At 37.2% G+C, this 72,089-nt stretch overlaps 4 protein-coding genes across 4 annotated transcripts; 2 read left to right on the top strand and 2 right to left on the bottom strand.

Annotated features, from left to right (window-relative positions):
- Window positions 1-30,747: 30,747 nt before the first annotated feature.
- LOC113294103 lies at window positions 30,748-33,234 on the bottom strand. The gene is made up of 2 exons (XM_026542523.1): window positions 32,025-33,234; window positions 30,748-31,931 (listed from the first exon to the last, which is right to left on the bottom strand). The coding sequence occupies exons 1-2, from the start codon at window positions 33,232-33,234 to the stop codon at window positions 30,748-30,750; spliced, it is 2,394 nt and encodes a 797-aa protein (XP_026398308.1).
- Window positions 33,235-36,164: 2,930 nt separating this feature from the next.
- Window positions 36,165-38,878, top strand: LOC113294102 (probable disease resistance protein At5g63020). Its single transcript, XM_026542522.1, has 2 exons — window positions 36,165-37,158; window positions 37,353-38,878. The coding sequence occupies exons 1-2, from the start codon at window positions 36,165-36,167 to the stop codon at window positions 38,876-38,878; spliced, it is 2,520 nt and encodes an 839-aa protein (XP_026398307.1).
- Window positions 38,879-43,263: 4,385 nt separating this feature from the next.
- On the top strand, window positions 43,264-43,725 carry LOC113294101. The gene has a single exon (XM_026542521.1). It carries the CDS (start codon window positions 43,264-43,266, stop codon window positions 43,723-43,725), a length of 462 nt encoding a protein of 153 aa, XP_026398306.1.
- A 13,368-nt stretch (window positions 43,726-57,093) lies between these two features.
- LOC113294100 lies at window positions 57,094-60,223 on the bottom strand. The gene is made up of 4 exons (XM_026542520.1): window positions 59,624-60,223; window positions 59,248-59,300; window positions 58,324-59,194; window positions 57,094-58,218 (listed from the first exon to the last, which is right to left on the bottom strand). Exons 1-4 carry the CDS (start codon window positions 60,221-60,223, stop codon window positions 57,094-57,096), a joined length of 2,649 nt encoding a protein of 882 aa, XP_026398305.1.
- Between the last annotated feature and the right edge of the window lie 11,866 nt (window positions 60,224-72,089).

The raw sequence follows: 72,089 nt of genomic DNA, 5'->3' as shown, positions 1-72,089 counted from the left end.
TCCCAAATTTTGTGTTAATAACCTTCCTAGGGATTCTTCTGATCATTGCCCCATGCATATAGGATTTAACTATGAGGATATTTTTATTCCTAGACATTTCCATTTCATGGCTATGTGGATTGAGGATCCCACCTGCAGGGACATTATAGCTAATTCTTGGTCTGTTAATGTTATAGGATCTCCAGCCTACAAACTAAGAGCTAAGCTTCTTAGCACTAAAAAAGGTCTTAGAGATTGAAACAAATCTTCTTTTGATAATATTCAAACTGAAATATCTACCATTAGGAAAGAGTTGTTAGATTTACAGATCTCTGATCCTACTGATACTAGTACTACTGCTAGACTTAAGGCCAGACTAGAATATATTTATACTCTGGAAGAACTCTATTGGAAAGACAAGTCTAGAGAGGTATGGAGTATGGAATGTGACAAAAACACACCCTATTTCCATAGAGTCACTCTCTTCAGGAGAAAAAGAAATGATATCAGTTGGATCAAGGATTCCTCTAATACTATTCTAACTGATAGAGATGGTATTGGGAATTCTTTCATAGATTATTTTAAAAATCTTTACTCTTCTCAACCACAACATTTTCAGGATGAAATTTTGAATGATTTTCCTGTTAAATTCTCTGCTGATGATAATGATAATTTAAACCTACCTCTTACAGCCGAGGAAATTAAAAATGCTGTCTTTCAAATGGGAGGGAAAAAAGCCCCTGGACCATATTGTTTTACAAGCTTATTTTATAAAAAAAAAAATTGGTATATTGTTGGAGAAGCTGTTGTTTATATCATCCAAATATGCTTCAGAACAGGGTATATTGCTAAAGTGTTTAACCATACCAACATTGTTCTTATCCCTAAAGTCCCTTTAGCTGAGTTGGTTAGCCGGTATAGACCCGTTGGACTCTGTAAGTTCATTTACAAAATCCTATCTAAAACTCTAGCTAACATGTTAAAACCATTTACGAACAATATTATATCCCAAAACCAAAGTGCCTTTATACCAAAGAGGAGTATTTCAGATAATATTCTTCTAGCTAATGAAGCTATATATTCTGTCAATCATAATGACAAAGTTGAGGGTACTGCCGCCATTAAACTTGACATGTCTAAAGCTTACGATAAATTAGAGTGGTCTTTCCTTGAAAAAGTTTTGAGAAAAATGGGTCCAGCGGAAAATTGGATCAAACTCATAAATAATTGTGTTTCTACATTCTCTTATTTTGTTCTTTTAAATGGTAGTCCTACTGGTTTTTTCCAACCTAAAAGAGGTCTAAGGCAAGGGGACGCTCTATCCCCATACCTTTATATTATCTGTTCTGAGGCTCTTTCCTCTTATATAGATAATCTTCAAAGGAAAGGTACCCTGAGTGGTATCAAAGTTTGTAAAAATGCCCCTGAGATGACTCATCTCCTGTTTGCTGATGATTCTTTTGTTTACTTATGCTTCTATAGAAAATTTCACTTCTATATAAGACTACCTTCAAAAGTATTGCCTAGCTTCTGGGAAGAAAATTAATTTTGATAAATCTGGTATTTTGTTCAGTAGAAGAATTCCTGAACATAGGAAGGCCCTTTTGGCTAACATTATGGATATTCAAAGAAGAGATTTAGGGGAGAAATATCTTGGGACTCCAACTGTTTTCCAAGCTTCAAAAGTCCAAACCCATATGGGTATTCTCCAAGCTGTGGATGCCAGAATTACTGTCTGGCTACACAAGATCCTTTCTCAGGCTGCTAGAACTACTTTGGTCAAACACATTGGTCAAACCATCCCTTTATTTCATATGGGGGCTTTATTAATCCCGAAACACCTTTGTAGGCAGATGGATGCTCACCTTTGTTAATTCTGGTGGGGAAAGACTCTGGACCCAAAAGATAGGAAACTTCATCTTTTGGGTTGGGATACTCTTTGCACTTCTATATCTGAAGGTGGTTTTGGATTTAGAAAGACTGAAATAAACAATCTAGCTATATTAGCAGGAATCTATGGAAAATTATTGAAAACCCTGATTGCATGTTAGCTAAGATTTTAAAAGCTAAATACGTTCCTAAAACTGATTTTCTGAATGCTAAGTGTCCTGATAAGTGTTCTTTGACCAAGTCAAGTCCACCGGTCAAGGTCCTGGTCAAAAGGTGAACTGAATCAAATCGGTTCAAACAGTGTCAACCCATACAACTAGACTGATTCAGATGGGTCAAGACGATTCAACTCAGTCATACTAACTGAGTCAGCTAAGCAAACCGAATCTGACACAACTGAAACTATAACTCTAGTTCAACTTCAATCTAATAAGGCATCAATTCACTCATTCAAATACTTCAAATTTCAAATACAATTACAAACTATGCCTACCTGCAATTGCAGTTGCCAGCTTTCACTAAGGCCACTGCTAACAGCATTACAATCAACTCCTGCTCAAACATCTGATAAGCACACCCAAGTTCAGTTCAACACAACAATTAGATCCCTTACTTATACTGGTATCTCATTTCAATAGAAACACTACCATTCCTTCAATTGTGTCTCCGATAGTATTGCTCAAATTATCCGAAACCAATACCACAGTTCAACTATCTAAGCTATACTACAATAATTCTTCTAATTCAGTTCATACCTCTTCATTACAATTTGAACTTCATCTTTCTAAAGCATCACAGACTGTCACCTGCATCCTCATTTCAGCACCAACATCATTTCTAATTCCACATCCTTGCAATTTAAGTTCAACAATAACAACTACACTGATATCACCACCATTCTTCAATACAGAATTGAGATTACAGATCCATCACTAAACATATCTCCTACCCTGTAACATCAACGCCATCACCACCAAAACTAACCTCACCTCAGCAATATCTCAATTCCGTGAAACAACGACATCTTCATCACTGTAACACACAACCCCAACTGCCAGCAACAAAATCCTAAACATTCATCTACAACATCCACATCAGTTGCAACTCATCTCATAATATTCTTCTCTGTCAGTTAAACTAGGTGTCTAACTCATGTCAACTCATCACAATACTACCAACACAACTTGAAACTCCACTAGTTCAATTGTCAACCACTACTGTTCTACTTCCAGTCTACAGACCACACCACCTAACTTAGAAGACAATTCCGATAGAATCATTCTTGCTCTGTTTGTCTAATAATTCAACTCAAATAGTCATGTAACCCAACTGAGACATCTACCAGTTAAGTTACATTAATTTGCACTTCCAAACAATATCAATAGCTAAACAATTTCATCCCCAGCACATACCCGATTTACTTAACTCAACTATGAATCCATTAAACCACAAAACTTCAATATAAGAACCAAATAACTTTACTAAGTAAACTGATAAGAATAATTACCTCAATATGTTACTCAGGCAGTTGGATTCAGTTTCTTCTTCACTTAAATCTGTTCATCCACTCATCTCAAGACTATCAACATCCCAACAATCTTCATCACCCTAACTGGTTCGTAGGATCAAACCCAATTCCCTGGTTCTTGTTAAAATTAACCTACCTCTTCATTTGAGTTAACCTCAAAGCTCAAATCAACACCCATAACAGCTTCATCACCTTATAATAAACATAATCAAACCCTAACTATCAAATTCAGATTGTTCTTCAACTTTAAACTCTAATTCAATTCGAACCCATCTCATAACAACATCTTAGAACATCCATTTCATCTTCTAATCTTCTCTGAATTCTTCTTATGAAACCCTAGTTCTTAATTTGGGAAAGAACAGAAACCCTAACTCTTTAATTCATCAACAACTCGACTTCAGGACTTCAATTAAACTTCTACCCAAGATTCCTCATCTATCTAAGCTCTAAATATCGTCTTCCAACTCTTCAGCACAACAATCAAATCTACAAACCCTAATTCTGCTTCTCTCCGATTCATCTTTCTTTTAATCTTCTAAAAACTCTAATCGGACACCACCACCAACAGTTACTACATAATCCTTCCCATATTTATTGGATATCCTAACAAGATTTCTCAAACCGTCGCTCGACTGAAATCGATAGAAATAGAAGAAGAGGAAGAACAAAGAGAAGAGAAGAGAAAAGAAGAAGAAAGAAAAAGAAGAAGATAAGAATGAACTCTTCTCGATCGGTTTGGTGGAGATATGGCCAACCAAATTTATGAAGGCACCCATCACTTAGATATGGGCAGCCAGGCCGCTCTAAAGAGAATTACTAATTTTACCTTCATACTTATCCGATGATATCTTCTACGTCCGGTATTCAAATGGCACGCTCGAGTAGTCCATTCTGCGTAACTTTTCGAGATCTATCTAAAGATACTAGTTTCGTATCAAAATCATTGTTAGATTAGTTTCTATTAATTGAAGTTCGTGTTACACTAATCTAATTATTATCAGCTAATTCATCACTTGACTGGTCTAATAGCGTTGACGAGTTTAAGGGTCTTTACAAGATAGAGCTATCTGGGGAGTTCTAAAGAAAGCAGTGGAACAGAAGATGACTCATATCATCATATAAAACGACACAAAGAAACTTGTGGAACAATTCTCTTTTGGACTTTTTGATGGTGATCCTAGTATGGACGTCATATTTAAAGACATTAAGTTGTTTTCCTCTAAGCTATATGCTTGTATTTTTATCTTTAAACCTAAAATTTTTAATTTTGTTGCTCATGAGCTAGATCAATAGGCAAAACGTAAGAAATCCTCCATGTACTGGTCTGTGCCTCCTGCTTGGCTCACGCCAACAGTCAAGGGAGACCATTAGCCTTTTTGAAGGCCTTTGATTATAAAAATAATATATATATATATATATATATAATGGTCTCATTCTCCAAAACTTCTCCGTGGTCTCATTCTCCAAAGTACATAAATCAACATTTTAAGAAATCACTGTATGAAAAGTTGGCATGCTCAACAAAATTAGAATATAATGACCTTCTCTAGCCGACAAGGTATTCATTCCAATCTTCCAAATAATATTTAATCGTTAAGGCCGAGATGCCAAACATTGACGGCTAAAAATCTTATACACACAAAGAAAGGTTGATTTTAGTTGTCATTAGTCGTTATGGGAGAAATTGCACAAAGTGACGACCAACACTAAGTCGCCATGGTAGTTTCCCAAACCATGCCGATTAATCGAAAAAATGTACACAGAGAAACTGTTTTGTGGTAGTTGTTGGTCGGCAAGGTTGAAGTATTCATAACATGACGACCTTAATTACTACAACAATAGTCGGAAATGTATAAGGATGAATCCTATGACAACCCCGTGAATGTGTTTTCAGAGATGATAAGTCGTCGCGATATTCAAACCCAATAAGATGACAACCAAAATAAAATTTCAAAAGTCGTCAAAGTCGATGAAAAAATACCCTGGCGACCATAGAACTCCAAATCAACAATTTCAATTTTTCCAATTGTATTTTAGCAATCGAACAACAATATAAAGCATTTTTGGTTAGGTTGGGAAGGAAAATGGATTCATTTGGGCTTCATAAAAACAAAGGCCTACTTTTTAATCGACGATTTTTTCTTGAAGAAATGATGGAGAAGAAGAGAACGATGGAATATTAGAAGTAATTAGACCGGGTCTTATGGGCATGCCCAGCCTCTTCCGAAACCCAAAAATCGTGGCCATAAGTACCTATTCCTGCAAGGCTTCCCTAGTGTGCGGGAATCCCAGCGGTAAGACTTTGGATACGGCTAACGATTAGCTGTTTTGAAAAAGTAGAAAACGGATAATGATTGTCTGTTTCTTTCTTAAAACCCTTGCAACTTAGTGGGGCCAGGAGATATCAACAACCTAAAAACTCAATACCATCCCTCACTCCAGAATAAAAGTAGCACTGCTGGAGCTTACCCTCTCTCTTATTGGTTGGTGAGCGTAACCTCGCGCTCTCATTGGCTAATTGAGAAACCATTCGTATTCGTCGTATGAAATTTCGTTAGATGTGGCACGTTGATCTGACAATGTGCGGTGTAGATTTGGTGGATTGTTAGGACACACGCAACGGACGACCCTCATTATTTAGAAAAATTGCTATTTAAATTTCGTGTATTTATTGTGAAAATACAGAAAATAAAGAAAACTCCTATATTAATTAAGGATATTTATGATTAAAATAAAAAAATCAATTCAAAATATTTATGGAATAAAATTAAATAATTTATATTTTTTGAATCTTTTATAATTTCATATAGTTATTATAGAAAATCCAGAAAATAAAAAAAATACTATATTAATTCTTACATTTATGAATAAAAAAAAATATTCAATTCAACGTATTTATGGATAAATTAATATTTTTTTGAATATTTTATAATTTGATGTATTTTTATAAATAATCCAGAAAATAAATCTATGCATTTATTATTAAAAAAATCTAAAAGACAAATATTTATTCAAAAATATACTATGTAGAAAGTTTATATATTTTTAGACCTCGATTTATATTATATCCAAAATAAAAACGTTTTATTTATGGGTTTGTCATTGATACTTCTATTTAAAAGCATTCGATCAAGAGCCTACTTCATTTTTCGGAGGCTCTCTATAAAATTATAGATACTCTTCTCCATGAAGAACAAGTCGTAAGTTTTTAATTTATATTCGATTATGGTTTGTTGCAATATATAGTATTTCAGTAGTTGTTTTCTTTCTTATGATTTGTGATTTTGACTCAATGTTTTATTGATTTGTTAACAGGTGGGAAAATTAAAATTCTCAACCTGCTGTGAGTTTAATTTCTCAATATTCTCTTTGCTTTCGATTTTCTGTTTTATGTTTGTTTTATTGATTTATTAACAGGTGCGCAAAACAAAATTCTCAACTAGGTGTTATTTAATTTCTCTCTATTCTCTTCGCTTTCGATTTTTTGTTTTGCGTTTGTGTTATTTTTGGTTAATTTGTAACTTTAGATTTTGAAGATTTAATTAGGGTTTACTCCGAGTATTCATTTTGTTTTTATTTCTTTTGATTTCTTTTATCAGGATGGAGAGAGAAGCGAAGGGCGACATATTAACATCGGCAGATAAGTTCACTAGATCACCTTTTGTCCACAAGGGTTCTCAAGAACAAGGATCTTTTTTGTAATTCTAAATTATGTTTTCAAATTTTGATGTATTACTATTTTTTTTTTAAGATTAGTTTTGATTTATGAAGTGGTTAATGTAGAGGAAACATTTGGGGAAAAGAATACATTACATGGCTAAACTAAAGGAGGTAGGTAACATTTAGTATATTTGGAAAATAACAGGTTTATTAAGTTACGTATATGTTTATATTAGTTTGATGTATTTGGATTGAGAATCCTAAATTGACTTCAGCGGCTGAGTGTTAATTTCATATTCATTGAGTATTAATTTCATATTCTATATTCTAAAATTTACCAAAAATAATAATATCGTAAATACTTTCATAAAAAAATCGATAGATATATTTTTTTTTATCTTCTTAGAATTTTTTTTTGGAAAATATAAATTTAATTCCAATAATCTAAGAAAAAATATTAGATAAGGAAAAATATTTAGAATTTCTTGGGAGATTTAAGAAACTAATAACCAAAATAATAATATTCTCTCATGTGTAACGAAATTAATTCCAAAAATAATAATATTCTCTCATGTGTGAAACGCTTGAACAAATGTCCCATCTTTTTATTTTTAAGATTTGTTCCGCATATGCTTGCAGAATTTCTTCTTCTGATCGGTGGTTATTGTTTCTTTTTCCAAGATACAAAAGAATTCAATCCATTGAGCTACTTTTCTTCCTAGAAATCATCTTAAATGATTTTTTCTTTTCCTTTTTACTGTTTTGTAAATATTAGTTCTGAACAGGTAACGAGAGCTGTTCAAGTTGTTGTTTTACTGCAATCATATCGGGGCAACTCAAAACAATCCATATTTTCTTTCAATTTTTATCTGCTTTTGTCAGAAATATGTTTATGACCTTTCTAAATTACGACTTATTGTGATTGAGATTTTTTTATACTAAATATAGCTTAGACGAGAATCTCAATTTGTTTGTGTTTCCACCCAACAAACAGAAAAACTAACTAAGCTATGGGTGATCACCAGAAACTACCAAAGATTTGAACTCAGTCAAGATCTCAAACTCATCAATTCGGTAAGGAATGAAATTGAATTTGTTCTGGTAGTATGCCCATGAGTTCGTTCTTTATTATATGATTCATATGGGACAAATGAAATTGCACTTTGTTTTTTCATTCTTAAATTCCCTTTACATTAACAGTTAGATTATCTAATTAATTTTGGTAAGAACATACAACATATAAATGCACAACTTTTATGAATTTTTTCTTCCCATAAATTAAAAGTTTCCAGTATGTTTCTTAAAGAAATGACATTTTTATACGGAGTATACTCCATTACATTGACAATTGGATTATTATTCTTTGTCATCGTTCGCTAAGGTTTCGTTTTATTCGGTGAAGATGAGGACAATGCGAAGATTAGGGTGAGTGCGATTGTACAAAAAAAATTGACATATCGTTTAGATTTTTCCTAAAAAAAAAAACCGAAACAATTTCATATATGATGTTCCAAATGTGGTACTGATTGTTGCCGTCACCATAATTAACTAAGCACTTTCTAACAATGTGAGTTCTAGGATATCTCATTTCCAAATGACAGACTTAATCTTTTTAAGATCAAATTGTACAGGAAAAGAAATGAAAATGGAAGCTAGGTTATTTTTTCTATGATCTAAACGATGTTTTCTTTACGCTTCCTGCACCCCAGGAATTACAGCAACTTTCAGTTGGTTTTTGCAATATTAAATTATCCAATTATCTACAGTCAAATAGTAGTCGAATAGTATTATGATGTAATCAACCAGGTTCCCGCTGCATAACCAGGTACCCAGTAATACCACGAGTTCCTATTAAAAAGAGACTAATATATAATCATGATAGGTTGTTTTTTTGACTGATATCTCCATGGTTTATAAGCATTTTTTTCAGTTAATTGAAATGCAAAAATTCCTATTATACTTATGTACAAATTTAAAAATATTACGTAGGTTAGCCTCATTTTGAACGTTGGAAAAGCGTATTATGCTAAAAACAAAATGGAATACAAAATAAGAAAAATAGACAACAAATGATGGTCATATTACGTAGTGTTAATTTTTGCTTTAAATTAGTAACGGATATAATGAAATTTTTTGTACGTACTTGGGAGTAAGCATTATTGAGATGAGCTGTAATTTAAGGCATTGTTTTTCTTCTAACTTTTTATGACTACAAATGCAATTCACCGTTTAACCGCAATGAGTACATATACAATTCATCATTTGATAATAAAATTGAGTTGCACTAACTCAGGAAACACTAATATATGAAGAAAATAAAACTTAATTAAGAAAAATAATTAACAATAAAACAACAAATGTGCAACGGGTTACTTACTATGTAAAAATATTATTTGTAGTACAACCCACTAATACGGCTTGCTTAGATACCCTACTTCACGGTGAACAAAAAGAACTTTTAAAAGTACGTACTTTTCGTGTAATTCAAATTAGGTGTGTGGTCGGGTGCACTATCTCATCCTATAATTCACTGAATGGGTATTCATAACTCAATGCAACCAAGTATCAGCTAAACAATTGAAATTGAGTAACTATTTTCCAAAGTCAACTCTCACCTATAATACATGGAGTCATCTTATAATTATCAGATACAATGTACAATGCAATTTTTGCGAGACAAACCCTATGAAAGCTTTCCGCTGTTTAGTTAAGTGATTCCATGCTACAAAAATATTTCTGAAAATTTTCAAGGTAGGGATAACATTCAAAACTATATACAATATACTCTATGTTTGGGAAAAAAATAATTTTAAATTGAACTTCCACAAATGTGAATAATCATAGGAGATATCTCTTCATTTGTCCATCAAGGGAACGAGAGTATATGAAAATCTCAACATATCAGATACGGAATAATACAAGGAGCTTACCCTCCTTCCATTGGTCAGGGCAGCTCAAAACGATTAAAATTGTCCTCAGATAATCAATATCTTATTTGGTTAGAAATTCGTATGTTAAATACCTTATTATCCAATTATCCTTTTTTTTTGTTTGTTTTGCATAAAATTATTACAAGAAACAACAATGCTACGTTGACGCCCAATAATTTTGGGATTTATCCTTTCTATCATCAGTATTGATGCGTGGGGAAGCAGGTCCCTGCTCTCTCTCTCTCTTAATAATTTCAGGTTAAAATACTGAGGTACAAAGCCTTTTCCTTAAACAAAAAATTGCATATCAACCATAGTTTAATTATAGGGAGTTGGCAGTTTAATTCTGGACTCAAGTATATGTTTCTGAAAAAAGATATATCAGTGCATTTCCTTGATTACGACTTTTACGACGGGAAGCGCTTCATATGCTTTGCATTTTCTAGAGTTTACAACCTATTTTATATGAATATCATGTTTTTTTTTGGTATCTCCATTGTAACTATTAATACAACTATATGATGAGTGTGATTTTTTAAGGAACATTTGATTTGGACGCTTGATTCATAATGCAAGTATATTACTTATGAATAAAGATATATCAATGCATTTCCTTGATTACATATTCTTTGACGGAAAGCACTTCATATGCTTGCATATCTTAGAGTTGACAATCGATTTTATATACCTTTTTTTTACAGTAATATCAGGTATTGATACAATAATAGAGTGTGATTTTTCATTTAACTACAATGAGTTGAGTTTTCTGCTTGATTCTTAACGCAAGTAAATATATATATATGATTTGTAAACATATACATATCAATGCATTTCCTTGATTACATCTTCTTCAATGGGAAGCACTTCGTATGCTTTTTACTACTTAAAGTTGCCAATCTATTTATATTAATATCATGTTTTTTTAGCGTCTATAATATCATATATTTATTAATACAATATAGTGTGTGTGATTTTTCATTTAACTACAAGAAGTTGAAGCATTGATATATCTTTATTCGACAGGAAACGCTCCATATGCTTTGCACTTTTTAGAGTTGGAAATTTATTTTATATTAATATCATTTTTTAGTATCTTTTTAATATCAGGCATTGATGCAACTGTACAACGAGTGTGACTTTTCATTTAACTACAGTGAGTTGATTTGGTTTCTTGATTCTTGACGTAGGTACATGAGTTTTCATTTTATTTCCTTTGATGGGAAATACTTCATATGCTTTGCATTATTTAGAGTTTGCCATCTATTTTATATTAATATCGTGTTTCTTTTTAGTGTCTCTAATATAAATATTGATACAACTATATTGTGGGTGATTTTTTTTAGTATTTGTTTTTCATTTAACTATATGAAGTTGGAACCTGGAGGAGAAGTTTAGTTGGTGGGTTGACTCTTAACAGAAGTATATGATATGTTTGTAAGGTAGGCGGGGAGTATATAGCGGGTGAAGTATGAACAATATTTGGCTGAATTGGAAGCCATTATTGGAGTTTTGAGGCAGAATATTATTATGACTTTGTTTCTTTACTTTTAAGTTGCAAATATGGATTAAGCAAGAAATGAATATTCTAAGATCTAGCAAGACTAAGTTTCGTTGTAGTGCTACTGGATTAAATGACTTCAAATCTATCCTTACCGATTATTTTTAGAGTACTGATGTTGGTAATGTGATGAACTACTTATTGATTTCAAAAATCGATATGATTTTCCAAAAGTATTTTCTTTTAGAGGATTTATTAATCTCGAAAACGTTAAACAATATGTAATTGATGAATTTAGTTCCAACTGCTTATATACTAAATTAGGATTGATGGTTTCATTATGCACTACCGTTATTGGTTGGAACCCTTTCTGGGATGGGTGCGGGCGAACCCCGCCTCACCAAGTGGGAGCTAATTCCCAAAGTACCAGGTGTTTAGGTATCATGTTGGTTAATTAGTAGTTTTTAGATAATATCAATTATTTAATTAGTAGTTAAAAATTTATTTTGTTTAAGGTTTGTGATTAAATATTTTGAAATTAATGGGCAAGATTATTATTAGCACTTTTGATTTATCTACCATAGAGTTTAATAAATCGACCTCGATGTTCTTAGTTACTTCCATGAGTTATCAGGGTTTCCAATGTCGAACATTTTATATTTGTTTTTAGTATGCAAGATCGGGTTTAATGCTTTAGTATTTAGAGTTTAAATTATGTTATTTTTGATATTACTTGAATCTATCTATTTTAGTTTGTTTGTAAAATATAATACTCTTTTATTAAATTGCTTGAAATTAGTTTTTAAAACATGTGAGATTTGTAGATGATAATAATATTATAAGTTTGATTAGTAGAAATTTTTAGTTACATAGGTTTAGTTGTTAATTTTTAATTTGGTGGATAGCAATTTTATAGTAGAAACTCTATAAATTAATGTTGTTGGGACCATAAAAATTTTATTAATTAAGCGAGATATTAGTTAACCGATAAATTGATAAAATACTAAATTATAGAGAAATTTATTATCAGAGAATTATTTTCTAAATACTGTAGAATATTAAATTGTTCAAAGCACCCTTCAATCTCTCGCTTTGCTTCGTTGTAAACTTCAATCAACAAATAAAACAAGTTTGATCAAAAAGCTGGGTCAGTTCAATGAATGTCAAGATGTCCTGAATATCCGGAAGAAAATGAAGTTATGCAACTATTGACTGATGAAGATATAATTAAGAGTGTTAGAATAAGGGAATGCAACTCAAAACCAATTGGAAATTAGTGGAGAGGCCTATAGAATTATAAATCGCAGGATCTTAATTGCCCAGATAATATGGGACTAATAGTCTCAACGCGCCCCCTCACGTGTAGCCTCGTTGGGTCTAACACGTGGACAATTAAATCGGGTGACGCGGAGTAAAGGCGCGGTCAAATGACTCGCTGCAAAATAGCCTGCTCTGATACCATGTTAGAATAAGGGCATCCAACACAAAACCAACTGGCAATGAGTGGAGAGGCCTATATAATTATAAATCGCAAGATCTTAATTGCCCATATAATATGGGACTAATAGTCTCAACCAAGAGTGTTATGGGAACTGATAAAAATGGGAAAGAAAGTGATGAAAGTTCTATAATAGATCCCGTTCACGAAACGAGATCGTTAAAACGGTAATCACATTAAATAATTTCTTCATAAATAATTTTTCAAAAATCTTCATAAATCATTAATGTATTGAATATATATATATATATATATATATAGGATTATTAATTTATATGTCATATGGGGCCAACATAGATAATCAAAAAAATATTATTTTATAATTTTAGCGAATTATTAATTTGACACGTTGTCCCCCAACATGAGACCGGCTAAAAATATTATTTAAGAGAGTTTATTAAATAATTGAGTATTAATTAATTAAGTTTCCATTGTATTAGAACTCTCATTAGGACGGGTGCGGGGCGAAGCCCAACCTCAGTTGATATTGACCAACGGTGTAAAAAATTACAACAGTCCCGATGCGTAGCACGGGTTTCAAACTAGTTTTAGCTTAAAAATTGTGTAGCTTATATAAACCGGATAGCAATCATCCATTTTGGGGAAAACTAGTGGGACCAATAGAAAAATAAGTGGGGTTTAGGAGAAATAAATGAGGTTTCAAGATTTGGTGGACCCAAAAAATTAGAAATCGGCTAATGGTCATCCGTTTTTTTCTTAAAACCGGGAACAACCACAAAAAGTAAACACTTCCCAGACCGATGTGTAAAGTTATTTGGAAAGAAGCTGGGAGCCTACACAAGACCCGGTCTTAATGGCTATTAGCTTGGGAAGGTAAGTGAATTTGGTTTGAGGTTGGGAAGAAAAGGAATTTGGTGAGGATATTAAGGTAAAATTCACCCTATTTGGACACCCTTTAGCCCAACAAAAGAGTCCATTTAAGATTGGATATACCCCAAATAATTATGATATACCGAAATCCGACCAGTCTTCTTTAGGGTGCGGTGGTTTTTGAGCTTTAGTTTGAGTTTTACTTGGCTCCTCTTGGAATTTGGCCCATTTAGAGTTTATATTGTAAACTATAGTTGTTCACTTGGCTTACTGCATGTGACCTTGTGAACCTTTTTCAATCGATTTTAGTCTTTGCTGAGGCAAAAAAAAAAAATATCGCTCTATTGCATGATATAGAAATTATCATTTGAATTTGTGTTAAAGAGAGTTTGGTCACTTTATGTTTTAGTTCACCGGTTTTTGATGTTATGGAGCGCTGCTACATCGAAAAGTAAGTTGTTGTATCCTTAGAGACAACAGACAAATACTATAGTCCCCAAGCAGCAGCACAAGTTGAATCTATCTTAAGAATAAGAGACATAATTCTTGTCTTGACTTTAATTTCTCTAGTTGGGTATGCATTTCTCTCCTTTTTTGATTCTTAAGACAGTTTCTACCCAAATTGCCAACACAAATTCTTAATGATTTTATTAATAATGGTCGATCAGTATTCAGTTAGTATTTATTTTAGGAAAAGCATTTTGCAGACAGCGGACTCAACTTATACGAATAGTGCACCCTTATTAGACAACATAGTTCCAGTTTCTACTTCATTTTCTGTTAGGATATTTAGCTTCAGATTTTTGGGGTGTTCAACAGTTCTACCTAGACCTCAATCCCTTTAATCTCTGTTAATTATTCATGCTCAATTTTTTTTTTTCTGATTTTTATCTCTAGATATTCATGGAATTCTGAATCACTCTACGGAATCACTGCACAAGGAAGGATAGCTCCCGCTGTACAACACAGAAATTGTACCTTTGATTAGGTTTCCAGGAATTTATAACTTTCCTGTTTTAATAATGGTGTTACATTTGAGAATTTGGTACTTATGGATTAACATATTTCTATAAATTTTCTTTAAGGTACGTTTCTAACAACATATTTTTGAGTTTCCCTTTCGCTGCGGACCTCGTCCAGCTATCCAGAAGTTCAAGTGTTGAGTTTAAATCAGTTAACATAAGCTCTCTGTCTGATTCATCCGAGAAACCTTGAAACCATGGAGGCTGCAGTGATTCACATGCAGAGAAAACTAATGGCTCCAATTTAGAGGAAGGTGGGTGCACTGACTCACAGTTGGCCGACGGTGAACAGGCCACTTAAGTTTCTGCAAAAAGTGACCTATAATGTACTATTGAATTAACAAGCTCCTCTCACGGCTGGATCCTCATCCTCACGAGTGTATTGGCACTACTGGAATATCCAGATTGGTTTTGCTTGTTGGTTTAACAAATTATGCCTATCAATTTACTCCAGCATCACAAAAAATTTCATTCTACTCTGGCCAACGATTTTAATTTCAACTCTCTTTTGTGCGTGTTTTTTACTATCGTCGGTAATGAGAGAAAAAAACTGTATATATTTATACATTTTAGCGGCAAAAGACGAATGACCGTACATGAGAAATCGGTGACAACTAGGTTTTTGTAAATGCATTACCAATGAGACTCAATATTCGTGATTGCATACAGCTTCACAAACCACAAACTGCAGATTTCTATAGAAATTATGCTCAAGCCTAAATTGTAATTCCCAGCATCACGTTGTTTCTTAATATGAAATTGCAAAATAAAACTGGCAAATAAATTGCGATAAGTGCATGTCCCAGTGCATGCCACCTTGATTCCTTGAAGACCTTGGTAATCAAAGCGCTTGGAGCTGCAATTGCATGCAAAGAACGAATCAGTTTGCAACGCTTTCAAAACGTGGATTAGTAACTAGAATAAAACTGGGTAGCTCCCTACTGTGTCGGATATCATCACTTTTTTTTTGTGTGTGTATGTGTGCAAGGCATATGTACCAAAGGGTAACAAAAGAGTTATAGTCCCTAAACTATTCGTTTTATCAAAATGTGAAACTTGGTTCTGATTCAGTTCATTCAAGGATTTGGAGTTTAAAATGGAAAAAATTTTGATCTCGCAGCGCGATATCATTTTTTGAACTAGCAGCCTTAGAATCGTTAGATTTCCAAGATATGACATCAGCGACTTCTAGGTTTAACCATAGTTACCTCTTTCATATTTCAAGCAGATAAACAACGCTAGAGGTGATGGAGCAACAGTACGAATCAACGATGTTATAAAAATCTTGAAATTCCGATGTAAATAGCGAAGCACAGTAAGTCTTGTCATCTACAAGTTCCTAAATCTCTTTAACAAGCTAATAATATTGGCCTGATGTTTAAAGAAGGATCGATTAACAATAAAAAGAAGAAGATGAGAATGCAAATCTGTTGAAGCAGGAAGCCATTGAGGAGACTTAGAAAATTACTAAATTAACAAGGCATACATAGAATAACGAATCATGTCTTCCTTTTCTTCGATTTTCCAATTGATCAGCAAGAATACCGCCGACTGATTATTTTCCATATAGAGTCAACTAAATGTAATAACAAACATCATATTCTTTAAGTGGTTTATCTAGTGGATTAAGGAAATGATACAATTTGGAGCGAAGTTTTGACATATTTTATTAGGAGCGAAGTTATAATGTCAATTGCTCTGATGATCATATACGGAAATTACAGGATTTTAAGGAGGTATGTTGAAAATTTATAGGACAATGTGCGTTAGTTCTGCTTCTGTGTACTGATGCTCTGCTCGAATTTGAGGACTTATAGTTGTAGCTAAACCTATGGTTTGGTGATGTCATATCTGATGAATCCCACGGTGTTAGATATGCTAGTTCAAAAATGATCTCATGCTGCGAGTTCAAAATATTTTTCGTTTAACATACCTAGTTCATTTCCCTGTTACACTGTGAAAAGGTATCTCGCAAACCAGAAATACCTCACAAGCAATTTATTTTTCGCGGCAATAGTATGCGAATCCTAAATCCCAGAGCGTACTACACACTCTACTCACAGTTGTATCCCCATTAACCCTTTTTGTTTTCAATAATTTATATGCTTATCAATTTAATTCAACATCACAATCAAAATCTTTTTTTTGATCGACAATCAAAATCGTTCCATCCTTTAGTGATTCTCTTTTTTTTTTTTCGGAAAATGGGTCATTTGTCCAAATATTTTTAAAACATGGTTTAAATGGACGAGTAAAAATTAGTATGGGTGAAATGGACAAAAAAGAATTAGTAAGGATTAAACTGGATTCATCCTGGCTTAAACTTAAAATATAGCGAGGATGAAACTGGATGCATCCTGTGTAAAATAAAATATAAGAAAAAGTATTTGAAAACTGACAGGATGAAACTGTTTATATTCTGACTATTTTTACATTTTTGTCCATTTAAACAGTATCAAAATTTAAGTGTTTTTTTCGCCCAAAAATTATTGGTTTTGGTATTTATAACCAATTTTGTGTTTTTTTTGCTTTCCTCCATTGTCTTTTTCCTTGAACTGTCCGTGAAATTCTTTCTTTCTTCGACCGGCATTAATGAGAATAAATATATGAATATACATTGGCAAAATCGAATGATATACACGTGGGGTTGATGATAAATTAGTCTTAGAAAATACATGACAAGGGGTATGCAAATTTCAATTGCCAGCCCGTCACAGATCGTTAGTTGCAAATAATAGGTTTAAGTGTTAACTAGATAATTTGAGCCCGTGTTACGCACCGGGTATCTATAATCTGTTAACTTGGTGTGCGCGGGGCGAATCCCCTCCCTATGATGATGCATTTTTTATTGGTGTATTCATTCTATGTCAAGACCGTGTATCCACACGGAGTTATTGAGGTTAGGAACCATGATACTGGAGAGACTTTCGAAGTCAACGGTCAGCGGTTAGAACCATTCATCGAATTGACCAAACCTGAAGTGGAAAATACATATTTCCAGGTGTTGATGGCGGTTTTTAGCTTAGGGTTAAAATCATAAAACCTTACATCTGACATGACGTCACTAGGACCACTAGCGCATTTATTGAATCATTCAACACGCCTACGTAAGAATTACCAAGGTACCTTTTTTTTACATATATATGTGTCATGTTCCACGGTAGAATCCTTAGTATTGACCAACATCACCTTCATACAACAAATCCTAAATTCTTACACCACCGTGCCAATGGCAAACCATGCCATCCACGTCTCCGCGTCAAGGCATGCCAACCATGCCAGACGCACCACCGTGCCAATGGTAAACCATGCATGCCACGTCTCCGCGCCAAGACATGCCAACCATGCCATCCGCATGTGCCAATGGCATGCCGTGCCATCCACATCTCCGCGCCAAGGCATGCCAACCATGCCAGCCGGACCACCATGTCAGCCACGTCTCCGCGCCAAAGCATGCCATCCACACCACCGTGCCAATGGCAAACCATGCCATCCACGTCTCCGAGCCAAAGCATGCCAACCATGCTAGCCGCGCGAACGTGCCTATGGAAAACCATGCCAGCCACGTCTCCGCGCCAAGGCATGCCAACCATGCCAGCCGCACCACATTTGCCAATGGCATGCCGTGCCAGCCACACCTCCGCGCCAAGGCATGCCAACCATGCCAGCCGCACCAGCGTGCCAATGGCAAACCATGCCAGTCACGATTCCATGCCAAAGCCATGCCGACCCCACTACATTCGCTGGCTGCCAAAATAAAGAGTTGCAACAATCAACGCATGGTAACCTTAGGCCCAACGCCAAAACCCTAGTTTTTTCCATGCCTAAACCGCGCCAAGGCATGCCGACCATGCCACATGTGCCAATGGCATGCCGTGCCAACCACCTTGCCGCGCCGAAAACATACCATGTCGGCCTTCACTTTACGACTTCCAAAACGAAGGCGTGCGACAATCAACGACCACCCTTCCATCTTAGATGCAAATCTTAACCGTACAAGGTCACCAACCAACGCATGGTAACCTTTGGCCCAACGCCAAAACCCTAGTTTTGGCCACACCTAAATCGCGCCAAGGCATGTCGACCATGCCACATGTGCCTATGGCATGTCGTGCCATCCACCTTGCGGCGCCTAAACCATACCATGCCGGCTTTCCCCTCACGGATGCAAAAACGAAGGCGGACGACAATCAACGACCACCCTTGAATCTTAGATGCAAATCTTAGCCGTCCAAGGTCACCAACCAACGCATGGTAACCTTTGGCCCAACGCCAAAAACCGAGTTTTGGCCACGCCTAAACCGAGCCAAGGCATGCCGAACATGCCATATGTGGCAATGACATTCCGTGCCAACCACCTTGCCGCGCCTAAACCATACCATGCGGGCCTTCCCCTCACGGCTGCCAAAACGAAGGCGTGCAACAATCAATGGCCACCTTTCCATCTTAGATGCAAATATTAACCGTCCAAGGTCACCAACCAACGCATGGTAACCTTTGGCCCAACGACAAAACCCTAGTTTTGGCCATGCCTAAAACGCACCAAGGCATGCCGACCATGCCACATGTGCCAATGGCATGCCGTGCCAGCCACCTTACCGCGGCTAAACCATACCATGCTGCCCTTCGCCTCACGTCTACCAAAACGAAAGCGTGCGACAATCAACGGCCACCCTTCCATCTTAGATGCAAATCTTAGCCGTCCAAGGTCACCAAGCAACGCATGGTAACCTTTGGCCCAACACCAAAACCCTAGTTTTGTCCACGCCTAAGCCGCGCCAAGGCATGCCGACCATGCCACATGTGCCAATGGCATGTCGTGCCAGCCACCTTGTTGCGCCTAAACCATACCATGTCGGCCTTCCCTTCACGAATTCCAAAACGAAGGCTTGCAAGAGTCGACGACCACATTTCCATCTAAAACGCAGATCTTAGCCGTCCAAGGTTACCAGCTAACGTAGGGAAACCTTTTGGCTCGACGCCAAGCCCTAGTTTTGGTCGCGCCCAAACAATGCCATAACCCTAGATTTTGGCCACTCCTAAACTAGGCCATGTTAAAGCCATGTCGTCCATGCTTTCATGCCACTGGATACCAGACGAAGGGTTGCAATAATCAACGGCAAGCCTTCCTCTCAAGATGCAAAATCTCGACCGTCGAAGGTCACCACCGAGTCGGCAAGTCTTCCAAGATCAACTTGACAAACAACAACTACATGCTACACGTTTTCCACGAAAACTCTCGAGACATCAACACATGTCACAAACGGGGAACGCTCATTGGGTATTGATTTGGCGGTTTACAACGTTCGGCGTGCACTAAGCCCGTTACAAGATAGTGTCATAAGGATGAGGCGGTTAGTAAATACAAGGAGTAATGGTAAAACACTTTCGTTTATGGAACATCAATTCCAGGCGTTACCGGTTACCACCTCCTCCCATTTACTCATCCATTTTCCATTTCTTACGAGACCAGAGTACGTTTCACTTCGACTTGTATAAATAGGTCTTACCAATTTCCACCAAACAACAAGTTCACGTCAAGAGTATACAACACTCAGAAAATATTTGCTAGCTTTCCATCTGTTAGCTTCCCACTTTCTGATACAAGTCGTGAAACAAATACTCTTCCAGAATCAACTATTCTGGTCTCAACACTCTATTCGCTTCCTTCCCCAAAACCAACCCTTCTCCTTCACTTTGTGACCGAAGCAAGTCTGGAACGGCCATTTCTTGGTTTAGGCCGGATTTGTACAGATTGATCTCTCGAATCTAAATTACTCCCTTGCAGTACATTGTTTAGGGTTTAAACTCGTTTCTCACTTACACACCCGAAATTACCAAAATTAGCAGGAAATCGTTTTCACCCTCAAATAATTGGCGGCCACAGTGGGAGATTGATCTTTCGGTTACAATGTCAACTTTTAATCATCGATCTCATATTTCGACCCAGACGTCAGGACGGTAGAATCCAAACGACCCGCCCAGGGATCGACGACTCAGTTACCAGACGGCACGGTTACCAGTCATGACACAACAAGGGATCACTGGGGAATTTCCACAGTCACGGCGGTGCTTCCCACAAAACTCGGTCTTACACCCGGGAGATTCCTTTTCATCAGGAGATCCTAAAAACCGAGTAAGTCTTCCTGGACAAAATACATGGTCTACTATTTCAAATCTTCACAGGGGAGATAAAAAACCGATAGCCATATTTTTCCTGTGTTTCATGCTTTCTACTATTGCACAACTTTCACAATTCCATGACTTCCCTGGGGTACTCATGCCACTTATATTCATAACCAAAAACATCAATATTATAAAAAGGTTCATTCCAAATAATAATCCAAAACCCTCAGGGATAATACTTGCCTATCAACCCAAAAATATAGAAAATCAAAACCATAAACCAAGCGCTTAGTTTTCCTTTCAAAAAAAAAAACAGTCACCTACCCATACGTGCCTACTTTGCATAATAATGATTACCCGTCACTATTCATGAGGTAGCCGACGTTACTACGGTGATATTCGAAGAGAAATTTTTTATGACGATGTGTTTCTACAAGTTTATGAAAGGCATACCCACGGCTAGGGTTTACATCAGTTCAGAAGAACAATATTTCTACAGATTTATGGAAGGAATACCTATGGCTAGGGTTTGCACCAACACAAGAAAACAAATTGAAAGAGAAACGCTGGAGTACATAACTGATATATGCTTTCCCACTTTATTGCTACCGCGATACCGCTAACACCAGGACGTGAGAACAAAGATACAAGATAAAAAGGAGAACCAACCCCTTTTATACGCATAACACTTTTGGAATTTGAATAAGGAAATGATTTCCTATTTGAGCTACGTATGGAAAGAGGCAACTGGGCCCGCAAGAACAAGTCCGCGCCGTGCCAAGCCAACAGTCCATGCCATGCCCAACCGAAAGTCCGTGCCATACCAAATCCAAGCCAGAGTCCATGTCAATCCAGCGTCCACGCCAAGCCAGCGCCCATTCCAAGACGATCCAGCGCTAACAACTTGCATCTTTCCAACGCCAGCAGCTTGCATCCTTCCAGCGCTAACAACTTGCATCTTTACAGCAGCTTGCATCTTTCCAGCGCCAGCAGCTTGCATCCTTTCCAGCGCTAACAACTTGCATCTTTACAGCAGCTTGCATCTTCCCTGCGCCAGCAACTTGCATCCTTCCAGTGTTGCTCTTGAACGCCCAGTAGAAGGGAATCAACAATCTAATTTAATTACACGAAAATATCAGGAACGACTTCTCAAAAATCGAAGCAAAGAAAAATCATCAACCTCCCTGAGTTCACAAATAATATTTTCCCTGTCAGGAGATGCATGATTTCTGGGGACTTCGCCCGCAAAATCGTGCAGTCTATGATGAAATATTTTTGTGAGATTCTATATTTCCCCAAGGCGCAACGTCAAGGCATATTTGCAGCCCTCAACCGCACTGCATCAGGGAAGCATCTATTTCCAACCAGAGAAGGCGCTCCCAAACCCCAACCTCTCTTGGAAAGCACGATTGATAGATACTCCTAACCATTGTTCGCTTGAAGAGTGTCCAGTTTGACAACACACTGATTAACGCAGCTGCTCCGCTTCAACATCCTCCAGCAGCGACTCTGCTTCAAAAGTCACTCCGACAGCCGCTCCGCTTCAACACTCGCTCCAGCAGCCGCTCCGTTTCAGCGTTCTCTCCATAAGCTTCTCCAGGATCCGAAGATGAGGCTTCAGCATTCGGCTTCTTAAGTTTCAACATCTTCTCCAAGAGACGAAGCTGCTTCAACGACGCTTCTTCCTGCAAAGTGTCGTACCACCACGCTCCCTATGTCAAGGATCATGATCACAGCCAACCAATCTTCGTAGTCATGGACAGTTTGCTCGCTTACGCATCCAACCAATCATTTTACTTTCACGGATGCCCGTACAACTCCAGCCAATCCTTTTACTTCCACGGATGCCCATACAATTCCAGCCAACCTACTTTGTTACCACGACAATGTAGTCTCTTCTGATTATATCTGCTACCAAGAATTGTTGATTCTCATTAGTTGATACCATCCAGAGCTTCACCACAGCAGCAATCACTACAAAGATGGAAACATGTAAACTATACTTGAGGACTGAGGATATACACGGAATCCCTTCACTGTCAAAGCTCAGAAGACACAGTCAACCAAAAGGCCATAGCCGCAACAAGGTCATCTACTCTTCAAGGGTGCAGCGCAAGAATATCATCACCTCTCTGTCTATAAGACGCCTTCAACACTTTACAAGGCCGCGGAGGATCCCAAGCCTGCTCAGAGGAAAACAACTTCGGAAACTGAAATAAAATGCGACCGTTTCGCAGTCCATCGACGACCATGAAAGACTCATGAGATAACTCTAGAGACACGGCTGGAACATTTTATTGAATAAACAAAGGGAGCCATGATAAACAACATAACTCTCTCATTCCTACATCTTCGCTATCCAGAATATTTCGTCGATGCAATATTCTAAGCATCCCAGCGTCACATCCATAAGAGTACGATAAGCTTGTATCAAATCACGTGGACGTGGATTCAAGGCGATGCAATGAAAATAGGATACACATGGGGACTACCAGCATGAGACGCTTTCACTCCCCTCAACCAGGTTATTTCTGATTTTAATATCATCACTATCGAAGTTTCACGAGCCGCATGAATTTCTCAACACGAATCCGTACATGTGCACCGAAGACTTCAAGAGCACGCCACAAAGATACATTCACATATTCATCCATGCCATCAGATCAAACTGAAGTATAAATGGGGACTTCTTACCACATCTCATTCTATACGATAGTCCAAGATTCAGAAGCTGGTTCGAAGGATGTCGCTTGGAACAAAGTCCGAGAAGACTTGATAGCAGCACATCGGCAACGGAACGTCTCCCTATTTCATCCGAGGGCGCCAGAAGTTTTCGACCATACAAGCATTCACAACACATCATCATCACAATCAGAAGGTTCAGGCACTAAAACACCTAAAGCCGAGGATGGACCGACATCGCAACCACAATCTCCAAGATTAACCCTGACATGATCGTTGCCGAGCATATATTCCATCCATCCGTCCAAAGAATGCAATGGAGTTTGGTAAATCTTGGAATCCACTAGAGAGACACTACAGACGAAAGCGCGGATATAACCGAGCAACATAAAACAGAAGAAGCTTAATACCTTTTTTCATACAGACGGAGTTTCTAGAGTTTTGCACAGAATAAAGTTCCCTTCTTGCTCCATGAACGAGAACATATGACTCGGCGCGACTATGCTACCCCGGGCCCGCAACATCCCTCCTGAATTTTTCCTGAGTTTCACTGTCGGGCCGTTTTCACCTCCTAAACGAGCTCAAAACCTAAATATTCCTGAGAGAGGAGATAAGAAATTCTTTTCCGGTCAGATGGAGGGGCGGACTGTCAAAGTCCGAGTTCGTACGAGAATTCTACAACGATTTTAGTAGGGAGCGCTAATTAGGGTTTCGGCATCCCAAACCCTGATTTCGAGAAAGTTTTCAGGCGCCATCAGTACCATTTGATAACGAAGTTCCAGCTTCATCACCATCGTTTGGTAGCCGAAGTTTTGAAACCATTTTACACCATTTTGCGGACTGAAGACAGTTTCCACCATTCCGCTGACCGAAGTTAGTTTCTCCCATTCCAAGCCGACCAAGGCTGCGGCTCTCATTCCAAGCCGAAAATCTACATCTCACCACTTCACGGTCTAGCCAGCATCACCAGAAGTAGAACCTATGCAAGGCCGCCAACACGAGAATCATTAACTCTCCTTACCTCTGGAAAAAGGTTAGTCTGGTCTTCTTGACCATCTTTTCACGACTTGTCATTTCGATTTTGTCCTCGCCTATCACCATCTTATGCTTACCTCGCAACAATGCTCCTGTTCCGAGCTAAGCAGGGGACTTAATGTTGATCGTGGTTTTTAGCTTAGGGTTAAAATCGTAAAACCTTACATCTGACATGACGTCACTAGGACCACTAGCGCATTTATTGAATCATTCAACACGCCTACATATATATATGTGTCATTTACCTGGGTACCTTTTTTTTTTTACATATATATATGTGTCATGTTCCACGGTAGAACCCTTAGTATTGACCGACATCACCTTCGTACACCAAACCCTAAATTCTTACACCACCGTGCCAATGGAAAACCATGCCATCCATGTCTCCGCGCCAAGGCATGGCAACCATGCCAGCCGCAACACTGTGCCAATGGAAAACCATGCCATCCACGTCTCTACTCCAAGGCATGCCAACCATGCCAGCCACATGTGCCAATGACATGTCGTGCCAGCCACATCTCTGCGCCAAGGTATGCCAACCATGCCAGCCGCACCACCGTTCCAATAACAAACCACGCTAGCCACGTCTCCACGCGAAAGCATGCCAACCATGCCAGCCGCGCCGGCGTGCCAACCACGTCTCAGCACCAAAGCATGCCAACCATGCCAGCCGCACCACCGTGCAAATGGCAAACCATACCAGCCACGTCTCCGCGCCAAAGCATGCCAACCATGCCAGCCGCCCCACCGTGCCAATGGAAAACCATGTCAGCCACGTCTACGCGCCAAGGCGTGCCAACCATGCCAGCCACACCACATGTGCCAATAGCATGTCATGCCAGCCACACCTCCGTGCTAAGTCATGCCAATCATGCCAGCCGCGCCACCGTGCCAATGGAAAACCATGCCATCCACGATTCCATGCCAAAGACATGCCATCCCAGCTACATGCCGCTGGCTGCCAAAACGAAAGGTTACAACAATCAACTGCCACCCTTCCATCTGAGATGCATATCTTAGCCGTCCAAAGTCTCCATCCAACGCATGGTAACCTTTGTCCCAACGCCAAAAGCCTAGTTTTGCCGACGCCTAAACCCCACCAAGGCATCCCGACCACGCCACATGTGCCAAAGGCATGCCATGCCAGCCACCTTGCCACGCTTAAACCATACCATGCCGGCCTTCCCTTTACGGCTGCCAAAACGAAGGCGTGCGATAATCAACGACCACCCTTCCATCTTAGATGCAAATCTTAATCGTCCAAGGTCACCAACCAACGCATGTTAACCTTTGGCCCAACGCCAAAACCCTAGTTTTGGCCACGCCTAAACCGCGCTAATGCATGCCGACCATGCCACATGTGCCAATGGCATGCCGTGCCAGCCACCTTGTCGCGCCTAAACCATACCATGCTGGCCTTCCGCTCACGGCTTCCAGAACGAAGGGGTGCGACAATCAACGACCACCTTTCCATCTTAGATGCAAATCTTAATTGTCCAAGGTCACCAACCAACACATGGTAACCTTTGGCCCAACGCCAAAACCTTAGTTTTGGCCACGCCTAAACCGCGCCAAGGCATTCCGACCATGCCACATGTGCCAATGGCATGCCGTGCCGGCCACCTTGTCGTGCCTAAACCATACTATGCGGGCCTTACCCTCACAACTGCCAAAACGAAGGCGTGCGGCAATCAATGACCACCCTTCCATCTTAGATGCAAATCTTAACTTTCCAAGGTCACCAACCAACGCATGATACCCTTTGGCCCAACGCTAAAACCCTAGTTTTAACCACGCCTAAACCGCGCCAAGGCATGACGACCACGCCACATGTGCCATTGGCATGCCGTGCTAGCCACCTTGCCGCGCCTAAACCATAACATGCCGGACTTCCCCTCACGGCTTCCAAAACGAAGGCGTGCAACAATCAATGACCACCCTTCCGTTATAGGTGCAAATCTTAGCCGTGCAAGGTCACCAACGAACGGATGGTAACCTTTGGCCCAACGCCAAAAACCTAGTTTTGGCCACGCCTAAACCGCGCCAAGGCATGCCGACCATGCCACATGTGTCAATGGCATGTCGTGCCTGCCACCTTGCTGCGCCTAATCCATACCATGCCGTCCATTCCTTCACGGCTTCCAAAACGAAGGTTTGCAACAATCGACGGCCACATTTCCATCTAAGACGCAGATCTTAGCCGTCCAAGGTTACCAGCTAACACAGGGCAACCTTTTGGCTCGACGCCAAGCCCTAGTTTTGGTCGCGCCCAAACAACGCCAAAACCCTAGATTTTGGCCACGCCTAAACTAGGCCATATTAAATCCATGCCGGCCATGCTTTCATGCCACTGGCTACCAAACGAAGGGTTGCAATAATCAACGGGTACCCTTCCTCTCAAGATGCAAAATCTCGACCGTCGAAGGTCACCACCGAGCCGGCAAGTCTCCCAAGCTCAACTTGCCAAACAACAACAACATGCTACATTTTTTCCACGACAACACTCGAGACATCAACACATGTCACAAACTCGGGGATGCTCATTGAGTATTGGTTTGGCGGTTTGCTCATATGTTTTCTATTTTTTACGAGACCAGAGTACGTTTCACTTCGACTTGTGTAAATAGGTCTTACCTATTTCCACCGAACAACAAGTTCAGGTCAGGAGGATAAAACACTCAGAAAATATTTGATAGCTTTCCATCTGTTAGCTTCCCACTTTCTGATACAAGTCGTGAAACAACTACTCTTCCAGAATCAACTATTCTGGTCTCAACACTCTCTTCGCTTCCCTCCCAAAAACCAACTCTTCTCCTTCACTTTGTGACCGAAGCAAGTCTGGAACGACCATTTCTTGGTTTAGGCCAGATTTGTACAGATTGATCTCTCGAATCTAAAGTACTCCTTTGCAGTACATTGTTTAAGGTTTAAACTCGTTTCTCACCCACACACCCGAAATTACCAAAATCAGCAGAAATCGTTTTCACCCTCAAACACCAGGATCCCGTTTACCAAGACTTATTTTATGTAGGTACAGTCATGTATGGCCGAAGACACTAAGCTTAGTGCTTTATGGTAGGCATCCCATATTTGTGGTACACGGTGCTGGTAACCTCCTTCCTCACCTCTTCTGTTTTCAATACTTCTACTTGTTCATGCATTCATATAATTGCATTTGGAACATTGAGGACTATGTTCAATTTAAGTTTGGGAGTAAGGGAGAAAAGTTTTAGTTGTACCAAGAATATCCAACATTTAGTGTTACATAATATTCTTTTAGCTAAGTTTACATACTAGTGAGACATTAGAGAAAAAAACATTATTGAGAAATCATTGACATCCAGGAGAGAAAATTAACCTTTTAGAGGGTGATCGTGATGGACCTAACCATCCATGTTGGAAAGGCAATTAGGTCAGAAGGAAATGCCATGAAGAAAATGCAACCTCCCAATGTAATCTTAGTTTATGGATTACGATTATCTCTTAGTAAACACTATCATCATTAACAAGCTTAGCAACATTAAAATCTATGAAGAAAGTTTAAGACGCGTTTAAGGATTATAAGAAACAATAGAAGGAAAACCAAACTTCAAAATAAAATTTAAAGACTTAGTTACAAGAGAAAAGAAAATCAAACGGTGTAAGTTGTTGAAGTTCATGATACCAAGACATTACAAGTTGCGAAGATTCAAGTGCTAAAGTCCTTCTCTCATGGCCATGTAAATATTAGTTTCGTTATTAAAACAAACAAAAATAAAAATAAAAAAAAAATAAAATGAAATGAATATACATACATATATGTATTGAATTCAAATTTTGTAGTTATCTTTTTGTTCAATAAGGCCATGCAGAAGAGAAATCTATAAAGAAGTTTCAAAAAAGAAGAAATTGAGGAGGAAAGTTATTTGATAAGGTTCTTATCATAAACAGTTGAATCCGAAGAGGACGTTGTTTCAACGGAGAACTATGAGAGAGCCGATGAGAAATGCATATTGTAGATTTGTTAATCCGCTTTCTATCTGGCAAAAGATATTTCTAACACTGGTTCAATCCATCACACGTAATTTATCCAGCTGTAGGATGTCCCTCTCATATTCTTTATCTACCCATAGAACGGATTTCTCTCTCATAATCTTATCAAGCTGTAGAGTGGATACGTCTCATAATTTTTATCCAGCTGTAGAGCGGATATCCAGCTGTAGATTGATGCATATCACCAACCAATGGAAAGTAATAGAGGTAGTCAGATATAAAAAGGGAGTGTTGGTACCTTAATGCATTTTGTTTTTATTTTCGCATAAAATATGTGGGCTTATTTTTTTCTTTTATATATCTATTACAATTTAAACGGTAATATCTTTTAAATCGACGTAACAGGAAAATGCGCAACAAGCTGTGCCGTAAGTCCTTTTTGAATTGCAAAACCTATCCTTTTAAAAACAAACTCTCTCGAACCTGGAATAATGACATTACTGTGCATAACTTTTTGGACTCTCTTAAGGAGTCCAACCGCTTCTGGAGCCAAAAAACCAAATGTATCAAAAGCGAAAGGAATAAAAGCATGTCCAATATCATGACATGCTTTCCCATGTTTCACTATCTTACCTGAGGCATCCCTTAGTGCTGCTTGCCCGACTGTAAACGTGCCATGTCCAATGCCTACTAATGGAAAAATCCCAGTGAGGTCAACACATGCGTGTTTTTAACCCACCAAAAACTTAAAACATCTGCTGGATTGAGTTTTTATCTCCCTTCGAGTGGATCAGTCAAAAAGTTGACGGCCGCTTCTTTCTTCGCTGAAATACCGGCTCTCCACAGAACATCATACAGAGTGTCCCTCACATGATCATGTATATGTTTAATCCCAGGGTCTACCTTGCACTGAGCAACATGTTCCCCGTAAGTGTCCAAACACTCAATGATACAAGCAAGACAACGGGTTTCCTTTATGTATTAATTTGGAAAAAAGAGTCTTAATATGGTAGGTACTCGACTTCCAAACTGAATTTGGACATCGTAAAATTCCAAACATGATAAGTTAAGTTTTCTTTTGAGTTTCTTAGTTTTAAACAAATCATATGTTACCAACCGTCCTCACCAAAACTCTTGTTTCAAAAAATCCACAAAAAGTTTATTTCGATCAATAAGTAGCAAAGGGTTTTTCACCTTTCCACATGTGAGTTTTAATTTTCTACGCCTTTAAGGTCTTTAGATTCATAACAACATGTATTTAATAATTTGTACTTGCCAAATAATATGGACAATAAATCAACCACGAGAATTTGCATTGCGCTGGTAAAGATAATAAATTTTTTCTGCATCCAGCAAAAAAAAATATTGGCCATACAGCAGAAACTCCATTAATTAATAGTTGATTATTTAGTAAACTCTCTTACATAATATTTTTAGTCGCTCCCGATTCGGGGACAACGTGCCAAATTATTAATTCGCTAAAATTATAAATTAATACATTTTTGACCACCTATGTAGAGCATATATGAAATATAAATTAATAATTCACTATACTATGAAGATTTCTTGAAGACTGATCAATTGCCTTCTGTTTTTTGTTAAAATCAATATCACATTGAACTAGTTTTTCTTATCATCGTAAGAATTTTTAGTGTCTTTTCTCATAGCCAGCGAGAAATTATTTAATGTGATTGCCGCTTTAACAACCTCGTTTTGTGAAGGGGGATCTATTCTAGAACTTTCTTCATCTTTTTTCCCATCTTTATCAGTTCCCATAATGCTCTCAATTTGTTCTTCATCAGTCAACAATTGCGTAACTTCATTTTCTTACAAATACTTAGGACATCTTGACATTCACTGAATTGCAACAACCCATTTTATTGATCAAATTTTGCAAGTCTTGAGTGATATCACCGTCTAAGTGTTCATCCAAACTATCTAATCTATGTTATCTGTTGATCAAAGTTATATTTATCTATAAGTTAATAAAATATATTTTTTTTTGATCAGAAGAGAAAAATTTATTCAAGAAAAAGAATGTACAAGGTTCTACAAGAAGTAGATATCAGAAAAGGAAAAAGAAAGCAGCAAGATTACACAAACAAGGCTTCCCAATTAGCCATTACAGAGAAAGCATAATTGATATGAAGTCTTCTACCAGCTGCATTTGCCCAAGAGAGTATTAAAGATTTAACTTCCACCTCCAAGTCTAAATCCGTTTTGTAAACATGATTTTGCTCAAAAGTACGTCTATTTCTTTCCGTCCAGAGAGTAAAAACAACTGTAGATGGTATTAGGCTCCAAATGTAATTTCCTGTATTTGAAAAATTCGTATGATGCCAACCAATTTCTAACATACTAAAACTTCTCGGAAGTACCCAGGACCATAAGCTACTTGGAATTGTTGCAAACCAAAGTTTATGCGCAATTTTACAGTGGAGAAAAATATGATCATGCGACTCTGTATCATCACCACATAGGATACACGAGTTATTAATGTCTACCCCTTTAGCTTGTAGCTTATCAATTGTGTTCAGCTTCTCATGCACAATACACCAAACTAGAAAGTTAATCTTAGATGGCACTGACTCCTTCCAGATAAACTGATAAGGAAAATCTGCGATACCAGAGTCTTCCAACAATTTAGCATAAATGGTTTTGACGCTAAATAAACCTGAGTTATCAAGGGTCCATCTCCTATTATCTTGTAAGGCATCTAAGACTGGCGGTTCATCACCAATCCAAAGCATCAGGTTTGCAAAGAGATTTACCTCTGATTCTGTTAAATTGCGTTTAAAATTAAAACACCAGTTCCTTTCCGAGGAGATCACCTCTGCGAGCTTAATGTTCTTGTTGTCAGAAATCTTAAAAAGAGACGGGAACATAGCATCCAACGATATGTCGCCACACCAAACATCATTCCAGAATGAAATATCCTTTCCTGAATGAATATTAAGCACTGATTTAAGGCTTACCAGATTAGCAGTCTTCGCGATTGTTTTCCAACAAGAAACTCCATGAGAAGAATTAACCTTTTGAGGTACCCAGCAGGAGAACGTATCACCATACTTGTCACGGATAATCTTATACCATAACCTGTTTTTCTCTTTACCAAACCTCCAACACCATTTAGCAAGCATTGCCAAATTCATCAATCTCAAATTACAGACACCCAGACCCCCTTTCTCTTTAACAACACATACTAAGTTCCAATTTATTAGATGTGAAACTTTTGAATGAGCACCATGATCCCACAAAAAATTTCTCATTTTCTGCTCTAAAATTTTAATAACAGAAACAAGAGCTTTGAAAAGAGAAAAATACTAAATAGGCAGAGAACTAAGGATGCATTTAAGAAGGGCTAGCTTACCTCCTTTAGAAAGTGAAATATTTCTCCAAGTTGATAGTCTCACATCAAATTTTTCAATTATGGGGTCCCATATATGTTTGGAAGTTTCCTTAGCTCCAAGAGATATTCCAAGATATAAGAAAGGAAGGTTATCAGTAGCGCAGCCAAATTCCGAAGCCCAAACAGATAACTCAGGCACATCACCAATTGCAATGAGTCTAGTTTTTGAAGTATTAACCTTGAGACCTCCAATATATTCAAAACACTTGAGAGCCGAAAAAAGATTATGAAGTTCCTGTTTGCTATTATCTACGAAGAAGATAGTGTCATCAGCAAAATGCAAATGATTTACGATAATACTTGAAGAAGTCACTGAGAAGCCACTGAAGAGGCTCAGTTGTGAGGCTCTGTCCATGTATCTTGAGAAACCTTCCATGGCAATGTTGAACAGAAGAGGAGAAACTGGACAACCTTGTCTTACACCCCTCGAACTAGTGAAGTAGCCAAAAGAAGAACCATTGATTAGCACTGAAAAAGTTGATATAGAATAACAAAACTTCAGCCGTTTACACAGTTTTCTACCAAAACCCATTTGATGAAGGATGAACTCCAGATATTTCCAATTTATCATTTCAAAAGATTTTTCTAGATCAATTTTACAAATTATCCCTGCTTTGCCAGAACGTAGTCTAGAATGCACAAGCTCATTGGCGATCAAAGTACCATCTATGATTTGTCTTCCTTCTATATAAGCACATTGAACCGAGAAGATAAGTTTATCCATTACCAGCTTGAGTCTTGAAGCTAACACTTTTGCGATAATTTTGTAAACACTAGTTAAGAGACAAATAGGACTGCAATCCTGGATTTTCTCGATGTAGTCTTTCTTTGGAACCAAAGTGATAAATGTGGAGTTGTGCTTGCTGTAAATTTTGTATGTAGAACAAAACTCATTTACAGTATTCATTATATCATCTTTCAGAAAACTCCAACCTTTACTAAAAAAGATGATTGGGAAACCATCTGGACCTGGAGCTTTGTTATTTCCCAATTCTTGGATATCATTCATTACTTCTTCTTCAATGAAGTCAGCTTCTAAAATATAACTTTCCTGGGAATTTATTTTATCAAAAGTAATATTTTCAAGATCAGGTCTAATTACCTCTTCTTCAGTGAATAAAGTGTTGTAGTACTCCACAATATGCTCCTGGAGAATCTGCTTGTCATCCATCAACATACCATTGATGTAATGATGTTTGATTCTATTGTGTCTCCTTCTTGCTGAAGCATTCCTCATAAAAAAATGAGTGTTTCTATCACCTTCTTGCAGCCACTGAGTTTTTGATTTAATCTTTCAAGAGACCTCATCCATGTGAGTTAATAAAATATTAATTAATATAAAATATTAAGAGATTGAAGAACTGTCTTGCGTGCCATGATTACAATAAGAAAATAGGCGATTCTCTTTTCCATCGACTTGGCATTATTATTTAAAAAGGTGTGGGAGCTCATTTTGTTGCTAGACTCCCTCCCATTCCCGTATAAAACTTCTTTTTGGCTAATATAAGCCCGTAACGATATCTTTTCATTAATACATAAATTAATAATTATTAATTTACCGGTTGATTGATATCTCACTTGATTAATAAATTGTAGTGGCAGGACTGTAGAGATTTATAATGGAAACATACGAGGAAGAGATTAACTTTAAGTTCATTGTAGGTTTGATTTCAAAAATGTTGGGCACGACCCCGCCAAGATAATGTCATTGTTCCCCTATATGTAATCTGGTGTGAACGAAAGATAAAGAATCCGGCAGAAAGTCAGAGGTATAAAAAAGATGAATAAGCAGTTTTGATTTTCCACGTTACAGATGCTCGACTGATTGCCAACGTTAAAAAATCAAATATTTACGATGATGACATAAATTTTATCAAAGGACATAAGATTTTCTTTTCTTCTCTGACTAATATCTTAGTAGGATTGCACTTGTCACTGAAGACAAGCCGAAATCCTGAATTGAGTATCCTAGTAGGGTTGTACTTGTTCATATGAGACAAATTCAGTTGAATAAGTACCTGTAACCTACACCACAGAAGATGGACAGAGAACCAGGTTAAGATTTTATTTGGAAATATATCATAAAAAATTGAAAATCTCGTAATTGTAATGCATTTTGGGACTCATTATTCCGACCTCCGTGAACATGTTTTGTTTTGGGTTCTCAAACCCCCGTGGCTCACTTATGTTTCCCTCTTAAATGCATTATTTTAAATGAAATTTCCTCCTTGATCGATTAAAAAAATACATATACATTAAATAGGTTCACTAAATCTCATTGTCGTAAATTACAGCCCCTATCTTGTTCCTTTGTTGTCTGTGTGACAATATTTTACGAGCAAAAATATTAAACGTGTGAAAACCCACACGGAAACCATTCCCCACAATGACTTATATTCTTTTATTTAGTAAAAAAAACCTGGTTATAGGAATTATTTGGAGCCTATCAATTTCTTCATCCAACCTAAAGAAGAGGATAAGGGGTGTCCAAACTAGATAAAAGTATTAGGTAGCCTCACTATTAAAACTCAATCCTAAGTTTTATCCTCTAAATTTAAAACCATTTCAAAACCAAAACCTATTCAAATCATTTCTCTGGTACGTTAAAATTAAAATTCAAATTCATCCATCAATTCTAACAATGCCAATCGATTAAAATGAAGTTTTATCATCCATCTAAAAAAAAAGCAAACTAAACATAGTCGATCGCAACCCATATCTCCTTATTACACTTGTAATTGATTTATCCATTCAAGATTGAAAACTACAAACAATTTTTGGTTACTGTGTTTAGCCATAATCGGTCGACGCTTATGTTTATATTTACTGATTCCTATGACCATCGGTCGATGTCCGTTGACACGTCAACCGAGTGTCCCGATGTGTTTTCTGGTCGAAAGAGAATTTAACCAGAATCAATTGAAATTAATGTCCAGATATACCGATTCTGGAATAGAAGAGAACCATTTTGTTTTTGTTTTTTTGTTTTTTATTTTTTGCTAAAATCGGAATATATGACCACATGTATGGACAAATTCTTTTGCCGCAGTGTTAGGCATCGGTCTGTCAGTGTGTATCATTCTTATGGTTTCTTATAATCGGGCTATGTAGAAGGTAATATGCTCAAATTTCTAGTGTTCTTTGTGTACTAACATCAACTCAGAATCAGTCTACCAGTACATCAACATCTACCGATTCTTGGTTGATACGAGTGCATGAACACCTACCGATTCTAGATTGATTTTTGTACCAAAAAATCAATTTTTTTTTTCAAGTTTTGATGATGAATTAGAGTTAGTTGATTTCGGGGTAAACTTGAATAAACATTCGTTAATCACATGAATTAACATTAATTAATCAAGGGTAAATTAGCATTAAAAAAAATAGTTGGCTAAAGGTTTTTTATTTTACTTCAAAATGTCATATTTTGTCAGTTGGTGATTGGCCGGAAAAAAAAGATTCAGTTTTGGTGTAACTTCGTTACGCAGCCATCAAATTTAACGTCATGCCTGTTGACAAAAATTGCGTGTTACTTTTTTCTTTGCTTCCCCCCGGCTACGCTGCGCGTAAGCAATTAAGCATAGAATTATCGTTGAAGACAGGAAGAGTAGTAATTGTCATGTGCAGGAGTACTACGATAGTGAAGTCTTGGAATCTTGACCTCACTCGAAGAAATAAAGAAACAAATGATGGAACAAGTAGAAACCAATGCTTATCAGTGTGCAAATTATACAACAACTTTGACCAGTTTACTTACGTTTGCCCGAGTGGAAAGTTTTCAGTTTCTTTCCAGTTTCTTTTTGATTCTATATATATGTTATGGGTGTATAGAATATGTTACCAACTTACCTAAGCTTTCTTTAGGTTGTGCTTATTCCTTCACAATATTTTCCATTTTCATTGCAAACAACCACTGCTGTTTTCTTTTAATCAGTAATGGAGACGCTGGTGAGTCCAGTCCTCAACATATTCTCTCTTCTATGGACTTGTTGCGCTCGTAATACAGATTATGTTCATAAACTCAAAGGAAATCTAAATATTTTGGAGACTTCATTTAAAAGATTGATATGTCAAAGAGATGATGTAATCAGAAGAATTGAAATGGAAGAGTGGAACCTAACTGAACCAGCGAAGCGCACAAATATGGCTAGTTTTTGGCTCCAAAGAGTACAAGCCTTAGAGCTAGAAGTACAAAACATCTTAGACGACAACGAAGCTATCAAGAACGATGAAGGATGCTTTTTTTGGTGTTGGGTTCCGAAAAATTGCTGGAGTGCTTACAAACTCGGAAAATTAGTGTCACGAAAACAGACTGTTGTGGAGCGTTTATCGAGGGAAGGTGATTTCCGAGACGTCACTTGTAGATGTGAACCGGATCCCTTCCAAGAGATTCCAGTCGTTAAAGTTGTGGGCATGGACGTAAAATTTAGTGAAGTATTGGAGTCCTTGGTACCCGAAGAAAATCCAGTGCAAATAGTAGGTTTATATGGAATGGGAGGAGTTGGGAAGACAACTCTTTTACAGAAAGTTAACAATGAGTTTGCTGAAAGAAAAATATTCGATGTAGTAATTTGGATTGTGGTGTCTAAAAGTCTAAACTTAAGAAGTATTCAAAACCAAATTGGGAAGAAACTAGGACTATCATGGTCAGAAGGAACTGAAACGTATGAGAGAGCTAATGATATATTCAAAGGGTTAAAAAATAGGAGATTTTTGTTGTTGTTAGATGATATTTGGGAAGGAATTGACATAGAAACGATCGGAGTTTCAAGGAATGCAATCCAATTAACTGGGTCTAAGGTTGTGTTTTCTACAAGAAGTGAGCAAGTGTGCGGGTTAATGGAGGCTGATAAAAGAATCAAAATAGAGTGTTTAGACGATGATCAAGCTTGGAGCCTATTTCAACAAAAGGTCAAGCAAGAAGCGTTGAGTTGTCATCCAGAAGTACTCGAGGTTGCCAAAAAAGTTGCAAAAGAATGCCGAGGTTTACCTTTAGCTCTTATCACTATTGGCCGAACTATGTCTAGCAAAACCGATCTCAAACAGTGGCAACACGCACTATGTACTCTACAGGAATCGGCATCACAGTTTTCAGGTACAAATTGTCAAGTGTTCTGATCATTACTTACAAAAATATACTCCCTCCATTTCTGGAAAACAGGCTCCACGCTTGTATTCTCAGGTAGTAGTTGTTATCTTTGTTCAGTCTCTTCAAAACATATTTCTTGAAAATTTTGATATATTAAATAAAAATTTAATCCAATCGTTCTTCCCCGTTTGTGTTCTCAGGTATGACGGACAAGGTATTAGCTATTTTGAAGTATAGCTATGATAATTTGGAAAGCCAGAAGTTGAAGTCTTGCTTCTTATATTGCTCGTTACACCCAGAAGATTTTTCAATTAGCATAGACGGACTAATCGGGTGTTGGTTGGGTGAGGGATTTTTGGAAAACGTTGATGATTTAGCGAAAGCTCTAAATGAAGGCCTCGATGTCATTAGATGTCTTAAGGATGCTTGTTTGTTAGAAACTGGAATTATGTTTGGGGTAAAGGTGGAAGCTAAGGTAAAAATGCATGATGTAGTTCGTGATATGGCAATTTGGGTAGCTTCAACTCTTGGAGAGAAAAAAGGCACGTATTTAACTGTGCAGGCACAAAGCACGTTGAAGCTCCATGAATTGGAGAAAGCAGAGAGGGTCTCACTAATAGGAAATATAGCAATTAGAAAACTTAATGGAGCACCACATTGCTCGAAGCTCTTAACTATGTTACTTCAAAACAGTAATGTCTCTGATATTTCTGATGACTTTTTCCGATTCATGCCCATGCTTAAAGTTTTAAATTTGAATGCAGTGAAGCTCAAGAAACTCCCGACAAGCATTTTTTCATTATCGAAGTTAGAATATTTAGAACTGCCATTATATGATGAAGATGTTGTTCTACCACCAGGGAGTTTAGCATCTCTGACAAAATTGAAGGCCATAAGTTTGTCAAGGTCGTGTTTTCACTGGGAATTGAAGGGTGGACCAAGCCTTGGAGAATTGGAAGGCTTACAACAGTTGATAGGTCTTCAGATCACAATAGGAACTGGTCCTGCTCTTCAAAGGTTAGTAACAAGTCAAAAATTACAGTTGTGCACAAAACTTTTAAGTATTAAATACTGTCCGGGAATTACATCCCTAACATTTCTACCATCGGCATCAGTATCAGTACTTAGTCTAGTAGACATGACAAGCTTAAGTTTCCTTTCTCTGGAAAACTGTGATGAATTGGAAGAGTTGAGAATCATGAGTTGGGATGCAGTAACCCTGTTCACAACATTGGAGGAATTGCACCTTTTATTCATGCCAAAGTTGAGAATTGTATGGGATGTGCCTCAACAATCATTCTTCTCTGTGAACCTTAAACGTGTAATAATTACAGGTTGTCCTGGATTGAAGGATATTACATGGCTGATCTACATTCAGAATCTAGAGTTACTTCGCTTGGTTGAATTGGATGGACTAGAAGATGTAATATCTAGTGGATTTGCAGCCGAACAGAAGTTAATAACTACGTTTTCCAGATTAACTCTTTTGAGTTTGCACTCTCTGAAGAATCTCAAAAGGATATGTGACCAAAATGTGAAATTCTTTCATTTGGAAAATATTCTCGTGGTGGGGTGTCCAAAATTGAAGAAGCTACCATTTAACACCAATAGCTTGATCCCTCGGAGTTTAAAGAAGATTGAAGGAGAGGAGCAATGGTGGGAAAGGCTAGAATGGGAAGATGAAGCCACCAAGTCTAATTTTAATTCTTATTTCGTGACCCATTGATATTAGTTTGAAAATTTATATTAGACTGCTGTTTTACCTGTTAACTTTCTTAATGTCGCACCTTGTTTTTTACTTTCAACTCTCGCATAAGACGAGGCTTTCAACACTTTTTTACTACTGTAATCTCGAAATATTTTTCCATCTGAAATTCCAAAGTTTATGTTATCAATTTATTCCAACATCACAATTAATTCCATTGTGCTTTTCTGGCTTGCCCTAAGTGAGGAGGGGAAAACACTTATTTGATGTCTATACCACCTGGGACTTTATGCTCATTATTTATAGGACTTGGGTTTTAGAGGCTTATATCTTGATTGCATGGGAACACTTTCCTTCTGATATGGTGACTGAAACAATTGCCTTTGTATTTGGTGACTGGTATGAATGTTTTTGTGCATCTTCAAATTAAAGATGAGCTCAAATCTTCAGTTCACATCCGATCTAATGAGCTGATTTTCTTGATGGTCGCTGCACAGATATGGTTTTCCACAGCCTCCCTTGTCAGATTAGTTGGTAAAATGCACAAAGCAAAGGTGCTTTAAATCCCATCTCTCTTTCCTTTATAATGTCCATACAAATAAGAATATCAGCACCCTAATTTTCTAAGCCATCAACTCCCATATGTTAGCCTAGCTAAAGTTATCTGCTACCCATGCTAAACACTACTTTTTAACGATTTTGATCCTATTGAAGACCTCTCAAGCACATTTCTTCTTCTACGCATCAAGAAATCACAAAGATACTCTTTCTGGTTAAAAGTCAATAAAAAAGAATATATAAACACAAGTAACCAAGTGAAAACAAGGCAAAACCTGAAGTTAAGAACCAAAAATACACTAGGTAACTTTCTATATTACACTAGGTGACTTTCTAATTTCTATAGTAGTTGTAAAGCTGAATTTGGATTCTAGTATTGAAGATACTTCAAAGTTAGAGCTTAAGGTTCTCAAAACTTAGTTACATGAGCACCGTAAACAATGAAAATTTTAAATTAGAACTTCCAAAATGATATATAATTATCAGTTTACTCAAACATCACAATTTAACTCTGTCCACAGATCTATTTTAAAATCACTGAAGCCTTTCTCTCCTTTTCCCTTCGCACTTTGATTAATTTCCGACATTTTTTCTTCACTGGTCATAAGATCAGAAGGGTTACTTTTATACACGTTTATCGTAAAAAAAAACAACAACAACAACAAAGGATGTAAATTTGGTGATGAATTGGTCATTGTTATCACATATGAGGTTCACGAATCATGAGTGTCTCATATGTCATTGGAGAACCCCGATTAAATGTACAAAATTGTGAAGAAATATGTGGTTTTGTGTTAATATAAACCGGCGATGTTCTTAATTCAGATGGAACAATTGTAGATGATGTAATAATCCCTTGATTTTGATATTGTGAAGAAGAAGAAGATGAGTATGTGATTCCACTAATGGTCCAAGAGAAACAATAGACGTGTAACCATGTCACCACATCTCTTTCTTCTACAAACATTCTTTGGAGCTGTGATGTTCAGAGTGGCAGCAAACTAAGTTAGGGTCTTGATTGCATACAGTGGTGATTTTGTATACTGATACTCTTCACATCTTCATTACTTGGTGTCAGTATGGTTCCAAGGTGGGATAAGCTCGGATGAATGGAGTTGCTGCTGTGAGAGAGATTATGAAGAGTTTTTCGAAGAAAAAATGCCTGCCAGTGAGTCAGGGAAGCAACGCTGCTGGCAGAGAAGAGATGCTATGACTGAGATGTAGCTACTGGCAGTGGTGATATCAGAACAAGAAGGGAAACGCACGTGTTTATATGCCCTGAAATTGATTAATGTTAGTTTTTGAGATGGTGGAGCAGCTTACTTTGGTAGTGGTGATAATTGTATTCATAAACTCATTGAACAAGCAAATGGGTAAGAAGTGTGTGGCCGGTAGGATGTGATGCTGTACACAGATGCTAAAGAAATGGTGGACGATGTTTACTAGAAATTGAGAGACAAATACTGGGGTCCGTTGCTGGTGTTGGTCTGTTTAGTGTATGCAGATCATGGTTAAATACAGGCTCGAGCTGTGCAGGTTGTGGTGATGTGCAATAGCCGATAGAAGGTGCACTTAGCCGCGTTGCATAATCCGTTAGGAGATTTGGTTAGTGCTGTGGAAGATTTGGTCAAGGCTAAACAACAAGAACATAACCAGCTGCAGCTGCTTGACCGCACCGTTTCCTTGCTAGTTTGTTGTGCGTTTGTGGGATGAGTACAAGGGTTGTTTGCAACGGATGTGGCGTTAATTAGAAACCAGTAGGGTGAGCTAACTTGGGTACCAATTTGTTTCAGCATCGGATAGAGTTTGTTATGACTGCATAACATGTCAAGATCAGATTTGGTTTTTAGTCTGTTGGGTGTTGTTTTAAGTTGTTATGCAGCTATGAAAATGGATGCATAACCTGTTATGCATCTACAAAATTTGTTGCATAACTTGTTATGCAGTCCAGAAAACGGTTGCATAACACGTTATGCATCAACTTTTTCATCACTATTGAAACCAACAAAAACAAAGACTGCACAACTTGTCATGCACCTACAATAATATCTGCATAACATGTTATGCAGTCGTGAAAATTGATGCATAACCTGTTATGCATCCGAAAATATGGCTGCATAATGCATTATGCATCGAGAAATTTGTCGCACAATCTTTTATGCATCGAGAAAATAGAAGCATAACCTGTTATGCATCCGAAAATATGTTTGCATAATGCATTATGCATCAATTTTTTATGTACGCACTAAAATCAACCAAGACAATGGATACATAACTTGTTATAGATGCATAACTTTGTTATGCAGATGCATAATTTGTTATGCAGTCGAGAAAATGGTTGCATAATTCGTTATGCGTCCGCAGAATGTGTTATGCATCTTTTTTGGTGGCTGCATAATGGTTATGTAGTCAGTTTTCGAAATTTTGCCTAAAATGATGATCACCTCCGATTTTTTCGTGAAAAACAAAAATTTAATATTGTTGTTTGTACTCGTTGCGTATCTCTCTTAAAAAGATTTCCAACGATATAAAATTTGTAAAATTCCAAGGCGCGGATTTTTAGATATGTTATATCCAAGTTGCGTTGCCAATTATACCCCTGAAAAATTAGGCTGCATAACGAGTTATGCCTGAAAAAATAGTATGCATAACGAGTTATGTATTAATTCTTAATAATTTTGGATAATTTTGGGTGTCAGAGAAATAATTATGGGTGTCACGGTATACAAAATTAATTGTGGCCTGAGAATGAGAATATTTTTTTTTGGTCTCCCCCTAATTTCCCCTTTAATTATTCATCGGGAAGGTCGAACGAGTTATGTATTAATTCTTAATAATTTTGGATAATTTTGGGTGTCAGAGAAATAATTATGGGTGTCACGGTATACAAAATTAATTGTGGACCTGAGAATGAGAATATTTTTTTTTTGGGTCTTCCCCTAAGTTCCCCTTTAATTTTTCATGGGGAAGGTCGAACCCATGACATCCTGCTTATAAACTTAGTCTGCAACCACCGAACTGTGAACTTGTTAATGCTAACACTTTATTATGTTCCATATATACACTAATTTAAATGTAAATCATAGTATTCTCTTCCTAATTGAGTTAACATATTAGTTTTTATAATTTAATATGTGCCGAATTTTCAGTACCAAACTCAAATTAGTAATTCGAGTTATACATGTATGTAAGCCGTTCCGAATTACTGCCATGCTATGAATAGTTGATCGACTCTTTGACCGAATTTAGGCTTTGCAAATCCGTATAATATTCGTACGTTTGTCGTTTCGTATATTTCCCGAATTGCTAACTAGGGTCACAACTTCCGCAATAACATCATCGATCTGATTCCGATTTTGCTACTTGACAGATGAATAACAGCTAAATGTCCGCTATTGCTATCTCTAGGGCTGTCAATGGAAACCGATTAGCCGACATCCGATACCGATAATCCGTTAGCCGTTATTGTTACCATCCGACATAGCGGTAAACGGAAATCCGATACCGATAAGCTAACGGATAATTCCTTCTTAACGTAACGGTAGTGGAACCGTGTATTTCCGTTAGGTTTAGTTCCGTTATCCGAAAACGTGATTACTGCACGTGTAAATTCTTATACCTAGGGTTATTACGTTTGGTTTAGGACTACTTTTTCATAATTTCTGATGAAGAGATCATCACCATCATGTCCTAGTACTAGCCCAAACTCTGTGAAAATCAGAACCCTAGTTCATTCTCACTTCTTTGGACATGTTTGTCATATAGTTCGAGCACTAACCAAAGCCAAGTCCATTTTGATGGAACTTATGAGCAACAAAAACAAAGAAAATTACTACATAGAGTCTACAATGAAAGATGGAACCAAGAAAAAGAAAAAGAAAAAGAGGGTTTTTTGTTCATCGTCACTAAGATTGCACTACAATTGGTGTTCGTCACATGTATTACCCATGCCTGAGCCACCAACAGTTTTAGGCTCAGATGGTTACTTGAATGGTAATTATTCGAACCATGTCAATTATGACTCGACTTGGAATTCATCATCAATCCTGTCAACTGAGGAACATATGCAGGATGGGTTTGACTCGCATCTATCAGGCTACCTGCGTTGGCTTGATGAGAAAGTGGCAACGGAAAATTCTAGTGGTAATAAGAATAATTGTGATCAAGATGATATGGAAGAGATTGATAGGCTTGCTGATAAGTTCATTGCAAGTTTTCATGAGAAATTCAAGCTGGAAACGCAAGAGTCTTACAAGAAATATCAAGAGATGTTAACGGATGGTAGCGGAAAAATATTCGTTATCCAGTAAGTCCAACGTAACGGTAACGTTTTTGAATTTCCTATTTCCGTCGGAAATTAACGGATAACGGATATCCGCTAACTTTTAATGACAAAGGCAGCGGCAGAGCCTATTTCCGTTACGTTAGCCTCCATTGACAGCCCTAGCTATCTGTCAATAGATTAAATACCAAAAATAAAATTAAGACAGTCGTTGGATTTTGCTACTTGACAGCTAAAGAGACAGATAAAGAGACATCATTGGATATTGCTACTTGACAGCTAAAGAGACAGCTAAAGAGACATCATTTTCTTTTAACACGCCACATAATTAAATACCAAAAATAAAATTAAGACAGCGGATGGATTTATCGAACGGGTAAGATGGAATAACAAAAGATTTAGAAATGTGGCAGCAAGAAAGTCCGCGGTTCTTCTTCTGCAACAAAAAACTCCAATCCTGCTACATGAACAACCAGTTGACAGCTGAATAACAGCAAAACTGACGTGGAAACTGACAAGGTGGAATGAGTTTTTGCTTAGTCGCGTCATCTTCATTGATAAAAAGAAAAATCGAATGTAAAAAGATCAATCAATATGTATCGGCTCAGAATTTCGCACCGTGGTTCTCGTTTTTCAGTTGCAGCTGAAATGGTGACATTCATGGAGAAAACAACTTTTTTTGTTTTTGTTTTGCTTTTCTTGTTTTTATCGGCTCAATTATGAAAATCACTTCAAATTATGTGCCTCTTCTTCGCTCTTCCGTATAACTTAATTGAATCTCCAATTAATCTATTATTCTTAGATTTACAAGATCGATATGAATTAGTCTCACAATTGTGTAGACTGTTCTGTTTCATTATTGTATTTATATGAATACAAGGTGCTGAGAATAAAAGAAGGGTTCAATCCTAAGTTAAACAACATTGACGAGAATACAGGGTTTACAACAATTTGTTACAACAACTGTGTGTGCATTAGACGCGGGCATAGCTGAAAAATTGCGCCTGTGGTGACTGACTGCTTGGCTGTGAGGACTTGTAACTGCTTAGTTGTGTCAATGCATATACACGTCCAATAGAGAGATTGTAATTTTACAGGCTTCCTTACAGATGCCAAAAAATTCCAAGGACTCATTTGTTGGTTCTCTGCTCATGATTATGCTACTCTAGCTTAGAGAAAGACACTGCTAGCCTACAGGAGAATTCATAATTATAAAATTGGATGATTTGCAAAATGAGAGGAACGGTTAGTTGATGTGTTTGAACCGAAAACTAAAATGTATCCCGTATTAAGAACGATTGTTTGAATATGTTGTTGGGGAGTAACAATTAAAATTGATAATATATCAAAAAAACCAATTAATATAAGAGGCACTTATCTGATTTTTGTGTCGTCTCCGATTCAATTATTGATGTCTTGAACATCACTGATAAACACCATAGAAAGAAGAAGCTAGTAATGGTAGATTGAGACACATGTTCAGCATGTTGTCCTTAAGACAAGAATGCCCGGCTACACTCTACAAAGATGATGCTATAGCCCTATTGGACATATGCTTCCAGGATTCAACGATCTCAATAAAGTTTGAATGGCATATCCAAACCTTATTCTACCAGAGCTTGGCAGCTGAAAACTCATCAATCCAAAATATAGATGGTGATTACTTAAAAATACATTTTTTTATGCAAATATTCTAAAGCCGAATAACCGTTTTTATGCATGAGCGTCAACCGAGGAGGTGAAGAAGTTAAATCGGGAAAATTCTTCAATGCTAATTAAGTTTGTCATTCAATGAAAATATATATCTCATAAAGATTGGGAGATAAATTAGGAAGGTATTTATTCTTTAAAAAACGTTTTATTATTAATTTTCATTCACCGGAAACTCTATTTTTCCAACATAAGTAATCGATGATTAAGTCAATACTAGTTGACAATTCCACGACCCATTCGGGAAGAATTTTTCGAACCACTGGACAGGCTCGTACAGTTTACATATTCTCATTTATGTTATCCTCTATTACAAGTTACACAAGTTTCTTATATTGCAAGTTTATGAAAAATAAGGCAAATTTAATCATATCGTAAAACTACATGAATAAAACCTCCACTCTATCCGGTATCCAATCTTGAATCAGTTGACTTGCCTTTCATTAGCGAAAATGGAGAATATATAATGCTATTTTAAAGATGAATAAAAGGAAAGGATCATTTAAGATGACAACGAGAAATGCATATTTTAACTATGCATCGTAGATATACAAATGCCGAGCCATAACGAGTTTATTTAAATGAAGTTCAGAGTTAATATCAAGCCTCCTCGCCGCCTAATCTATTTCCAAAAATCACAAGTTTGATAAATTAAATTTTCATTAATACCTTGCAAAAAAATCTATTTTTGAGAAATTAATAGATGAAGAAGATTCAATTGTGGTAGGCATATTTGGATATAGAAACCAAATATTATCATGTTTAAACTTTGTAAGGAAAGTGTCGCTGAAACTAATAAACGATGTACCACCAAGAGTGGAGAATTACAGGATGATAGCATAATGATTCGTTGAATAAACCATGTTACAGCGTAACTCCATGTGCAAAAACAAAACAATTTAGTTTGTTATATGGATTAAGTTTTAGTTTCAGCGACACTTTCTTTACAAAGTTTAACCCCATCATGTTTCCATTTTACTTTCTTAGCACCTTCGTAGCTAGCTTGTCTATTTTTGGTTGTTTGTTGGTTCATGGCGAAGGATGTAAAATTTGAAAGGTTGCCCTTTTTTTATGTTATATAAGCGTAAAAAGCCAATGATACACAACTAAGTTATTGATGAATTGGTCATTTCAATTACTGAACTACATACCCGATGAGGTTAACATTCACTATCGCAGTGTTGATTATAATAGTCCCACATAGACCAAATCCATAGTTGTATGAGTCACTCCATCCATTTCCAATTATTTTTGAGGTGGATGCCCACGTCTTATCATGCAATCAGAGATAGCCCGTATATGGGTAAGCCCAACGGTTACCCTTACTGTTTCCACGATTTAAGCCTACCCGCATGAAATAGAGGCTCCATACTCCGCCCTACACGTTGAGCCATGGGAGTTGCTTGTGCAAAGGGTCAACACTGTAGAGGCTCCAAACTCCACACTACATGTTGAGGTGGAATGTTGAGGATAATAGTCCCACGTAGATCAAATCCCTAGATAGGATCATCCATATAGTACTACAGGCCACTCCACTCAATGGATAATGGAAAAATAGAGAATAATCTAGTATATACATAAGGGACGAATGACTATAACTTCAAAATAAAAAAATAAATATAAAATACTCGTTTGCAGATAGAATAAAAAAATAAATATAAAATACTCGTTTGCGGATAGAGTCAGAGTATCTGTAGGCACTATACTCCACTGTGAACTTGGAATTCTTGGAGACAACTAAGTTATCATAATCGGTTTATATTTATATATGAGGTAAATAAAGATCTATTATGCCTTAAAAAATTTAAAAATGTGGGAATTACATCAACCCTGAATCGGTTAAACGATTCTGGGTAACATCAATACCATAATCAGTTTACTAATGCACACATAAACTGATTCTGGTTGATTTTCAGATAATTTGATGAAAAAATTTAAGAAATTCATAGTTAAATCATTGTTAAATCTCTATCCAAAGGAATAGATTAAAAGGATTTAACTCAATCGTTTGAAAACTTTATAGTGTGAAAATATTGTTTGAAAACCAAAAAAGAGGAAAATAGAATTGTTGTCTAGGATTAGGTTTTAGTTTTTGATTTAAATTAAATTGAAAACAAAATTAATTAAGGTTGCAAATAGAGATAATCAAGGTTTTTGTATTTGTTATAGAAAATTAGAATTATTAAAATTAGAAACCCTTATCATTTTCTTTAGGTTGTTCGAAGAAACTTATAAGCCACAAATAAAGTATACAGGCCGGAGAGGTTTATTAATTTCATAATTAGATTATTAATTTATGAAATTGGCGGGTACGAAGTAGAACGATTCAATGCCAAACCCCCAAACAAGACAAGATTTCTAAAGTTTTCACTCTTTCACCTTCAGTCTTGTCATTTTACTCCAACATCACAGTTAAGTTCACTATTCTTTTACCTTCAGCCTTATCTATTAAACACAGCTTTGATTCTACTTTCGCTTTAGAGGTGTTACGCGGCATGGTGTTCACATCTTCCAGAACTCGAGCATTGAGTAAAAATAAACAAAGAGTTTACCTTTTATATATGTTATCAATGGGTAAAATGTGAATCATATAAAATGAGATAGTGATGAATTTATATTCTAGTTACACGCTCGATGTGCCTTCATGTTTCATGACCATTTTACCATCTAAGATTCTAAATAAGATAGATGGAAGTAGCATGCCGACCGACGAGTGCGTCTTATTGGCATTTTGTAATATGTGAACCTAATGGTGGCACCACTATATATTCAATCAACGAAGAATTTTTTACGAAGTTCAGACTGATGCTAATGGCGTTGATATTCAAGTTACAACAGTGTCTAAACCCAGGTAGCACGATACATTGTGCGAAATGTGGATGAACAAGGGGTAATTACGAAACTAAAGTATTGTTATGTTTCAGCGGCCTTTATGTGAATATGTCATTAAGACATTAACGACTGGACTTTGATGTTCTTTTAACTCCCTTAGAGCATCTCCAATGGAATATGGGTCTCTAAAATATTAAAGCCATCTAGGATTTTAATACTTTCAACAAAAAAAAACCTTTTCAGTGATGGTTGGATATTAAAAATCAAGTCTGATGTGGAAGTTTGAGTTTGGAAGAGAGTATTGGTTTTTAGAGAATCTGGTCCATACCTACGTCATCACTATTTGTTTTTAGTGGGAATGTTATAAAGGCCCTTACTATCAATGGATCTTTTATAAGTGCCCTTATGAGTATTTACAAATACCCCTAATGGCATAATTGAAATTATGTTCAACTAAATAATTCTCATAATCCCGTTTTTAACCTTTGTATCTTATATTCAGACTTCTTCTTTATTTCTCACTCAGAAAAGAATCAATTGAACTAACCGACACATCTTCATCGTTTCACCACCATCACCATCTTCGTATCCGCCACCACCATCTTCATCGCTGCTATTATCAGCTTTGTCACTACCTAAACCATCACCTGTAGCACCACGCCCAACTCTTAAACAATCTATTTTGATTTACAAAACTAAACTGATGAAGAATCATTAGATCTGGTAAGGAATCACAATCTTCAGAGAGAAATCAACACCATTACTGTTACGACGACGACCACCACCGTTTCAACAATAACGACAACTTCCTTTTCCAGATAAAAAATGGAAATTTAGGTTATGCAAAAATTAAATCAGAAACTAATTTTTCAGATTCTGCAATTTAGAGTTTAAGGTTTCAATTTCTGAAAATTTTCGATCTTTGTTGCATAGATTTATCAAACGGAGATGCAGTATTCATGGATTGATACAAATCGATTGTGTATTGATGATACGTTACAAATGTCATATTCAAATCATGAGGCGGATTTTCAAGACAAAAATCAAGTGGAGAATGGGTTCTCAGGTAGCACATTCAAATAAGGTTAAATGGATTTATGTGATGGTTGTATAGGGCTCAGTTATGAGATGAGAAGTTGCTGGCTGTGTTTGGTGGTTAAATGGATGTTGATTGATTTGGTTTTGAGTTCGAATTAATGGTGTTTTGGGTGATTTTTGGGGTTACAAAACAGATGTAGGGATAAGATGTTGCTGCTATGGTTGCGAGATTGAGACTCACGGAGAATTAGATATGGTTTGAATGAGGGAAGATGGTGTTCATGCCTGCATCAATTTCTTAATCTCACATTTCTATACATGCAACAACAACATGAAGAAGGAGATAAAGATGATGAGGAAATCAACTGGATTGGGATTGAAGAACCTAAAATCCATGGGGTGTTAATGTTGGCTGAATTGGTAGTGCAGTTGAACAATAAAATGAAATGTGTTCTGAGACAGAAATTACAGGGTGGTGCAGTTGTGACTCAAGCTGAAGTTGATGATGTTTTTGGTGGCTTACTAATGATGTTTGTTATGGGTTCGATTGAAGCAGTTTGGTGGAGTTCTTGAGCTGAGAATGCAATGGATGTTAGTTCCTAGATGGATTCTGTTGGTTGTTGATTGTCATGGGATGTAATATGAATTGCAGGTGATGGTATTAAGAAGATAAAATGGGTTTGTATTGAATCTATGTGATATAAAATTGCAGGGAAGAGTAAGATGCTGCTTCCAAGGGTTAGGACATGGAATAGAAGAGGAGTCTGGTTATTAGCTGATGTTTGTTAGTCGAATTGTTGTTGGATATGAAGCTACAGGGGATGTGAAATAGATGAATATTAGGATTTGCAGATGATGGGAGTTGAGCTGCAATGAACTAGATGGTGATGTGCAGAATGGGATTGAAGTGGTTAGAATGAAATAATCAGGAGAAGGATGTTGGATTTGATTTGACATGGAGATGGAATGAATTCAGCAATTATGCATGTAAAGTATTGCAGTAGGAATTGAGCCAATAAACAAGTGAAGTGCAGTGGAGATTATGTGTGTTGCTGCTATGGAATTCAACAATGTTGGTGGTTTGAGTTACATTGCAATCAAGTCTGGACAGATTCAGGTACTAATTTCTTGGCATGACTACATATGAAAATCCAGGTTTTAGTTGTATGCCCTTGCATGACTGAACAAATTAGTTTATGGTTGAAGTATAGTCGTTGTGATTGGTTAGTCTGAAATGGAGAGGGTTTACTGGTGCCATCTCAAATTCAGGTGCATATGAACGATTACAGTACATATAGTGGGATGGTGTTGTTGTTGAAGTGATGGATGGAATCGAATTGCAGGAAATGCAAGATAGCATTATAGGTTGAGTTAAAAGGTTTGCGAGTCTTAGATGGTTGTAGCTGCAATTGAGGAGATGAGTTTTGCTGCAGGACTGGATTGTAGATGAAGTAGTCGCTGTTTTGCAGTTGCAGGTAGTTATACTTTGGATGCAGTGTATAAGATGTTGATTGTAGAGATTGGCTTAAACTTGTGATGGAAATGGTGTTGCAGTTAGGGAGATATTGCCGTGAGTTGGAATTTTGATTTTTGGTATTGATCTCGTTGGAGTTTGGTGGTATGTGCAGTAGAGAGATATGCAAGAGATTGAGTGTTTGTTATTGATTTTGAGATTTCGATATCAGTTGCCTTAAGACAACTTGTGCAAGTTGCCTTCATATACGGAGATAACTTGAAAAAGTTGCCTCCATATACCGAGACAACTTGAACAAGTTGCCTTCATGTACGGAGACAACTTGGGCCAGTTACCTCCATATACCTCTGTATATGAAGATAACTATGGAGATGAGAGTGCTTATTAGTACAATTACAAATGAGATGATGAATGAAGTTGTTTATGATATGTGATGTTAACTTGAATTAAAGATGCTATGGATATTAGAAGGCATAATATAAGAAGACAGTGGGATGGTTGTGTTGTTGATGCTTATGTTTTGAAGTCAAAGAATAGATGAATGCTTAGGAAGTTGAGCAGGATCTGAATATGTATCCAGTCAGTGAAGAGCACAACAAGGAGTTGTTGCTGCCTGTGTGTTATTGATGGTGTTTAAGTAAGGGCATGGAAGTGACTGCAGTTGTTTGGTTCATGTTGCAAGTGTACATAGATGGTTGCGGTCATGAAGATGTTGCAAGTAGAGTTTTGGTCATGAATCCGTTGTAATAGAAGATATGGAGGATGTGATACTGTCTGGTGGTGGTTCGAATTATTTGTTGTGCACTGAAGTGGTAGGTGCTGGTATGTGATTTTGATATGTTACTTTGTATTGACGAATCTATGGTGCAATGGTAGCACAACTGACTATATGTTAGAAGATGTGTGTTCGAATCACACTAGATTCACTTTTTTGTGTACAATTTTTATTTTTTAGAGACAACTTGTGATTGTTTCCTCCATATATGAATACAACTTGTGCTAGTTGCCTCCATATTTGGAGACAACTTGGGCTAGTTGCCTTCACTTTGAAGACAACTTTGTGCTAGTTGCCTCAGATTCGGAGACAACTTGAGTTAGTTGGCTTCATGTTGTTTTTCAACTTGTTCTTGTACACTTTTTATTGGAGACAACTTGAGCTAGTTGCCTCCGGTATGGACACTATTTATTGGAGACAATTTGAGCTAGTTTCCTCCACTTTTGGAGACAACTTGAACTAGTTGTTTCAGATCTGGAGACAACTTCAGCAAGTTGACTCCACATGGTGGCAGTGGTGGGGACGGCGACGGCGACAGTGGTGGCGACGGCGGTTACTAGTGGTGGTGGAGGAAAGTAGTGGTGGTTGACAGCGGCGGCGGCGGCAGTTGGAGGTGGCGACGGTGGTTGGTGGTAGTCGACAATGGTGGTTGTGGTGGTGGTGGTTGTTGGCTGTCAGTGGTGGTGGAGGAAAGTGGTGGTGGTTGTTGGTGGAGGCGGTGGTTGGTGGCGGCGGCGGTTGGTGGTGGTGGATGGCGGCGGTGGTTGACAGTGATGGTGGTTGGCGGCGGTGGTGGACAATGGTGGTAGTGTGCAGTAGAGGTAGTCTATTTATTTTATTTTAAATAGTGCTAAGTGGTAATGGTTTGTACATACACTATATAAAGGAGGGTATTTTAGTAATATATTAAGCTTAGGAGTATTTGTATAAGTTGATAAGGGTATTTTGGAAGGAGCTCTATAGTAAGGGTATTTAAATAATCTTCCCTCTTTTTTATTTTATTTATTTTGTTAGATTTTGTGGATTAACTTTCTGCAAATAGGTGACAAGTTTTTCAAAATATGTGTGAATACAACTACCACTGGAGAAGCTTATCAAAACCAAAAAAATTATTTGACTCTATGTTGTTAAATTCCTCTCTTTTAGGTCTCCACATGGGATAAATACCATACACCATTGGAGATGCTCTTTACAGGGGTGTATTGGATTAGGATTTAAATAGATATTTAATAATCCTAAAAACTCCTAGGCATTCGACTAGGATTTATAATGAGTCATTAAATATCCATGGTATTCAATTAGGATAGTTTTAGATTACACAAATATTCTAGGTATTCAATTCTTTTAAGATTTTTTAGGATAGTTGAGCGCCAAGATTCATATGGATTCTTATGGATATTTGTAGCCAAATATGTATGTTATTACCTTATATCAATCTCAACCCACACCGCACGAGTTTCATGGATTCTTATGTATAAATTTTTTATTTTTTATCTCATCATGCTATGTTTTTACACCGCCCACCACCAACCACCGCATCACCACCGATAACAACCACCACTGACTACCACCACCACCAGTAACAACCATCACTAACCACCGCCATCGACCACCAACTACTAGTACTGAAACCAATCACCACAGTCACCACCAACCACCATCACTGCCAACCTCCGCACGTCACCCACCATCTCAACTTATGGATGTTTTTTTTTTTGTTTTTTGAAAGGAATATATGATGCAATTTGTAAATCTGAACTGATCCTACTTTATCTAATATAATCCAAAATCATATATCTATAAGATTCTATAAGATTCACTTAAAAAACATTATAAATCCACTAGATTCAGGTAAACGACTATTTGTTTTTATCCATACAAATCTTGATCCAATGCATCCGTGTTAGACTCTACTGTTTATGCTTTTTAGTCACTTCATCTTATTGTGTAAACCTTCCCAGAGGAACACTTACTACTATTGTTAAACATTTTCTTGGGGTTCTTAATATTTCTTGTATGAAGTTTACAGTTTCTTGATTTATTAATGCTTAATAGTAGAGCTATTCCTTTTGGTAGCGGTTCCTCAAGATAACAACGTTGAGACCTATACTCCTGATAATATCGCTTTGTTCTTCCTCATTTGAACTCTTAAAACCATTTCTCGATATTGCACATCAATTTTTTGGTTTCACTAATAAACCAACTTATCAATTTGCTCCAGCGTCTCCGCAAATTTTTCTGGCAATTACATATCGATGAATACTTCTATTTTCCACATTTCGAAAATTTTGTTTATCATTTTTTTTTATTTATGGGAACGATGACAACTGGATAAGATGAAAAAGACTTACTTTTATGGTTTTAAACTGAGCGATATGTGGGGTCTGTAGACCAGAAAGACTATGGCTTGGCACTGTCTTTTATGCTAAGAATGACCGAACATTTACTTACGCACATTATTAAATTTCAGTTTACTCCAACGCCGCAAAGCAAATATAATAAGTTTACTGCTTTGTCTTTTAATCATAAACCCCATCCAGTGATTCTAAAGTTGGTGGCTCACCTCATTTCATCTTCTTATATACTATATATATCGAAAAGTAAAAAGTCCACGAAGTAAAATATGAGTGAAAAACGAATGATACAAAACGGGATAGTGGTGGATTTGTCATCGTAAATACACCCTCGATGCAGCTTCATAATCCCTGACTATCTTAGGTTTTAACATCAAAATAATGTGCATAGAAGAAATCTTGGTGCGACTATTGTGTCAAACATAACAACAAAAGAAGAAGATATATGTACTTCCTTATGGATAGAGGTCTTATATTCCTAGGAGATCATGAATTGTGTCCCACAACAGACGACTCTTAATAATTTGAGAAATGCTAATGGCGGCTATTCAACAAATATGAGGAACTTACATCAAAATCTACCCACAATTCCTAAGTTTCACTTTTGAATTTTCACAAAATTGGTTAAAAAGGCCAAAATCAACAATTCCCTGGTGAAATAGACACTTAGATTTTGATACTGTTTAAATAGACAAAAATGTAAAAATAGGCAGGATATAACCAGTTTCATCGTGCCAATTTAAAATATTTTTTCTTATTTTTAATTTACACAGGATGTATCCAGTTTTATCCTTGCTATTTTTTAAATTTAAGCTAGGATGAAACCAAGTACCACAATTCCTCGTCCATTTGAACCGTGATTTAAAAATATTCGGACAAATGACCCATTTTCCGTTGAATTTTCAACCAAGTACCACAATTCCTTTTAAAACGTCGAAGCCCTTTTACCAGGCCCAAGCCCATCCACGGTCCAAGTCCAAGATCGTAGTAATGAGGCAATTCAGGAGGAGATGAGATTGATCTATTTGTTGACATGCATCCTCGGGTATCCTTTGCTTTTGTTTTTCTTTCCTAGTTTAATCCCGTGCCCTCTTTCTTTTTTTCATGCATATGATCCATTGGATATCCATTCCACTTCAGACCTTAAATAGGTTTTTTTTCTAAACATCTTGAAGCTTCTGCATCTCTATTAACAAAGCATGTCTCTTAAATTTGCCAAGCTTCTGCATCTCTATTAACAAAGCATGTCTCTTTTTCTCTTGTTCAGCAATGACAATGAAAATACAGTAGACAAGATGCCAAAGGCCACCTTTTATATTTGTTAAGTGGCACAACACGGATGATACAAAATTAGTTAATGATGCATCGATCATTTTAGAATACCTGATGAGTGATGAAATTCATGAAGAATGATTGTTACTATCGAATAATAAATGCTACGAACCAAAAACAATCCCTACTTTTATTACAAAAAAAAAGGACTAAAAGTAGTCTCAACTTTCATTTCTTTTTCTTTCCTTCCTAATAAAACCATCTGTAAAATATTAATCATACATGTAATGGTCCATGACGGAATTAGAGCACCGCCAATGAAAAATCATGTTACGACACTTCATTTGTGGAGACAGTCCTTCAAGGAACCCTATCATGTTCTACACTAATGAATATCCAAAAAAGAAAAAATGAAAAAAAAAAAAAGTAAATAAAAAAACTAAAATAGATCCGACTCTCCGAGGATCATTCAGCCAATTTAAAATTGACTGATGTGTTGAGGTTAATTGAGGAGTCTTTGATCATTAATAAGATCCGCCACATTTTTTTTTATCGGTAAAGAAAAAGATGTATTGATCAAAAAGGCGAGAGTACAAAAGATTTGTACTACCCGAACGGTACAAAGTGACAGGAACAAGAGACAAGCAAAACTAGCCTTACAGAGAAGAGCAAAAAGGATCACTCCCCTAACTAAGTTAGTTATCTATTATAGTCTAAGCTTAAGGAGGATTAAAATAAGCTCTAGGCCAGTTGGCGATTACATCATTGTAAGAAAGACTCTCAAACTCTTTAAACACCAAGCACCATGTGAACATTTCATAATAAGCTTTATCGATGACAGTTGCAGCATTGTGATGTTTTCCTTCAAAAGCTCTTGAGTTTCGTTCCTTCCATAAACTCCAAAGAATGACTGCAGGAATGATGCTCCAAATCTGTGTTTGTGTTATCTTCTGAGGACAAAGGCCAAGCCAGCAACATAGAAGCAATATTTGGTGACATTGTAAAATACCAATTCATTTTCTCAATGAAATGATTCCAAATTTTCTGAGCAAAAAAACATGATCTGCAGTTTCATGTTCATTGTAGAATAAACAAGTTGGAGGCACATCATTCATTCCCCTTCTTCTCAACATGTCTCTTGTAGGTAATCTAGATTGTGATAGAGTCCACAGAAAGAATCCAATTTTTAGTGGTACTTTCAACTGCCAAATGAAATTGAAAATATTTGAAGTAGTGAGATCAGAATCTTTACTTACAATCTTATTATATGTTGATCTGACAGAAAAAACCTTCTTGGGAGTAAGAGACCATTCCAAAACTAAAACCATTTAGCTCAGCCATCAACCAAGCCATCTCATTTCTGACATTTGAATTCAGCCTTCTTGGTAAACCAAGATCCCAAACAGATCTCCCTGCATCTTCAACATAGCAATAAATTTCTTTCTTGAAAGAGCAAATAGATTTGGAAAGACAGGTGATAAAGGAGAAGAGAGTAACCAGTTATCCTGCCAGAATCTTACCTTAGAACCTTTATTAACCTTGAATCTGATGTTGGTTGTGAAAATCTCCCTGCATTTCATAATACCTTTCCAGACTGCTTTTCCGAAAGTAGTATTTGGATTTTTTGAAAGCCAAACAACACCATCAGTTCCATATTTTTCAACCATTAACTGTCTCCGCGTAGCTTCTTCTTCAACAGCAAACCTCCAATGCCACTTTTTTAATAATGCTTGATTCATCTTTCTTAAGTTCTTAATGCCCAACCGTCCATACTTTTTTATTTATATAACACCTTCCACTTAACTAGATGATTTTTCTTTCTTCCTTTATAATCATCCCACAAGAAATCTCTCATAAACTTTTCTATTTTTTTTGCTACGGAAGCTGGCATTTCGAAAAGAGACATATAGTAAGTAGGCAAGCTAGCAAGCAAACTGTTGATCAAAGTAATTTTTCCTGCTCTTGACAACAATAGCTTTTCCAACCTGGTAGCCTGAATATAACTTTATCAATTACTTTATCCAATTTTGCCACTCCCTTGCATTTATCACCCAGTGGAAGACCTACATAGGTAGTTGGAAGCATTCCAGTATAGCAACCCAAAAGATCAGCAAAATGATTCATATCACCATCATAACACACTCCAAAAATTTGGCTCTTTGCAAAATTAATTTTAAGGCCTGTTAACATTTCAAAGGAGATTAGTAATAACCTCAATTGCTTAATCTGCTCCACATCAGCATCCAAAAAAATGAGGGTATCGTCAGCAAATTGTAAGTGACTTATCAATCTTCCTCGACCTGCTACTTGAAAACCTGAAATAAGACCATGTTCTTGCGCTTGTTTTATCATAAAAGAGAGAGCTTCACCTACAAGAAGGAACAAGAAGGGTGACAAGGGATCTCCCTGTCTAATCCCTTTACTGCTTTTGAAGTATCCAGTTGCTAAACCATTAATAATCACTGAGAATCTAACAAGTTCAACACAACAACTAACCCAACTCCTCCATTTATCTCCAAAACCCATTTTACCAAAAATCTCATCAATGAAGTCCCAATTCATATGATCAAATGCTTTTTCAAAGTCCACTTTAATAAGTAAATCAGGCTTACCACTCCTTGTTCTTGAATCAATTAACTCATTAGCCACCAAAACACCATCAAGAATTTTCCTTTTCTTTATAAAAGCAGTTTGTTCAGCATAAATTACACTAGGAAGAGCAGTTTTAAACCTCTCAGCTAATACTTTGGAGACAATTTTATACACCCCATGTACTAGATTAATTGGTCTAAGATATTTTATCTCCTCAATGGTATATTTTTTAGGAATCAAAGAAATGAATGTATTCTTTAATCTCCAATATAAAAAGCTTCTATGCTGTAATTCTTGAAAAATATTCATGAAGTCTTCTTTTAATATCTCCCAACACCTTAAATAAAAACTAATGGCAAACCCATCAGGCCCTGGAGCCTGGTTTTTCCCCAGTAATTTGATTGCATTAATACATTCATCTTCCCCCACATATAACTCCAGCCAATTCTTGAGATCTTCAGAAATGCTGCTAAACTACATATTATCCATACAAACAATTCTAACTTATTTAGACTGAAAAATCTTCTTAAAAAACTCCACAATACCATTGTTAATTTCATCCACATTAGTAGTCATTACACCATTAACTTTGATAGCACCAATGAAGTTTCGCCTTCTCCTATCTGAAGCAAGTTTATGAAAGTAATTTGTGTTGTTTTCATTGTTGGTGATGTGATTAACTCTGGCTCTACTTCTCCACTTCTCTCCTTTTGCAATTTTGATATTGCAATAATCTTTCCTTGCTTTTAACCTTGTTTCCCGTTGCACATCTGTAATACCATTGTGCAAGTCTTCCTCTTCATCCAACTGCATGAAAACTTCTTCCAACTCTTCTAGTCTTCTATCCATATCACCAAACTCATGTTTTGCCCACGACTTGAGCAATGGTTTGAGCAACTGCAACTTTTTGCACATAATGAAACCTGCACTACCTGAAACAGTGAAGGATGTCCAAGCATTTGAAATGAAAGTTAAAAAGTCAGGGTGTGCATACCAGAATTTTTCACAACCAAAAGGACCAGGACCACCTTTTACACCATTGCAGATAAGGGCAAGAGGACTATGATCAGAACATGGCCTTGCAAGAGCTTGTTGCACAACATTAGGGAAATTGATCTCCCAAATAGGTGACAGAAGAAATCTGTAAATTCTACTTCTGATACTTTGAACTTGGTTGTTTGTCCAAGTAAAAGTTGCACCAATCATGGGAAAATCTAGAAGTTCATGTCTAGATATAAATCTATTGAATTTTCTCATTGCATTGTTGGATTCAACGCAAGATGTTCTTTCATGAATATATCTAATAACATTCCAGTCTCCTCCAATCACCCAAGGAAAATTCCAATACGCTCTAACTTCTTCAATTTCTCTCCAAAAATACGGTCTTGTCAAATAATTACTAGGCGCATAAATACCAGAAAAAAGCCATTCAAAATCTGAATTTGGAAGTCTGCAATGAAGGTTGATAGAGTGATGAACAACTAAATAATCCAAGATAGTCACCTTAGTCTCATCCCGCATACACAGAATTCCTCCACTACGGCCATTTCACATTTCTATTACCCCAAGATTGCCAAACTATCAAATCATTACACTGCTGAATTTTAGTCTCTTGAAGAACAAAAATGCTTGGCCTCCATTCCCTAGCTATTTGCTTCACGATATCACGCCTATTTAAATCATTCAAACCCCTAATATTCCAACTTATAATTTTGAAATCCATTACAAGATAGAAACCTCAGACAAAAGATGAAAATCACTTACTTCTTCTTTATTTTTCATAGTTTTGAAGATGACCTTTTAGGGTCTCCATCATTGAATCGTTTTCCTGTTCAGTATCTCCTTTATAGTTGATTCCAATTTTTGGACCCAAATTTACCATTTGCACTAAAATTGAATCGAATTGGTTCCTAAGATCAGGTTCAACTCTGTGTTTAATAATACTCCACTTCTCTGTTGAAGAAAGGAAATCCTTACCAAACAATGTTTCTTTTGGAGAAGTATCAGTACTTTGAGAATCAATTGAAACATTTTCCAAAGAAGCATCCAGTTTTTGAAGATACGGAATGGAAACAGCTTGTTTCAAATGCTCTTCCACATCATCTTCAGATTCAATTTGAAAAATAATCGTTGTTTGTGAGTCAACTTCCTTCCGAGTTAGATCATTATCAACCCGGTCTGAGTCTCCCACTGATGCTGAGTCACTCCCTGAATTTATTGGACTGGACCCCACATTGGATGTAGAAGCGCCTTTATCTCCAAAATTTACCCTTTTACTGAGACGTTGGGGTAGAAAATTTGAATTCAAATTTTTATTTAAGTTTACATTCAAATTCGGAGCTAAAGAAATATTCTTGCCTTTTTCAGCTCGCGAGAATTTCTCTCTTTCAGATTTCTTGTTAGTCAGAGTAATTGCCTGCGATAAATTTGGCCAACCAATTTGGAAATGTGGCTGTACCCCCGACTTTTCCGTCACCATTGGAGTTTCAGCAAACGAAGATTCTGAAGATATTGCCGTCACCCTAATTCGCTGAATAGATTGATCAGGATATCCATTGTAAAGTTTTAGAGTACTAACTTTAATAGGAAAATCGTCTCCCTTATAGTGAAATAGAAATGATGAAGTTCCTTGATCAAAATGATGAACTTTCAAACGCACAACACTTGTATCTTCCCAATTAAGAGTTGATTTGTGAACTGATGTATTTTCAATGTTGCTGTAGTAATAGGTTCGTTGAGACTTGTGAAAACGGATTTTTAGACTTAATTTTTATAAATAAAAATAGCGATCTAAATTAAAAAGATGTTGTGAAAATTATGGAGAGAATAAGACTAGGATTCCACCATTGGTTGATATTAGTGATTTAATAAAACAATAATTATGCAACTCAACATTCAGATTGATTCTAATAGTATTGCCTAGACATGTAGATTTCCAAAAGAATAGATGTTAATCCAAGCATAGAATATCAAAACCCTTAAGCAAGCATATTCTATCAAGAAAAAATACACCTAACTAATCAAAATCATATAAACAATTTTTAGTTCAATGCAAAAATCATAATAGAGTTGTTGTAATTAATTAATAAAAATATATCACTTTTACCGAAACAACAGCTTCCTCCATAGCCCCAAGGATTGGGTTTAGCTCCGCATATTGGAAACACACTCAGAATAAATTTTCAGTGATCAAAAGTGTTTAGAAGTGATGAAATGGGAGAAAATAATGATTAAACCGGGTTTGCTCTAAACGATCCCCAAACTCTCCATCTCCTCACTGATACCCAAGACACTGTCATTTATACTGTGAAGCCAATCTTAGGTCGACAATTGATGGTTTATCAAAAGTGATTGTAGTAGTAGTGGTAAAACGGTTCTTTTCAGACTTATGAAGGTAACAAAATTTCTAGATTTAAATAAAATTTAGGAAAATAGCAAACTGACGTAAAATTTTATGGAGAAATAGGGGTTGAGATTCCACCAATCAACAATACTTATGTGATCTAATATTTTTTTACTATGCAATTTAAATAATTGGGTTGATTCTAAATATTGCCTAAAGCAGATTTTCCAAAATATCAAATGTTAATCACAAGTATAATACATCAAGAGTCTAAAACTAAGCATGCATTATCAAGGGAAAACACAGTTGATTAATAAAAACCATTTAAATCATTTTTATCAATGCAATTAATCATATAAAAATATTGCATAAATTAATAAAATAGAGATTACCACATAATTATTGTGAGAATGGCTTCCTCTGTCACCCCTGGGATTGGGTTTAGCTCCTCATCTCAAAAACACACTCACAAGATAAATTCATGGCTAAAATAGGTGTTTTTATTGATGATTATATGATGAAATAGGAATTAGCAACGCTGCAGTGGTGTTACAGCGCCACTGTTACAAAAGAGTATGGTAATTTAAGACTGCTGTAAACGATAACTATCTACTGCTGTGAAACAACGACAGTGGTATGAAAATAAGTCTGCTGAAGAACGACTGACTCTGCGAGTCTGTTCTTCGTGTTCTTCAGAAGCTTTAATGGCGGCAGCAGCAGCAGCGTTGTCTCCTCTATAATTGCTTCTCCTAGGCTCTCATCGACTCTAAACTCTCTCCTAAAGGTTTCTAACCCTTCTATGACTTGAACCCTCTCTTATATAGTCTTTTAATCCCCAAAAATCTCTACTGAATCCGACTTTTTCTTTTCTTTTTCTTCTAGGCGCTGTTGAGAGAATAATCACCTCTTCAGTGTTTGTACGCGTCTGTTAGCTATAAAATAGGTACCAAACTCTTCTTAAGACGTGAACAAGACTAAATACATTAATTTCCAGCATCAAACTCTCCCAAATATCTCTCACAAATCTTTGAAACTTGAACTGAAAGTACGTGTCCTGTTTGAACTTTGATTACTTCTCCCGGCCATTCCAGCCCAATTGGTTGGGTCCAATTGATTGTATCAGGCCTGTTTAGTCATGCAGAGTCCATACGCACCAAATACAGCAATTGAATCTCCTAAAATCACGTCCAAAATTCGATCTTCAAATCTGCCAGACGCTGCATGCATTTTCCCGCCATTTTTTTAATTCAAAACGTGAAGAAGGTGGGTGCCCTTATCCTGTGCTGTTCTCCCTTTAGCAGCTGCCTGGAAATAGGTCACCCCTTGGTAATTAGGTTACCCCTTATCCAAAATCAAGGGTCCGTATAGCAAGTGTCCTCTGAGGCATTTTCCGCACTTTTTTCGGGGTTCCTCCGGGGTATTTCTGGGATACTTCCGGTACACTTCTGAGGCGCTTCCGGTACGTTATCAACGGAGGTCCAGATGTCACATTTTTAGCCAAATTCGCCGCAAGAGATTATTTTCCAAAAACACCTACAAATACATAAAGTAACCAAATAAGTACAATATCGAGTACTAACAATATATACAAATGAGCTATATTAGACACATAAATGCGTCTATCAAATACCCCCAAACTTATTATTTGCTAGTCCCGAGCAAATCAAATAGAAAATAAAATCCTAACTCACTGTCGCAGGCATCGTCGATTGCATTTAGCGTATGCAATTAGCCTTTAAACCCCTAGGTGGCCCTAGTGGCCGAGTTATAGTCTCGGGAGGGCTTACCAGAGATATACCCACAAAACCTTAATACTCCAGACCTTAGCTATCTACGCAAAACCTTGGAAGGCACTAAAAAATCTCCTTGGTTGGCATACTTATTGACTACAGGAAGAAGTACCCTGATGCGAAATTCCAATTATTGTACACGAGTTTGCACTCAAGCATACTAAAATTCATATAAGGTGACAGAGCTCTACTCAGATAGTTGCACTATGGACATCATATTCGGAGTCAAAACTAATCACATGGATAGATCAAGAAGATGGATATAGAAAACATTGATGGTTTTGATGTTTACTAAGTGAACGACGTTTCCCATATCTGTCTGAAGGCCTCCGCCAAAATGAACCTATCCTAATGGATTGAGATACTAGTCTGACTAACATCAACACACTGGCATATACAAGGGTACCAGTGGTCGATAACCTAACTCTAGGTCAACACAACTGGCATATACAAGGGTACCAGTGGTCGACTTTATTGAATTTATTCCTTTTGGTCAAATGGTCTGGTCTCAATTTCTTTTTCTTTTTTTTTTTTATTTTTACTTTTTGGTAACTACCATTTTTTTTTCATCTTTTTTTTTTTTTCATCTTTTTTTTTTCTTTTTCAACTTTTTTTTTTTTTTTTTTTTTCATGGTATCTCAATCACTCTAATTCACCCTAGCATTGGTAACAACTTGAATCGTGGGCCCCACCTATCACTTAGAGAAACATAGTTTAAAAACAAAATAAAATAAAAATAGAAGTGAAAAGGACTCAACGAGATATGGTGAAACTATCATGTTATTTCTAACACCTGAGCTCTGTGCTTTTATGAATAGACTCTTTAGATGTTTCCATCTAATCAGATTGGTTCCTCAAACTCCTACAATCAAAATGCTTCCATCCACTTAGATTAGTTAGTGCAATCCTCAATAGGCATAAATTTCTAGGCTCTGGAGTTTATTTATTTATTGCAACTAAAAGCTAACAAAAAGTTTCTTCCCCACCCCCAAACTTAAATCTAACATTGTCCTCAATGTTTCTCATGAAAGAACAGTACCAAGAATATAAGTAACATGAGGAAATAGTAAAGAGAGAGTTCGGAAAGATAGTACCTGAGTGAAGTGAAACCAAAAACTGAATATAGAAATTATACAACATACAAATCACCTCGATGGTCAATCAAGGGTAAACAGGGTCCTCCAGAGGGACCTCCTCAACATCACTTGTAGGAAAAGGCTCTAAAAAGGGCTTCAATCGCTGACCGTTAACCTTTGAAGAACTACTACCATCCAGTGTCTCGATTTCAACAGCTCCATGAGGAAAAACAGTACGGACCACAAAAGGACCGGTCCACCGAGAGCGCAGTTTCCCGGGGAATAGATGCAAACGAGTGTCATACAGAAGAACTTTTTGACCTGGAGAAAATGACTTCCGTAATATGTTTCTATCATGCACAAGTTTCATTTTGTTCTTATACTCCTTCGCACTATCGTAAGCATCTATACGAATCTCGTCCAACTCATTGAGCTGGAGTTTCCTATGGGCTCCTGCCTTGTCAAGTGAAAAATTTAGCTGCTTAACAGCCCAATAAGCTCTGTGTTCTAACTCAACAGGTAAGTGACATGCCTTGCCATAAACAAGCCGATAAGGCGACATTCCAATGGGGGTCTTAAACGCAGTACGGTAAGCCCATAAGGCATCAGTAAGCCTAGACGACCAGTCTTTCCGATTAGGATTAACTGTTTTCTCTAATATACGTTTTATCTCCCTATTGGAAACCTCTACCTGACCACTAGTCTGTGGATGATACGGGGTAGCTATCTTATGTGTAATACCATATTTCTTCATCAGAAGTCTAAAAGTCCCATTACAAAAGTGCGACCCTCCATCACTAATTATAGCTCTCGCGGTGTACCAAAACGTGTAAGTATATTATTTTTCAAGAACTCAATCACAACCCTATGGTCATTGGTTTTACACGCAACCGCCTCAATCCACTTAGAGACATAGTCTACGGCGACAAGGATGTATAGGTTACCAAAAGAATTAGGAAACGGACCCATAAAGTCAATACCCCACACATCAAAGACCTCAACAATTAAAATAGGGTTCAAGGGCATCATGTTCCTACGGGAAATGGTTCCTAATTTCTGGCATCGTTCACAAGTAACGCAGTAACTGTGGGAGTCTTTAAACAACGAAGGCCAATAGAATCCACACTGCAATATCTTAGCAGCAGTTTTCTTAGCACTAAAGTGACCCCCACAAGCATGATCATGACAAAAGGAAATAATACTGGACTGGTCACTCTCAGGTATACATCTCCTAATAATCTGGTCTGGGCAATACTTAAACAAATAAGGATCATCCCAAAAGAAGTGCTTAACCTCAGCTAAAAATCTAGAACGATCTTGTTTACCCCAATGTTGGGGCATTCGACCAGTAACAAGATAGTTCACTATATTCGCATACCAAGGTAATGGGTAACAAGAACAATTGTTCATCAGGAAAGCTATCCCTTATAGGAAGGGAATCATCTGGGGAACTAACAACTAGCCTAGACAAGTGATCTGCTACAACATTTTCGGCACCCTTTTTGTCTCTAATGTCTGGAGAAAACTCTTGCAACAACAGAATCCACCTAATCAATCTAGGTTTAGTATCCTTCTTAGACAAAAGATATTTTAAAGCAGCATGATCAGTAATATGATGATCTTAGAACCTAAGAGATAGGGTCTAAACTTGTCTAAGGCAAACACAATGGCTAATAGTTCCTTCTCGGTAGTGGTATAGTTCAACTGGGCATCATTCAGAGTTTTGCTAGCATAGTAAATCACATGAAGTAACTTATTTTCTCGCTGACCTAGCACAACACCAATCATAATCTGAAGCATCACACATGATCTCAAAGGGTAGGTTCCAGTTGGGTGCCTGGACTATGGGGGCGGTAGTGAGTAATGACTTAAGCTTCTCAAAAGCCTCTAAACAAGCATCATCAAAAACAAACTTAACATCTTTTGCAAGCAAATTGCAAAGAGGTCTAGACATCAAGCTAAAATCCTTAATGAAACGACGATAAAAACCAGCATGTCCTAAGAATGACCTAATATCTCTTACGGTTTTTGGGACCGGTAAAGTTTTAATAAGGTCAACTTTTGCTCTATCCACCTCTATACCCTTTGAAGATACAATATGCCCTAGAACAATTCCTGAACGAACCATAAAGTGACATTTCTCCCAATTAAGCACTAAATTTTTTCCTTACACCTAGTCAAAACTAATGACAAATGATGCAAGCACTCATCGAAAGACGAACCAAACACTGAAAAATCATCCATAAAGACCTCTAAGAACCGTTCTACCATGTCAGAAAATATGCTCATCATGCAACGCTGAAAAGTCGCAGGGGCATTACATAGCCCGAAAGGCATGCGTCTATACGCAAAGGTACCAAAGGGACAGGTAAAAGTGGTTTTCTCCTCTGGTCTTCTGGGGCAATAACGATCTGATTATATCCAGAGTAGCCATCTAAAAAGCAGTAGTGACTATGTCCAGCTAATCTCTCTAGCATCTGGTCGATGAAGGGAAGGGGAAAGTGGTCCTTCCTAGTGACCTTGTTCAATTTCCTATAGTCAATACAAACACGCCAACCCGTGGTCATTCGGGTCGGGATTAACTCATTGTTATTATTCTGGACTACAGTAATACCAGATTTCTTGGGAACAACCTGAACGGGGCTGACCCACTTATGTGAAATAGGGTAGATGCATCTAATAGCTTAAGAACCTCAGTTCGAACTACTTCTTTCATATTGGGGTTTAGTCGACGTTGCATCTCCCTAGAAGGTTTGGTGTCTTCCTCTAAATAGATCTGATGCATACAAACAGTAGGACTTATACCCTTAATGTCTGCTATGGTCCACCCTAAAGCTTCCTTGTTGTTTTGAATGACGGTTACTAGCCTACTTTCCTGATCTATATCCAAGTCGGAAGAAACAATCACAGGTAAAGTCTCAGACGGGCCTAAAAACACATACTTCAGGGTATCTGGCAATGGTTTTAGGTCCAACTTAGGAGGCTCTTCTAAAGAAGGAACTAGGGTAGACTTAGAAACTGGTAGTGGTTCGAACTTAGGTTTCCATCCATTACTAGTATCTAACAAAGGGGTTGAATCTAACAAAGCATTCACCTCATTAATTACATTATCATCATCAAAATCAATCCCAAAGTGAGCTAGGCATTTTTCTAATGGATCTTCTAACAAAGTGTTTGGTAATGACTCCTCGACTAATGTTCCTATCATGTTCACCTCTTCTACATTCGAGTCATCTAGTTCAGAGGGTAGCTTACTAATATTAAAAATATTCAGCTCAATAGTCATATTACCAAAAGACAAATTCATAATACCATTTCGACAGTTAATGATCGCATTGGATGTAGCTAAAAACGGGCGACCTAAAATCACTGGTATTTGGTTCTCTGGGTCAGGGACAGGTTGGGTATCTAGGATAACAAAATCCACTGGATAAATAAACTTGTCAACCTCTATGAGAACATCCTCGATCACACCACGAGGAATTTTAACGGACCTATCAGCTAACTGAAGTGTCATCTGGGTAGGTTTCATCTCACCAAGTCCTAGCTTAAGGTACACATGATATGGAAGTAAATTCACACTGGCTCCTAAGTCAAGCAAAGCTTTCTCAACACGGTACTTACCTATTGTACAAGCAATGGTAGGGGACCCTGGGTCTTTATACTTAGGAGTAGTGGTATTCTGAATAATAGAACTCACATGACTAGCTATGAAGGCTTTCTTCTGGACACTGAGCTTACGCTTTCGCGTACACAAGTCCTTAAGGAACTTGGCATAAGAGGGAATCTGCCTAATTGCATCTAATAATGGAAGGTTGATATTAACCTGCTTAAAAACCTCCAATATATCATTAAAGTTGGACTCCCTCTTAGTCGGAACTAGCAGCTGTGGGAATGGGGCTCTGGGAACAAAGCCGGGCTCAACAGGACCCTCATTGGTCTCTTGGAGACTCTATCAGTCTCCTCATTTTCTGGCTCAGCAGGGTGAACTACAGCATGTTCACTATCAGGCATGGCAACCTTGTTGTCAACTTTCTTTCCACTCCTAAGGGTTGTGACAGCATTCACATGATTGTACGATTTCTCTCCTTTTGGGTTGGGATCAGTACGACTAGGGAACCTTCCATCTTCTCTCTCACTTATGAACTTAGCTATTTGTCCTACTTGAAGTTCTAATTTGGCAAGACTCTGGGAATTATTCTTCAATTCTTGCCTAGTTTCTTGTTGAAAGCTCATGTGGTTCTTTGTTAGCATTTCATGGTTATTTGCTAACATAGTGAGAGTATCCTCTAAGGTAGAGATCTTTTTCTCGGAAGTGTTCTGAAACTGGGTTTGACCTGAAGAGTTCTTAAAACCAAAACCTGGGGGAGGCTGAGAATTGCTAGACTGGCCTTGACTCTGGCCCTTAGACCAAGAGAAATTAGGATGGTTTCTCCAACCAGGGTTGTAGGTTTCTGAGTATGGGTCAAACTTCTGACGGTTCTCAAACCTAGCATTGTTATAGACAGCATGGGCTTGCTCTTCACTAACCTGACCTTCCCAAAATGAATTATCGGGCTCTATTCCACAACTAGAGACTTGAGAGGCTCTATTAGGTTCAACAAGGGACCTATTTTTAGACTGACCCATTTCCAAAGCTTCTAACCTTCTAGATAAAGCAGCAAACTTAGCATCTGAACCAAAACTTATCTACCATTGGTGCTACTTCTATTGACCAAGAGTCTTTTAGGGGGTTCAACACAAGATTCCCACTGTTGGGATTTTTCAGCGATAGCTCCTAAGAAGGTAAAAGCATCATCAGCATTTTTACTAGTGAACTCACCAGCGCACATAGACTCAACCATGGCTTTGGTCGAATAGTCTAAACCATCATAAATAATCTGTACAAGTTTCATATTATCAAATCCATGGTGAGGACACTGAGATAGGAGATCATTGAATCGCTCTAAAAACCTATAAAGAGACTCTCCCTCTTGTTGCACACTAGCACTAATTTTCTGCCTAACAGCTGCAGTTTTATGCTTAGGGTAGAATTTCATATAGAAGGCAGCGATAAGTTCCTGCCATGTTTCTATGGATTCAGACGGTAGGTTGTTAGCCAGGTCTTGGCTTTCTCTCAAGAAAAGGGAAACATCTTAAGTTTCAAGACTTCATCAGTAAGGTCCTTTATCTAATTGTCCCACAGATTTCCTCAAAGTCCCTAATATGAAATAAGGGTTCTCATCATCTTTTCCTAAGAATATAGGGATCATCTGAAGAATACTAGGTTTTATCTCAAATTAGCCGTAGTGGCTGGCAATTTAATGCATGAAGCTCGGTTGGTCCTAGTTGGGAACATGTAATCTTTCAAGTTGCCATCGCTGGCACAACAGAAGTACTAGGGGTACTTTTACAAGAGACAGATTCTCAAAACTGAAGTTTCCAAAAACAGGGCTCTCCAAAGAAAAGTCTTCGTGCTCCCTGCTTAAATCAGAAGAACTACTAGGTTTTTCGCTAATCAATCGACCTAGAGTATCTCTTTTCCAAGCCCTAACAAAATCGGGCATACACTAAAAAGAATTCAAAAAGAAATAAAAATCCTAACAGAAAGGTTCTAGCAAACACACAACAGGCTGACTCGACTTTACCACAGCAAACCTAAAGATTTCTAGCAAACAACAAGCATGATGGCTCCACTTAGATTGTTTCTAGACCAGCTTCTAATCCTTCGAAAGGGAATTCGTTACAATTTGAGCAAACCCCTCTGGAATCAATCCGAGTTAAAGCAAGTTGAATCGAGGCGAGGGAAGCTCAGTGGAGCTTTGATACCCAAAACCTCACCGATCCAATGCGGCGCAGTCACGCATTCAACTCGCAGAAACCGTCAAGAACTTCGAGGTGTGCTTAAAAGAGTAACCAATATTTTTCGAATGATTGTCTTGTTAAGCTCGATACCCTATAGGTCTCTTTCTAGTCCAAATTTTAGGCTTAGGTTCGCTTTAGGTTTCGTTTTCCATAGGCGGGCAAGAAGGGAGCGGTGATGAAATCCGAACCCTTATCTTATATGGTCCAGTCCTTGCCCTTTACTAGGAATTTAAAAACAGTCCATATTCAAGTCCTCAGCATATATTCACCTTAAGGAGTCCAGTAACCCGCTTGCAGGAGATTCGCGGGTGTTTAGAATTTTACCTCCCGTACCAGACGGGCGATGAACCGTTGAAGTCGACTCGGGCCACGACTCCTATGTCGTGTGCGAACCCGAGGGGCCGAGGTGATATTGTAATCACCGTCCTTCCCTGCAAACAGTTTGTATTTAAGGATACCCTTCCGTAGGGTTTAAAAATAAAAATGTCCCAAAATTAATGTCCAAAGTCCATAAAAAAAAACAAAAGAAAAGAAAGTCTAAAAAAAATTACAAAAATAAAAATGTCTCTTTTTTTTTCTCTCTTTTTAACAAAATAAAGAAAATCTTCTTCTTTTCGCTCCTTTAGCTTTGGTTTTCACTCCCAAACTTTAAGTAAATCACCACAAGCTTTGGCAAATTTATCTCTCGCTCCAACTTCAAAAATCTGCAAGAAAACAAAAAAAACCAAAAACGTAAAGAAGAACAAGAATAATAAAAATCTAAAAAAACATGCTAACTAAACACAGGTCCGCGTCGGCGGCGCCAAAAATTTGATGGTTTATCAAAAGTGATTGTAGTAGTAGTGGTAAAACGGTTCTTTTCAGACTTGTGAAGGTAACAAAATTTCTAGATTTAAATAAAATTTAAGAAAATAGCAAACTGACGTAAAATTTTATTGAGAAATAGGGGTTGAGATTCCACCAATCAACAATACTTATGTGATCTAATATTTTTTTACTATGCAATTTAAATAATTGGGTTGATTCTAAATATTGCCTAAAGTAGATTTTCCAAAATATCAAATGTTAATCACAAGTATAATACATCAAGAGTCTAAAACTAAGCATGCATTATCAAGGGAAAACACAGTTGATTAATAAAAACCATTTAAATCATTTTTATCAATGCAATTAATCATATAAAAATATTGCATAAATTAATAAAATAGAGATTACCACATAATTATTGTGAGAATGGCTTCCTCTGTCACCCCTGGGATTGGGTTTAGCTCCTCATCTCAAAAACACACTCACAAGATAAATTCATGGCTAAAATAGGTGTTTTTATTGATGATTATATGATGAAATAGGAATTAGCAACGCTGCAGTGGTGTTACAGCGCCACTGTTACAAAAGAGTATGGTAATTTAAGACTGCTGTAAACGATAACTATCTACTGCTGTGAAACAACGACAGTGGTATGAAAATAAGTCTGCTGAAGAACGACTGACTCTGCGAGTCTGTTCTTCGTGTTCTTCAGAAGCTTTAATGGCAGCAGCAGCGTTGTCTCCTCTATAATTGCTTCTCCTAGGCTCTCATCGACTCTAAACTCTCTCCTAAAGGTTTCTAACCCTTCTATGACTTGAACCCTCTCTTATATAGTCTTTTAATCCCCAAAAATCTCTACTGAATCCGACTTTTTCTTTTCTTTTTCTTCTCGGCGCTGTTGAGAGAATAATCACCTCTTCAGTGTTTGTACGCGTCTGTTAGCTATAAAATAGGTACCAAACTCTTCTTAAGACGTGAACAAGACTAAATACATTAATTTCCAGCGTCAAACTCTCCCAAATATCTCTCACAAATCTTTGAAACTTGAACAGAAAGTACGTGTCCTGTTTGAACTTTGATTACTTCTCCCGGCCATTCCAGACCAATTGGTTGGGTCCAATTGATTGTATCAGTCCTGTTTAGTCATGCAGAGTCCATACACACCAAATACAGCAATTGAATCTCCTAAAATCACGTCCAAAATTCGATCTTCAAATCTGCCAGACGCTGCATGCATTTTCCCGCCATTTTTTTAATTCAAAACGTGAAGAAGGTGGGTGCCCTTATCCTGTGCTGTTCTCCCTTTAGCAGCTGCCTGGAAATAGGTCACCCCTTAGTAATTAGGTTACCCCTTATCCAAAATCAAGGGTCCGTATAACAAGTGTCCTCTGAGGCATTTTCCGCACTTTTTTCAGGGTTCCTCCGGGGTATTTCTGGGATACTTCCGGTACACTTCTGAGGCGCTTCCGGTACGTTATCAACGGA

The sequence above is a fragment of the Papaver somniferum genome, chromosome 7 (assembly GCF_003573695.1).
Source record: "Papaver somniferum cultivar HN1 chromosome 7, ASM357369v1, whole genome shotgun sequence".
NCBI classification, from domain to species: Eukaryota; Viridiplantae; Streptophyta; class Magnoliopsida; order Ranunculales; family Papaveraceae; genus Papaver; species Papaver somniferum.
Note: the sequence above shows the minus strand (reverse complement) of the source record. Positions and strands in the feature narration are given on the sequence as shown.

Coding starts and splice junctions, on each gene's coding strand:
- LOC113294102 (XM_026542522.1), top strand. CDS start 36,165: ATGGAAGAGTGGAACCTAACTGAACCAGCGAAGCGCACAAATATGGCT. Junction 37,159..37,352: donor ATCGGCATCACAGTTTTCAG/GTACAAATTGTC, acceptor TTGTGTTCTCAG/GTATGACGGACAAGGTATTA.
- LOC113294103 (XM_026542523.1), bottom strand. CDS start 33,234: ATGGATGACAAGCAGATTCTCCAGGAGCATATTGTGGAGTACTACAAC. Junction 31,932..32,024: donor TATTTCACTTTCTAAAGGAG/GTAAGCTAGCCC, acceptor TTAAAATTTTAG/AGCAGAAAATGAGAAATTTT.
- LOC113294100 (XM_026542520.1), bottom strand. CDS start 60,223: ATGGTGACGGAAAAGTCGGGGGTACAGCCACATTTCCAAATTGGTTGG. Junction 59,301..59,623: donor ATTCAATTTTAGTGCAAATG/GTAAATTTGGGT, acceptor TTGGGGTAATAG/AAATGTGAAATGGCCGTAGT. Junction 59,195..59,247: donor GTATGCGGGATGAGACTAAG/GTGACTATCTTG, acceptor CCTTCATTGCAG/ACTTCCAAATTCAGATTTTG.
- LOC113294101 (XM_026542521.1), top strand. CDS start 43,264: ATGAAAGATGGAACCAAGAAAAAGAAAAAGAAAAAGAGGGTTTTTTGT.